The sequence below is a fragment of the Trichechus manatus genome, unplaced genomic scaffold (assembly GCF_000243295.1).
Source record: "Trichechus manatus latirostris isolate Lorelei unplaced genomic scaffold, TriManLat1.0 scaffold00243, whole genome shotgun sequence".
NCBI lineage: Eukaryota > Metazoa > Chordata > Mammalia > Sirenia > Trichechidae > Trichechus > Trichechus manatus.
This window is the reverse complement of record NW_004444179.1, coordinates 2,061,662-2,123,914: the sequence shown is the minus strand read 5'-3', so window position 1 is coordinate 2,123,914 and position 62,253 is coordinate 2,061,662. Positions and strand designations below refer to the sequence as shown.

At 37.6% G+C, this 62,253-nt stretch overlaps 1 pseudogene; it reads right to left on the bottom strand.

The window, feature by feature from the left end:
- Positions 1 to 32,263: 32,263 nt before the first annotated feature.
- LOC101361483 (G2/mitotic-specific cyclin-B1 pseudogene) lies at positions 32,264 to 58,871 on the bottom strand (annotated as a pseudogene).
- Positions 58,872 to 62,253: the final 3,382 nt, after the last annotated feature.

Genomic DNA, 62,253 nt, shown 5'->3' with positions numbered 1-62,253 from the left:
TTGTTGTTAGGTGCTGTCAAGTTGGTTCCAACTCATAGTGACCCTATGTACAGCAGAACAAAACATTGCCCATTCCTGCTCCATCCTCACAATCATTGCTATGTTTGAGCCCATTGTTGCAGCCACTGTGTCACTTCATCTGGTTGAGGGTCTTCCTCTTTTTCATATATATGTATGTCTTTTCCTATATATATTAAAAAAAAAAAAAAAACAAACAAAAAAAGATCTTAGTTTCCAAATACTGCAATAAAAAGAAACAAGTTTCCTTAGAAAATGGCTGATCTTAGGACTGGGGCAAGAAATGTAGAAGACAAGCCTAGCGCATCTTATTGAGCCAGACTGCAAAGAATTGCTAAAAGCAAAAGGATAGGGGCGTGACAAGAGGACACTGCTGCAACCAGAGAGAGCTCCCATTGGCCAAAGCTGGAACAATCTGAGCAACAAAATAAATTGCGATAGTAATGAATTATAAATCTAAGAATAAAATAAATATCCAAGAGCCCATACTGACAAACCTAAATGATGGAATAAGTAAATAAATAAATGAGGAGAAGGATTATAGAAATAGAATTATTAAAGGAAAAGAGAAAATCACCATGAAATGCAATTTGAAAAATGATACTCTCCATTTAATGTAAATCATCTACCAAAGACAAATATATTTCACATAATTTTTATCAACTATATAAACCTTTTTACATATTTCTTTCTTAGCAATTGATCCACATAGTATTTATGCCATAATATTATATTTTATTATGATAAAATTAACATATTAATTGTAGAACATTTGGAAAATTCACAGAATTATATAGAAGAAAAAAATTACATGCAGTCATACCATAAATAAATGAACTCTTTGGATTTCTATATATTTATTCAGACTATTTTTATTTGCTTTTATTTTTTGTGAACATTTGTAATTTATACATTTTTATGTACAAAACTTGCATAATTCTGCCTTTTCATTTTTATTTAACATATTTCCATGAACCCTTTTTAGTATCATTAAATATTTTAAAAGTATTATTTTAATTACTTGGTTCTACTCTATTATGTAGAAGATACATTTGTATAAAACTCTCCTTTTGATATTGTATATAATGCTGTAAAAAATGTCTTTGTTGATATATCTTTGTCTACACATCATTGTACCTAGAATAAGTTTTTAGCAGGATTAGTAATAAAAATATATAAACATTTAAAGCTCTTCACACACACATACACACATAGCATTACTTTAAATGGTATTATAAAACTGTAAATTACTTTAATTAACCATTTTAATATTTTAGATACTTAAGTCAATTCCAGGCATTTTACACTATCAATGATGCTACATGCATCTGTATCTACATTTAAACCCAAACCAAACCAGTTGCTGTCGAGTTAACTACTACTCACGGTGACCCCATGTGTGTCAGAGAAGAACTGTGCTCCATAGTGTTGTCAATTGCTGATCTTTCAGAAGTAGATTGCCAGGCCTTTCTTCTGAGGTGCCTATGGGTGGACTCCAACTGTCAACCATTTGACTAACAGCCAAGCCTACTCACAGTTGATACCATTCAAGGACTCCTTGCTGGCATTAGCTATTATCATTTTGTTTAAATCTTTTGCAATTTTATATGTAATAAAGCTATCTATCAACATTTGTTTTTTAAATTTATATTTAGTGAGATTGAATATATAACAGGAAAAAGGAACATGTTCTTTGAAAATGAATTTCATCTTAAGTGATGAATACATGTATGAATTGTCTTTTATAAAATTTAATCCATATTTTTGTGTAAGTGAATCAATAATTCCTATAAAATGTAACTATTTTGGAATAGACTTTAAATATTTAGCTGAAAATGCATCCTACAAGATATTTAATGAAAATAAAAAATATATATAGTTGTATTTATTTTAGTTCAGAGATTCTTTTTATTTTCATTGAATTCAAATGGCTTCATACACAAATATTATGGAAAAATAATGAATAATTAATTATCAATTTTTAGTTATTTGAGCAAATAATGAAAATTCAAAATAATTTTTTGTAATTTCATCACTATGTAATCCCAACAGCAAAATAATCACAATTTTAATATAAAATCTTTAAATAGCTTTTGAAATATGATGAGCTATATGTATATTGGAGCTCTGGCAGGACAGTGGTTAAGAGCTTGGCTGCTAACCAAGAGATCGGCAGTTCGAGTCCACCAGCCAAGACCTGGAAACCCTATGGGGCAGTTCTACTCTGTCCTATAGGGTCGCTAAGAGTCAGAATAGACTAGATTATAACGGGTTTGATTTTGGGCTTTTATATGTATATTGGTAATTTATTGGTAGCTTGTTGTTATACAACTTGAAATGTCATTGCTGTAATTTTATGACCACCAATTAACCTCTTTAAATTGGAAACCCTATGGGGCAGTTATACTCTGTCTTAGAGGGACACTATGAGTTGGAATCAATTCGATGAAACAGGTTTGGGGTTTTTTTTTTTGGTTAAATTGTTAGTAAACCTCTATAATCTTAAAAAATAATACATACTTGTATATGCTTTACTGTGTTGTCTGCCAAGACAAAAAAAAAAATTAAAATTAAGTCTTTATTGTTGAAACACCTGAAGAGGCCAGAAGGGCTCAGTTCTTTCATCGAAGTGCAAGAAAACAGAAAAAATAGGAGAAAGTGTACACTTTCATTATGTTAATTTCTTTTATCAACAAAAGTAGAAAAAAATCCATCTCTTGAATTAAAAAGCCTATTTATCAAACATTTTATTTCTTTTAATTTTAATCCTTGTACATTTTAAGAGAAATGGAATCCATATGCTTGCTATTTTTAATTTTCTTTTTTGCTGTTAGGTGCCGTAAAGTGGATTCTGAGTCATAACGACCCCTATGTATAATAGAAGAAAACACCGCCCGGTCCTGTGCCATCCTCACAATCGTTGCTGTGTTTGAGCCCATTGTTGCAGCCACTGTGTCAGTCTATCTCATTGAGGGCCTTCCTGTTTTTTGCTAATCCTCTACTTTACCAAATATGATGTCCTTCTCCAGGGTCGGGTGTCTCCTGATAACATGTCCAAAGTACGTGAGATGAAGTCTTACCATCCCTGCTTCTAAGAAGCATTCTTGCTGTACTTCTTCCAAGACAGATTTATTTGTTCTTCTGGCGGTCCACTACACACTCAATGTTCTTCACCAGCACCATAATTCAAAGGCCTCAATTATTCATTGTCCAGCTTTCACATGCATATAAGGTGATTGAAAATGCCACAGCTTGGGTCAGGTGCACCTTAGTTCTCAAGGCGACATCTTTGCTTTTTAACACTTTAAAGAGCTCTTTTGCAGCAGATTTGCCCAGTGCAATACCTTGTTTGATTTCTTGACTGCTGCTTCCATGGGGTTTGAATGTGAATCCAAGTAAAATGAAATCCTTGACAACTTCAATCTTTTCTGCATTTATCATGATGTTGCTTATTGGTCCAGTTGTGAGGATTTTTGTTCTCTTTATGTTGAGGTGTAATCCATACTGAAGGCTGCAGACTTTGATCTTCTTCAGTAAGTGCTTCAAATCCTCTTCACTTTCAGCAAGCAATGTTTTGTTATCAATGTTCGCATATCGCAGGTGTTAATAAGTCTTCCTCGAGTCCTGATGCTGTGTTCTTCTTCATATAGTCCAGCTTCTCAGATTATTTGCTCAGCGTACAGATTGAATATGCATGGTGAAAGGATACAACCCTGACGCACATCTTTCCTGATTTTAAACCAGGCAGTATCCCCTTGTTCTGTTTGAACAAGTGCCTCTCAATCTATGTACAAGTTCCAAACCAAAAAATCCATTGCCATTGAGTTGATTCTGACCTATATCGACCCTATAGGACAAGTGGAACTGCCCCATAGAATTTCCAAGGAGTGGCTGGTGTATTCAAACTGCTAACCTTTTGGTTAGCAGCTGAGCTCTTAACCACTGAGCCACCAGGGCTCCATGTACAGGTTCCACATGAGCACAATTTAGTATTCTGGAATCCCATTATTTGCAATGTTATCCATAATTTGTTATGATCCAGCAGTGGAATGCATATGCATAGTCAATAAAACTCAGGTAAACATCTTTCTGGTATTCTCTGCTTTCAGCCAATATCCATTTGACATCAGCCATGATATCCTTTGTTCCATGTCCTCTTCTGAATAAGGCTTGAACTTCTCGCATTCCTTGTCAATGTACTGCTGTAATCATTTTTGAATTATTTTGAGCATAATTTTACTTGCATGTGATATTAATGATATTGTTAGATAATTTCCACATTCTGTTGGATAACTTTTCTTTGGGATAAGCAGAAATATGGATCTATTCCAATTGGTTGGCCAGGTAGCAGTCTTCCAAATTTCTTGGCATAGACTACTGAGCTCTCCCAGTGTTGCATTCATTGTTGAAACACCTCAGCTGGTATTCTGTCAATTCCTGGAGCCTTGTTTTTCACCAGTGCCTTCAGTACTTCTTGGACCCCTTCTTTCAGTACCATCGGTTCTTGATCTTATGCTACCTCCTGAGGTGGTTGAACATTGAAACAATTCTTTTTGATATAGTGACTTTGTGTATTCCTTCTACCTTCTTTCTATGCTTTCTGCATTGCTCGATATTCTGCCCAATATCCTTCAATATTGCAACTCAAAGCTTGAATTTTTTCTTTTGTTCTTTCAGGTTGAGAATGCCATGTGTGTTCTTCCCTTTTGGTTTTCTCACTCCAGGTCTTTGCACTTTTCATTATAACACTTTACTTTGTCTGCTTAAGCCACCCTTTGAACTCTTCTGTTCAGCTGTTTTACTTCATCATTCCTTCCTTTTGCTTTAGCTACTCTACATTCAAGAGTAAGTTTCAGAGTCACTGCTGACATCCGTTTTGATCTTTTCTTTTGTTTCTGTCTTTTTAATAACCTTTTGCTTTTTTCATATGAAGTTTGAATCAAGGAAAATTGAAAGTCGTCAAAAATGAAATTGAACACTTGAAGGTCGATATCCGAGGCATAAGTGAGCTGAAATGGACTTGTGTTAGCCATTTTGAACTGGACAATCATATTGTTTCCTATGCTGGAAATGAAAAATTAAAAAGGAAAGACGTTATATTCATTGTCAAAAAGACCGTTTCAAGATTTATCCTGAAGTACAACATTGTCAGTGACAGGATAATATCCATATGCCTACAAGGAAGATCAAGTAATGTGACTATTATTCAAATTTACGTACCAACCATTACTGCCAAAGACAAAGAAATTGAAGATTTGTACCAACTTTTGCACCCTGAAATTGACCAAATATGTAATGAAGCTGCATTGATAATTACTGGTGATTAGAATGGGGAAGCTGGAAACAAAGAAGGATCTGTAGCTGGAAAACATGACCTTGGTTATAGAAATAACGCCAGGGATTGCATGACAGAATTTTGGAAGACCAACAACTTATTCATAGAAAATACCTTTTTTCAACAACATAAACAACAACTATACACATGGACCTTGCCGGATGAAATACACAGGAACCAAACAGACTATATCTGTGGGAAGAGATGATGGAGAAGCTCAATATAATCAGTCAGAAAAAGGCCAGGAGCTGTATGTGGAACAGACCATCAATTGCTCATACGCAAGTTCAAGATGAAGCTGAAGAAATTTAAAACAAGTCCACGACAGTATATTCCACCTGAACAGAGACCATGTCAAGAATAGATCTGATGCACTGAACTCTAATGGCTGAAGACCAGATGAGTTGTGGGATGATATCAAGGACATCATACAAATGATCATTAAAAAGACAAAAAAGAAAGAAAAAACCAAAATGGATGTCAGAAGAGACTCTGAATTTTTACTTTTAGGTCCTAGCAAAGTTAAGCAAGTTTATTCAAATTCGTTGTATTATTTTCTTTCAATCTATTTTTTACAAGTTTCAGACTAAAATATTTTAGGTAAAAAAAAGATGAAAAATACAATCCTGATTATGACTATACAGATTCTGTCTTCTCATAATTTGTTTATTCATTAATGAAATGAAAAACTGAAATCTCCAGGCTGTGTTAGGGATTGTATTAAATCTTTGTAAAAATACAAGGACTAACACACGCTGTCAAGTTTCTCACCCTCCAATGGCAGGAAAAAATAAGGGGGCCTTTGGAATGGACTTAAGAAAACATGTATTCTTTTTTTTTTTTTATTATTACTATTGTAATTTAGACGAAGGTTTACAGAATAAATAATTTCTCATTAAACAGTTAGTACACGTATTGTTTTATGACATTGGTTAACAACTTCATGACATATCAACACTCTCCCTTCTCCATATTGGGTTCCCTATTACCAGCTTTCCTGTCTCCTCCTGCATTCTAGTCCTTGCCCTTGGTGTGCCCCTTTAGTCTCATTTTTTTTTATGGGCTTGTCTAATCTTTGGCTGAAGGGTGAACCTCAGGAGTGACTTCATTACTGAGCTAAAAGGGTGTCCGGGAGCCATACTCTCAGGGTTTCTCCAGTCTCTGTCAGGTGAGTAAGCCTGATCTTTTGTGAGTCAGAATTTTGTTCTACGTTTTTCTCCAACTCTGTCCAGGACCTTTAATTGTGATCCCCGTCAGAGCACTCAGTGGTGGTAGCCGGGCACCATCTAGTTGTACTGGACTCAGACTGGTGGAGGCCATGGTAGTTGTGGTCCATTAGTCCTTTGGACTAATCTTTCACTTGTGTCTTTAGTTTTCTTCATTTTCCCTTGCTCCTGAAGGGGTGAGACCAGTGGAGTATCTCAGATGGCTGCTCACAGGCTTTTAAGACCGCAGACACTACTCACCAAAGAAGAGTGTAAAAATTTTCTTTATAAACTATGTTATGCCAATTGAGCTAGATGTTCCCTGAGACCATGGTCACCACAGCCCTCAGCCCAGTAATTCGTTACTTCAGGGAGTTTGGATGTGTCTGTGGAGCTTCCAAGACCTTGCCTTGTACAAGTTGTGCTGGCTTCCCCAGTATTGTGTTCTGTCTTACCCTTCACCAAAGGTACCACTTATCTATTGTCTGTTTAGTGTTTTTCACCCCCACAGTTTCCCTCTCTCGTAACCATCAAAGATTGTTTCTTTTTTTGTGTAACCATTTTCATGAATTTTTATAGTAGTGTCTCATACAATATTTGTCCTTTTGTGATTGACTTATTTCACTCAGCATAATGCCCTCCAGATTCATCCATGCTGTGAGATGCTTCGCAGATTCATCATTGTTTTTTGCCGTTATGTAGTTATGTAGTACTCCACTGTATGTATGTACCATAGTTTATTTATCCTTTCATCTGTTCATGGGCATCTAGGTAGCAAACATCATATATTCTTGATGAAATGTAAGTAAAAGGATAGTCGTCATCATTTGAGCAACCAAAGGCTTTCTCTGACCTCCAGTTTATTATCTTGTCTGGTTAGCATTCCCCACCATTTTCTTTGAATTGCAAATAGATACCAACCTAAACCAAATCTGTTGCCATTGAGTCAAATGTGACTCATAGTGATCCTATAGGACAGAGTAGAACTGCCCCAAATGGTTTCCAAGGAGTTGCTAGTGGATTCGAACTGCCTATCTTTTGGTTAGCAGCCTAGCTGTTAACCGCTGCACCACCAGGGCTCCTCAAATAGATACACATGAAGGCAAATAGAAACTGTGACCAATGACAAATCTACTGACAGAACTGAATAAGTAATTGGATTGATCTGGGGGGAGTTTTTGAATAATTAGTAAAGACAGCTAAACTTACCTATGTTTACTCTGTGGTAGGCACTGTTTTAAGTGCTTTATCTATATTAAGATATTTAATCCTCACAATAACCTTATAAAGTAGTTATTCTCTCTGTTTATTTTCTCCTGAAACAAAGCTGCTGATGTCCTGAAAGTATGTAGGAAGAAAATTCAGCCTTCCTCTCATTATGGTTGTAGGCTGGTATCTAACATTTTGAACAGGTGAAGTATGTTTTTGAAGTTATAATTAATATGAGCCACAGAGGTCTCTTTCTACCTTTAAACCAGTTTAAAATACCTGAGGTGTTAGCATCTCACATGATACAATATATCATCACTCCCTTTCAACTTTATCAGCGTGGTCTACCGGGCATTGCAGTATATGATAAAATGAAAAAAAGAATAGAATTGATGCTTTTGTAAAGGGCAGGTGTTATCAATTGAATTGTGTCCCCCCAAAGAGTTATGTTGGAGTTCTATTCCTGGAACCTGTGAATATGACCATGTTTGGAAATAGAAGTTTTCTTTTGTTATGCTAACAAGGTTATATCAGAGTAGTGTGGGTCCTAGACCTAATCACTTTTGAATTTGTCTTATAAAAAGAACAGCATAGACACTGAGACATACACACAGAGGGGAGACAGACAACATGTGAGGACCAATCTACAAGCAAAGAAACACCAAGGATTGTTGGCAGACACCAGGAACTAGGCGAGAAGCCCACAGAAGGAAGAGAAAAGGCCAAGATCCTTATTGGATATTTAGCTTCCAGAATTGTGAGAAAATACATTGCTGTTCTTTAAAGACACTCACCCATTTGTCGTATTTTTTGTTAAGGCAGCACTAGTAAACTGAGACAGCATTTAAACCAAAGTCTGGCTGCTTCACAAAATAGCATCTAATAAACAAAACTAAAATAAAACAATTTCTTGGCATAGATGAGTGAGTATCTCCAGTGCTGCATCCGTTTGTTGAAACATCTCAGTTGGTTTTCCATCAATTCCTGGAGACTTGTTTTTTGCCAATGCCTTCAGTGTAGCTTTGACTTCTTCCTTCAGTACCATTGGTTCCTGCTCATATGGTATCTCCTGAAATGGTTGAACCTTGACCAATTCTTTATAGCGTATTCCTTCCATCTTCTCTTGATGCTCGCTGAGTCGTTTAATATTTTCCCCATAGAATCCTTCAATATTGCAACTTGAGCCTAGAATTTTTTCTTCAGTTCTTTCAGCTTGAGAAATGCTGAGCGTGCTCTTCCCTTCTGGTTTTCCATCTCCAGGTTTTTGCACATGTCAGTATATAATACTTTACTTTGTCTTCTCGAGCTGCCCTTTGAAATCTTCTGTTCAACTCTTTTACTTCATAATTTTTTCCTTTTGCTTTGGCTACCTGACGTTCCGAGTCTCTTCTGACATCCATTTTGGTCTTTTCTTTCTTTCCTGTCTTTTTAATGACCTCTTGCCTTCTTCATGTATGATGTCCTTGATGTCATTCCACAACTCGTCTGGTCTTCAGTCATTAGTGCTCAACACTTCAAATCTATTCTTGAGATGGTCACTAAATTCAGGTGGGATCTACTCAAGGTCATACTTTGACTCTCATTGACTTGCTCTAATTTTCTTCAGTTTCAACTTGAACTTGCATATGAGCAATTGATGGCATGTTCTGCAGTCGGCCCCTGGCCTTGTTCTGACTGATGATATTGAGCTTTTCCATCATCTCTTCCCATAGATGTAGTCAATTTGATTCCTGTGTATCCCTGTCTGGCGAGGTCCACGTGTATTGTTGCTGTTTATGTTGGTGAAAAAAGGTATTTACAATGAAAAAGTTGTTGGTCTTGCAAAATTCTATCATGTGATCTCCGGCATTGCTTCTATCACCAAGGCCATTATTTTCCAACTACCAATACTACTTCTTTGTTTCCAACTTTTGCGTTCCAATCTCCAGTAATTATCAATGCATCCTGATTGCATGTTTGATCAATTTCAGACTGCAGAAGTTGGTAAAAATCTTCAACTTCTTCATCTTTGGCCTTAGTGTTTGGTGTGTAAATTTGACTAATAGTCTTATTAACTGGTCTTTCTTGTAGGCATATGGATATTATCCTATCACTGACAGTGTTGTACTTCAGGATAGATCTTGAAATATTCTTTTTGACAATGAATGTGATGCCATTCCTCTTCAAGTTGTCATTCCTGGCATAGTAGACCATATGATTGTCCAATTCTAACTGGCCAATACCAGTCCATTTCAGCTTACTAATGCCTAGGATATCAATGTTTATGTGTTCCATTTTATTTTTGATGACTCCCAATTTTCCTAGATTCATACTTCATACATTCCACTTTCCAATTATTAATTGTTGTTTTCAGCTGTTTCTTCTCATGTTGAGTCACACCACATCAGCCAATGAAGGTCTTGAAAGCTTGTATCCATTCGCATCAAGGTCGACTCTACTTTGAGGAGGCAGCTCTTCCCCAGTCATCTTTTGAGTACCTTCCAACCTGAGGGGCTCATCTTCTGCACTATACCAAACAATGTTTCGCTGCTATTCATAAGAATTTCACTGGCTAAATCTTTTCAAAAGTAGACTGCCGGGTCCTTCCTCCTAATCTATCTTAGTTTGGAAGCTCAGCTGAAACCTGTCCGCCATGGATGAGTCTGCTGGTATTTGAATACCAGTAGCATAGCTTCCAGCATCACAGCAACATGCAAGCCCCCACAATATGACAAACTGATAGACTGGCCAATCAGCTGGAAGAGATCTAGATTTATATCTATTCCCAAGAAAGGTGATCTCACTGAATACAGAAATTATCGAACAATATCATTAATATCACATGCAAGTAAAATTTTGCTGAAGATCATGCAAAAGCGGCTGCAGCAGTGTATCGACAGGGAACTGCCAGAAATTCAGGCCGGATTCAGAAGAGGACGTGGACCCAGGGATATCATGGCTGATGTCAGAGGGGTTCTGGCTGAAAGCAGACAATACCAGAAAGATGTTTACCTGTGTTTTATGGACTATGCAAAGACATTCGACTGTGTGGATCATAACAAATTACAGATAACATTGCGAAGAATGAGAATACAGAACACTTAACTGTGCTCATGGGGAGCCTGTACATAGATCAAGAGGCAGTTATTCGAACAGAACAAGGGAATACTGCATGGTTTAAAGTCCGGAAAGGTGTGCACAGGGTTGTATCCTTTCACCGTAACTATTCAGTCTGTATGCTGAGCAAATATTCTGAGAAGCTGGACTATATGAAGAAGAACACAGCATCAGGACTGGAGGAAGACTCATTAACAACCTGAGTTATGCGGATGACACAACGTTGCTTGCTGAAAGCAAAGAGGACTTGAAGCACTTACTGATGAAGATCAAAGACTACAACATTTAGTATGGATTACAACTCAACATAGAGAAAACAAAAATCCTCACAATTGGACCAATAACTAATATCATGATAAACGGGGAGAAGATTGAAGTTGTCAAGGATTTCATTTTACTTGGATCCACAATCAATACTCATGGAAGCAGCAGTCGAGAAATCAAAAGACACATTACATTGGGCAAATCTGCTGCAAAATACCTCTTCAAAGTGCTGAAAAGCAAAGACGTCACCTTGAAGACTAAGGTGCACCTGACTCAATCCATGGTGTTTTCAATTGCCTCCTATGCATGTGAAAGCTGGACGATGAATAAGGAAGACTGAAGAATAATTGTTGCCTTTGAATTGTGGTATTGGCAAAGAATATTACATCATGGACTATCAAAAGAAGGAACAAATCTGTCTTGGCAGAAGTACAACCAGAATACTCCTTAGATGCAAGGATGGCAAGACTATGTCTCACATACTTTGGACATGTTGTCAGGAGGGATCAGTCTCTGGAAAAGGACGTCGTGCTTGGTAAACTAGAGGGTCATCGAAAAAGAGGGAGAACCTCAATGAGATGGGCTGACACAGTAGCTGCCAACAATGGGCTTATTCATAACAAGGATTGTGAGGATGGCGCAGGACCGGGCAGTGTTTCGTTCTGTTGTGCATAGGGTCACTATCAGTCTGAACCAATTGATGGCACCTAACAACAACAACAACAAAATAAAACATATACATTTTGCTAACAAATGACTCTTTATGATGTATTTAAATATATTTGTTCAGTTTCCTAGCTGGTTCAGACAGGGTAAAGAAACCAGAAATGCTGTAGTAGAATTAAAAAGAGGAAACAAAGTGTACAATTGATATCACAAAAATTAAAATAATCTTTTTTCTCATAATGTACTGATGTGGAGCACAATGATGAAAACTCTAATCTTCAAATAATAGAGGACTCTGAAGAAGAAACTAGGAAAATTTAGCATAAGCAATATTTAGTTTGATAATTATGAAAGAAACAAATGTTAGACTGGCTTCTTATATTTTTTGCAATATTAAACTCATGAAAACAGTAACATGGTATCTACAGATTTTAAAGGGGAGAAGAAGACAGCATGAATTTTCTATAACTAAGTTATCATTCATGGGAGAAGACAATAGAAAAATATACTAATATGTGGAGGGACTCACAAAATATACCAATATCTAATCGCAGAAAGAAGATCATAAAAATATAGTTAAATATCAAATATTTCATCTTTTTTTAAAAAATACATGTATAGCTCTCACCTTTATTTAAAAAAACATATTTTGAATGCAATAGGAGAGCAGAGAGATATAAAGTGTACCAATTGTTTCATTTTACAAAAAAAGTAAAAATGCACTGTTTAATACTAGAATATAGTTAACTAATAATGCATGTTAAGTGTAAGCTTTTGTAAAACATTCTAGGAAAATTTCAAGCATAATATGTACCTCAAGAATCACTGGAAAAGATAAAAACAAACCAAGCATAATATATTGAGTTTGCCACATATAAAACAAAGAGTAACTTAAGTGAGAAAGCATAAAACCCAGAATGCATAAAAGGCAACAGAAGACCAGCTACAACTCTTATGAGAACAAATTAAAATTTTCAAATTCTTGTACTCAATGTAAAAGACATACAGGTTTGTTTGGAAATAAAATTCAACTATTAATGAGATAGCTCAGAAGCAAAATTCCTCATAAAAGTTAAAAGAGATTAGGCAACACTTTATTAAACAATATAAATAAAGCAGTATTCATAATATTCATTCCAGATAAAGTTAAATTCAAGGGGAAAGTACTAAATGCATACAAGAGTTCTAATTTACTGTGTTTGAAGTAAATTCTCAATGAAGACACGTGATCATATTCTTTAAACTTGTAATAAACAGATTCACAATATAAGGAGGTGTAAATTTTGTAATGTATAAATATATAAATATGTATAAATATAAATTAAACAATATTTACTTAACGTATAGTAGTGTTCTGTTGGAAACACAAATTGAGGAAACCCTATAGTATATTTTCTTTGACAGAGTAAGTAACCAAAAAAAATAAGGAAAACTTTTCAGAGATTTCTAGTTGCCTAGTCAGCAAGCTTTCTCTCTTTCTTTCTTAGTAATAAAATCTTTATGTTTTAAGTGAAAGTTCACTGCCCAAATTGTGTATACAAATGTATACACAAATTGTTTTGTGACACTAGTTGCAATCCCTGCAATGTGTCTGCACTCTCCCCCTGTCCCTTCCTACCCTGGGTTCTCCATGTCCATTTGTCCAGTTTTCCTGCCCCTTCCTGCCTTGTCTTCTTTGTTTTTAGCCAGGTATTGCCCATTTAGTCTCTTATACTTGAGGGAACTAAGAAGCACATTCCTCATGTGTGTTATTGTTTGTTTTATAGGCCTGTCTAATCTTTGGCTGAAAGGTGGACTTCAGAAGTGATTTCAGTTCTGCGTTAGCCCGGTGTCCAGGACCATATTCTCAGGAGTTCTTCCAGTCTCTGTCAGACAAGTAAGTCTAGTCTTTTTTTGTGAATTTGAATTTTGGTCTACATTTTTCTCCTGCTCTGTCTGGAACCCTCTATTGTGATCCCTGTCAGAGTGGTCATTGGTTGTAGCCTGGAACCCTCTAGTTTTCCTGGCTCATGCTGGTGGGGACTGTGGTTCACGTGGACTGATATTTTTCTTGCGTCTTTGGTTTTCTTCATTCTCCTTTGCTCCGAACACGATGGAACCAATAGATGTATTTTAGCTGGCAGCTCACAAGCTTTTAAGACTCCAAATGCTACTCACAAAAGTAGGGTGTAGAACATTTTCTTTATAAACTGTCTTATGCCAATTGACCTAGATGGTCCTTTGTCAAAGATCTGCTCACCATAGGTAGATGGATTTATATCTGGGTTCCCGATTCTATTCCATTGGTTTGTGTATCTGTCATTGTACCAGTACCAGGCTATTTTGAGTACTGTGGCTGTATAGTAGGTTCTAAGTTCAGATAGTGTGAGGCCTCCCACTTTGTTCTTTTTCTTCAATAATGATTTGCTTATCTGGGGCCTCATTCCTTTCCATATAAAGTTGGTGATTAGTTTTTCCATCTTGATAGAGAATGCTATTAGTATTTGGATTGGGATTGTGTTATACCTGTAGATCACTTTGGGTGGGATTGACATTTTCACAATGTTGAGACGTCCAATCCATGAGCATGGTATGTTTTTCCATTTATGTAGGTCTTGTTTGGTTTCTTGCAATAGAGTTTTGCAGTTTTCTTTGTGTAAGTCTTTGACTTCCCTGGTTATATTTATTGCTAAGTATTTTATATTTTTAGGGACTATTATAAATGGTATTGTTTTCCTGATTCCATTTTTGAAGTTCTCTTTGTTAGTGTATAGGAATCCAACTGCTTTTCATATGTTGATTTTATATTCTGCTACTCTGCTGAATGTTTCTATTAGTTCCAGTAGTTTTCTTATGGAATCTTTGGAGTTCTCTATGTATAGTATCATGTCATCTGTGAATAAGGATACTTTACTTCTTACTTACCAGTCTGGATGCTCTTTATTTCTTTTTCTTGCCTTCTTGCTCTAACTAGGACTTCCAGCTCAATGTTACACACGAGTGGTGATAAAAGCCATCCTTGTCTTATTCTCAGAAGGAATGTTTTCAGTCCTCTCTGTTGAGAATGATGTTGGCTATTGATTTTGTATAGTTGTCCTTTATTATGTTGAGGAATTTCCCTTTCTACCTATTTTATTGAGAGTTTTTATTATGAACGAGTATTGGACTTTATCAAATGCATTTTCTGTGTTAACTGAGATGATCATGATTCTTTTCTTTTGTTCTATTTATGTGGTGGATTACATTGATTGATTTTCTAATGTTGAACCATCCTTTCATACCTGATACGAATCTCACTTGGTCCTGGTGTATTATTTTCTTTTTATATAATGCTGAGTCCTATTGGCTAGAATTTTGTTGAGAATTTTTGCATCTATATTCATGAGAGATATTGGTTTTTAATTTTCTTTTTTTGTAGTATCTTTGTCTGGCTTTGATATCATGGTTATGATGGCCTCATAGAATAAATTCAGGAGTATTAATTCCTTTTCTATGCTCTGAAATATTTTTAGTACTGGTGTGAGCTTTTCTCTGAATGTGTGGTAAAATTCTCTAGTGAAGCCATCTAGGCCAGGGATTTTTTATTGGGAGTTTTTTTTTTTTATGACCTCTTGAATTTCTTCTCTTGTTATGGGTCTGTTTAGTTTTTCTACTTCAGTTTGTGTTAGTTTAGTAAGGTAGTGTGTTTCCTCTTGGTTTTCAAATTTGTCACAGTACAATTTTTCATAGTATTCTGTTATGATCTCTTTTATTTCATTTGGGTCTGTTGTAATGTCCCCCATCTCAATTCTCATTTGCTTCTTCTTCTTCTTTTCTTTTGTCAGTTTGGCCAATGGTTTGTAGATTTTGTTGATTTTTTTCAAACAACCAACTTTGGTCTTGTTCTTCTTTTCTATTGTTTTTCTGTTCTCTATTTCATTTATTTCTGCTCTAACCTTTATTATTTCATTTCTTCTGGAGGCTGCGAGCTTCTTTTGTTGCTCTCTTTCTATTTTTTCAAGTTGTAGGGCTAATTTTTTTATTTTGTCCTATTCTTCTTTTTTGAAGTGTGTTTTTATTACTATAAATTAACCTCTGAGCACTGCTGTTGCTGTATCTCAAAGGCTTTGGTATGATATATTTTCATTATCATTTGATTCTAAGAATTTTTTGATTCCCTCTTCGACTTCCTCTATTGCCCAGTTGTTTTTACAAAACCAAAACCAAACCCATTGCTGTTGAGTAGATTCCAACTCATAGCGACTTTATAGAGGTGTTACTCAGTTTCCATGTATTTGATTTTTTTGCCTGCTCTTCCTGTTATTGATTTCTACCTTTATGGCATTGTGATCAGAGAAAATGCTTTGTTTTATTTCGATGTTTAGGATTTTATTGAGGATTGCTTTGCCACCTAAAATATGATATATTCTGGAGAGTGTTCCTTGTGTGCTGGAAAAGAATGTATTCTTTACTGCTGTTAAGTGGAATGTTCTATATATATATGTCTATGAGGTCAAGTTGTTTGATTGTGGACTTTAGATTTTCTGAATCTTTGTTGAGTTTCTTTCTAGATGTTCCATCCATTACCAAGAGTGGTGTGTTGAAGTCTCCTATTACTATTGTGGAACTATCTATTTCTCTTTTAAGTGCTGTTAGAGTTTTCTAAATGATGAATAAGGAAGACTGAAGAAAAATTGACACCTTTGAATTGCGGTGTTGGTGAAGAATATTGAATATACCATGGATTGCCAAAAGAACAAACAAATATGTCTTGGAAGTACAACCAGAAAGCTCCTTAGAAGCAAGGATGGCAAGATTATGTCTCACATACTTTGGACATGTTATCAGGAGGGATCAATCGCTGGAGAAGGACATTGTGCTTGGTAAAGTAGAGGGAAAGTTAAAAAGGGGAAGACCCTCAATGAGATGGATTGACAAAGTGGCTGTAACAATTGGCTCAAGCATAAAAATGATTGTGAAGATAGGACAGGACCAGGTAGTGTTTCATTCTGTTGTACATAGGGCCACTATGAGTTGGAACTGACTCAACAGCACCTAACAACAACAACAGAGTTTGTTTTACATATTTTGGAGTGCTGTCATTAGGTGTGTAGATATTTATTAAGGTTATGTTTTCTTGGTAGAGTGTCCTTTTAATCATTATATAATGTTCTTCCTTATCTTTTAAGGTTGATTTTGCCTTAAAATCTATTTTATCTGATATTAGTATTGCCACTCCTACCCTCTTCTGGTTACTGTTTGCTTGACATATTTTTTTCCATCCTTTGATTTTTAATATATTTATGTCTTTCTATCTAAAGTGTGTCTGTCGTAGACAGCATGTCGGTGGGTTGTGTTTTTTATCCATTCTGCCACTGTCTGTCTCTGTACAGGCATATTTAAGCCATTTATATTCAGTGTGATTATCAATAGGTATGAGTTTATTGCTGTCGTATTGTGCTTTTTTTTTTTGGTGCTAACGTTTTCTTTGTTCCTCTTACTTTCCTGTGCAGAGTTCCTTTTGTTTGTATATTTTCTTTTCTTTAATTATTATGGATTTTGTGTTTACTGAGACTTTATGTTTTTCTTCTTTTTTATTCTGGTGAGTATGTTTGTTTGCTTTCTTTGTGATTACCTTGAAATTTATGCCTATCTTCCTAAATTTAAACCAGTCTTTTATTCCTTGATATCACCTTGACTTAATCTCATTTGAAAGTTCTATACCAACACTTTTATTTCCCCTTTTATTGTTTTGACATTCTAGTCATTTACAGATTGATGTTTCTGTTTTAAGTCTTTTAGCTTTGTTTTATTATTGAGAGTTCTTTACGTAGGCTGATATCTGGCTGACATTGTCCTGTGTCCTAGACTGGTTGTTTTCTGATGTTGTTGGTTCTCTAACTGAAGGAGTCCCTTTAATATTTATTTTAAGTTTGGTTTGGTTTTTACTAATTCACTTAATTTCTGTGTATCTGGAAATGTCCTAATTTCACCATTATATTTGAGTGAGAGTTTTTCAGGATATATTATCTTGGTCGGCAGTTTTTTCTTTTCTTTCAAAATATTACATATGTCTTCTCATTGCCTTCTTGCCTGCATAGTTTCTACCATGTAATCAGAGTTTAGTCTTAATGTTTCTTCTGTGCTTCTCTCAGGATGCTTTCTTTGTCTTTGGTTTCGGCAAGTCTGATAATGATATGTCTTGGTTATTTTCTTTTGAGATCTAGCTTATATGGGATTTGTTGAGCTTCTTGGGTAGTTAGTTTCTCATCTTTCATGATATTTGGGAAGTTTACTGCCAGTAAATATTCAACAATCTTCTCCGTGTTTTCCATTTTCTTCCCCCATTCTAGAACTCTGATCCTGCGCAAATTTTTGTTCTCAATTTTGTCCCACATAATTCTTAAGTTTTCTTCATTCTTTGATCTTTCCTCAAACAAAGTGGCTTCCATGGCTTTGTCTTCAATTGTGCTGATTCTGTCTTCCATTGTTTCAAATGTCCTCCTGAAACTTTCTATTGAGTTATCCATTTCTGAACTTTTATCTTTTGGACTTCTAATTGCTGTTTTTGTGTGACTTCTAATTGTTTACTTGTTTTGATGTTTCTCTCTTGTTTTATTTTCCTGAATTATTCTATTGCCTTGTCCATTTTTTCTTGCTTTTGGCTATGTTTTCATTGGTTTTTTCTGTTTTCCATTATTTTGTCTCTTTTGCCCTTGTTTTTGTCTGTATTTTCCTCACTATATTTCCTAATCTTCTAGGAGCCCTAAATATTAGTCTTTTGAATTCTATATCAGGTACTTCTACTGCCTTTACTTATTCTGGAAGGTCATCTGATTCTTCATTTTGATCACTTGCTGGAGCCATCTTGTCCTGTTTTTTTAAATATATGTTGATATTATCTGCTGTCTCCAAGACGTTAAGGTTTTTTTTTTGTATTTATTTATAGTGTGTTGGTTTGTTTCATTCTGCTTCTTTGTTTTGTTTTGATATGTCAAGGAGAGTGGACCAGGAGTGCTTTGTTTCTTGCTCATCTGTGGGCATGATCGCTCTCACCACATTGTCCAGCTGGGCAGGGCAGCAGCAGGCAGGGTGAGCTTGCTTCACTGTACACTGGTTTGGTGAGGTGGCTGAGGGAGGACTGGGGCAGGCTGTCTGCCTCCTGATATTGGTCCAGCAGTGTAAGAAGCATTCAAAGCTCCTTGCCAGACAGGCAAGGATGTCAGAAGGGGTGTGGTATGGGCTCACTTTCTTCCAGTCAGCAGCTGGCCTAGTTGTGGGATTAAAGGGGTAGTGCTGGCCTGATGTGGTGGCAGGCTTGAGCCTGGGATGCTCTAATCATGGTGGCATGGTGAGGGGGCTGGTGTGAAAAGGGGTATTATATGGCAGTAGGTTGGAGGAACAAAGAGGGTAAGAAAAAAAGTAACTTGGAGATGGGTCTGGATGGACCTGGTGGCCAGCGGGAAGCGGGGAGGTGGCATATGGGGCTAGGACTGAGGGAGAAAGAAATGGAGGAAGGGGGAAAATGGCATGACAGTAGTTGGCAAGCTGGGTTGAGGCAGACCCAGGCTGATTGTGGGCCAGTGGCTCTACACCTGGCAGTGTAGCACAGCCTGGTGGGAAGGGGTAGAGCTGGTGTATGGAGCTAGGTTACAGGGAGAAAAAAAAGGGAGAAAGGGGAAAAATTGGTTTGGTAAAAACCAGCCGATGGTTGTGACACAGAACGGGGATGATGGAGAGCTGGTAGCTGTCTAGCCAAGTGGTGCAGCGTGGCCATTGGGATGTTGTGGGGGTGGGACATGGGGCTAGATGGGAGGGAGAAAGAAAAGGAGGAAATGGAAAAAAAAAATGGCATGGCCAGAGCCAGTGAATGAGTGTGGGGTGGACCCAGGCTGGCACCCAGCCAGTATCTCTCTAGCTAAGGCAGTGAGGCATGGCCCAGTGGGAATGGGTAGAGGTGGGGTATGGAGCTAGGTTTGAGGAAGAAAGAAAGAAGGATAAAAAATGATGAGGTGGGAGCTGGTGGGTGGGGGTTGGTGGCAGCGGGCCAGTAGTTCTCCATCCATGATAGTGCATTGTGGCCCTTTGGGAAGGGGTAGAGGTGACATATGGGGCTAGGTGGGAGGGAGAAAGAAAAGGAAGAAAGATAAAAAAAGGCACAGCAGGAGCCAGTGGGTGGGGGTGGGGGAGGACCTGGGGTGATGGATGCTGGTAGCTCTTTAGCTGAGTGGCACAGCATGGCCCATTGGGAAGGGGTGGGGTAGCATATCGGGCTAGGTAGAAGGAAGAAAGAAAAGGAAGAAAGGGGAAAAAAATGGCACAGCAGGAGCTGGTGGGTGTGGGCAAGGTAGACCCAGGGTGACCATGGGCCAGTATTTCTCTAGCCAAGTGGCACAGTGTGATCTGTTTGGAATGGGTAGGGATAGTGTATGTGGCAGAAGGCTAAGGGGTGGTAAAATGTGTTTCTCTGGTTACTGGGTCTCTGTCTCCTGTTGGGAGCTCTGTGAAGTTGCTTTCCCGTACTCCCTGTCCAGGGTCATCATTGGCTATGCTACAAGATGGTGACACTGTGCTGTGTTAGTTGGCAGGGGACCTCCACTCCATATCTCTTCTTTTTCTGTTTTTCCTTCAGTTTCTTTTTCTTCTTCCATTCAGTGCTGGATCTAGTTCTTTATCCCTTCATTTGATGCTTAGGTTTTCAAGATTGATATTTGCATCTGTTTTACTTAGTTTTTTGGGTCTTTGCTGCAGAGGGACAAGATGATGTGTCTGTCTAGGGTACCATGTTGGCTCTGCCTAACCTCTTAGTAACAAAATCTTGATAGTTTATATACTCATCTTGCTATCAATAAACTCAACTAAATTATTACATTTCTCAGCCTGCCTTGCAGCTTGTGGAAGCATAGAACTAGTTTTTGACCAATGAGATATACATGAAGTGTGTTGTGGGTCTTCTCAAAGGTAGTAGTCTGAGATCCTTCAAGGGACCTGGCTCAGCCAGAAGAGGCGTCCCTTTTGCTTTTACGTCTTCTTTCTTCCAGTTGTCTAGAACACAGATGATAGCTGGAAATCCTCTAGCCATCTTAGACCAGGAAGAAATCTTGAGGAGAAAGTCATGCACTAAAATAGCAGAGAAAACGATACAGGAGATTTCCATTGCTGGTGACAACGGAGCTGACATTCCAGACCTAGATTGCTTACCTTCAGACTTATTTTATATAGGAAGAAAGAAAAACCCTTATCCTGTATAAGTATTTTGGATATTTTTCAACTAATGCAATCAAATATAGTTTCTAACTAAAAATTATAGTCGCATAATTAATAATTTTGAATAATTTTTTTATACTATGCAAATAGAGAATAAATTTTTCTTTCAAGAGTCCATAGAAAAAAATATTTTTAAATGAACCTATATTTGTGTACAAGAAGAGTTTTGAACTTATTAAATTTCTATAAAGGAGAAAGTGAACAGAGTTCATCCATGAATAATATCTAGAAATTAATAATAAATTTTGAAACAAAGCTTCAAAAAATCACAACTATTTAAAAAAAGTATGGCAAAAATGAAAACAACACTACATTAAATAATTATCAGGCAGAAGAAAAGAGGAAATTATACCCACCATTAATGACTACAAGCTTCTAGGTTCAAGACCTTTACTACGTTATCCCCTGGGGATGGATCAGGATCACCTTTAACTATATGCATTGGGTTACATTCTCAGGGGTAATTCATAGCCTATGGCACAGTAATTCAACTTCTGGATAAATAATATAAGAGAATAATCTAAAATGCAGATTAGTATTTGTGCAAAAGAATATTTATTATCACCTTATTTAAAATTTAACAAAATGTAGGAAATAATCAAAATATCTAACAATAGAAAAATAGTTAAGTAAATTATGTTAAGTAGGCTGTTTTCTAAACATTATATAATGCTAATGAGCAATTTTAATTGCATTGAAAATTCTGATCATAAAACTTAAATAATACTACGAAAATTTGTAGAGTGTAATTGTAGTATCACACCAATAAAATGATTTATAAAAAATATAAACCAATATATTATCCATGGTGATCAATGATGATCTCTATTTAGTACAAAAATACATGACTAATGGATACCAGCATGGTCCAACAAAGACTAGGACCTCTGTCTCTGCAATGGCATTACATGGCAGTCCGAAAGCCACTCAACATCCTAACTTAAAGATCATCTTAATTAAAGACAAAAAAAGTGACATTAGTTGTTTAGTTGAGGTAGTTGTTTGAGACTTCTAACTCACAGTTGTTGTTGATAGCTGCCCTTGAGTTGATCCTCCACTCATGGCAACCCAATGCACAACAGAATAAAATGCTGCCTGGTCCTGCACCATCTTCATGATGAGTTGTGGACTGGACCTTTGTGATCCATAGGGTTTTCATTAACTGATTTTTGGAAGTACCTCATCATGCTTTTCTTCTTAGTCTACCTTAGTCTGGGAGCTCCACTGAAACCTGTTCAACATCTTAGCAACATGCAAACCTTCACTGACGATGATTGGTGGCCGAGCATACGGTGCATTGGCTGGAAATTAAACCCAGGTCTCCCACACGAAAAAAGAGAATTCTATCACTGACCCACCAATCCCCCAACTCACTACTGAAAGGTATAATTCATCAATATCCAGATAAAAAGAGAGCTTTAGGCAATCCATATTTACAACCACGTTTCTGATCATTTTCCAATTTTTTTCCCTAGGTTGAATTCTCTTAATTTAAATCAATAAGTACACAAAAGAAAGGACTCATGAAATCATTGACATATTCTCCAGTGAAACAGTCTTAGTATATTATTAAAAAATAAAATTTCACGTAAAACAAATAAAATAACATTTGTACAGCACAAAAGAAGTTTAAAAAGAAATAGAATAGACTTTTATTAAAATTAAGTTTGAAATAATATTACAGTGGTTATATACTTACAGATATGTTATAAATCACTCATTACAAATCTAATTATTAAAAATTCACACTCCCTTTGCCTGATGAGGAGCCCTGGTGGCACAGTGGTTAAACGTTCCGCTGCTAACCAAAAGGTTGGCAGTTCGAACCACCAGCCGTTCCTTGGAAACGCTATGGGGCAGTTCTACACTGCCCTATAGGGTCACTATGGGTCAGAATCGACTCTACAGCAGTGGGTTTGGGGTTTTGCCTGATGTAATTCTATACAAGAAAAACACTTTCCTGTTGTAGCCAATAATTCACCAAGTTCTGCTTATCTGGCCTCCTAAATATTTCTCCATAATTCTCTTTGTTTCTCATCATTCCGCAACTACAAATACACCTACCTAGTCCTCACTCATTTTCTTACCGGACATTTCGCACTTACGACAATAGAAAAAAATCTACTATCTATTTTTCGCATTAAGGACCTCACCCGCACTCCCTCCTCACACGCAGCTCACCCAGGGCACTCAGAGGGAGGAGCGGCGCCACCCCTGGTGTATTTAACCCCAGTCTGGAACCTGTGGGGCACCCGATGCTCTGGTTCTTCCCGGTTCGCTCCTCCCCTCCCTCCTCCGGCTCTCTCCCGGTACGCCCCACCTTCTGCCCCGTGCTTGCCTCGCACGCAGGCACTGGCCAGTGGGTGTGGGAGCGGGGGTGCAGGAGGTGGGCCACTGCACATCGCCCAGCCCACACCGCCCCGCTTCTCTCACTGAGTGCATCTTGGAGCCCCTAGCTGGGATACCCAGCGGCTGAGGACACTTGGCCAGCAGCCCATAGTATAGATTTGGATTCCCACAAGAAGAGTGAGGGCGAGCGGTGACCGCCACAGATAGAGAGGGGCCCTGGCTGCCCAGCTGGGAGGGCTGGGGATGGGGATGGGGGGAGGCTGGGGCAGGAAATTGTATTTCTCATAACACCAATTTTCACATAACAACCTGGTCTTTGGAACCTAACCATGTTGCTAAGTGAGGAGTGTGTGTACTTCTGAAGTTCCTACTGTATACAGACATTGTGCTAAATGATGGAGAAATTTTATGCATGTATTTCCTCATCTTAACAAGACAATGCAGATTGATTGCATGGGTATCAGTTAAGAAGCTACTGATAGGTGAGGACTAATATTAACCTGGACTAACGTGAATTTATACACACACACACACAAACATATACAAATGTACATATATTTATACTTGTATATAAATAAACATTTGTTTTCAAGTGTCCGTAGAACAGTTAACAACGGCAACATATTAAACTCTTTTTTTCAAAAATCAGAATTTTTTTCCATTTAATCTAACAGTGTAGGGAAGTAATACATTAACACTTTAAAAAAAAAATTTTGTACTGTAAGATGTTCATTTAGGTTCATGTATCAGAGAGAAGATGGGATTCTTAGTTTTAGTTAAAAAAAGACCATTATTAACTCTATTTCTAAGTGTCCTGGCTGTTTTCTGAAATGTCAGCAAGGTGCCACCTGTTTCACTAATAGAAATGGCTGGATATTTCTGGCCAGGGATATAAACCATTGAAGTACGTTGCATGAAAAATCTTTAGTGATGTGGAAAAAGTCTGTCACCGTGTCAAGACCTTCAGTGTCAGTGTAGAAAACATGCATATCATGAATTTATAGGCAGAAGAATTGGCCACATGATCTGCCTCAGTGCCGGGTGGTTGAAGGAGGCAGAATTGGAGTAGGAGTTACAGGATAAAGGATGAATGTGGGGGTAATTTTGTAAATTAGTGGGCTTTAAGTAACTATTTTTTGAAATGAGTGTAGTATACACAAAAGAGAAAATACCAAAGTTGAATACTTGTTGAAAAACTGTTATGCCTCTAGCTGTTGTTAGGTGCCGTCGATTTGGTTCCAATTCATAGCAACCCTATAAGACAGAGTGGAACTGCCCCATAGGGTTTCCAAGGAGCACCTGGTGGATTTGAATCGCCGACCTTTTTGGTCAGCAGCTGAGCTCTTAACCACTACACCACCAGGGCTCCATGCCTTCAGTTAGGTCAAGATAAAGCAAAGGAAAGCAATCAGTTATTGGAAAATTCACAGAAAGGTAGCCTGCACTGTTTGTTGCTACAGGAAAGCGTTGGACCAATATAGTCAAGTCTGAATTTTTTAAATCTATAATCTGTGTATAATATTAAACTGAGTAGAAATGACATTAGGATTACAGCTAAAGTCCATTTTTGGGCAGGATGAATGGAGGAAAAAATATGGACTTCTGGTATTTGTAATAACTGATTATTAAGATAATTAAAACCAGAGACTTATATCAAACAGTAATATGTGTAAAACATCCCCAGAATGCCTTGTGAAGTCTGTGTGGAGATTCTTTGTTATTTTCTCCATTCAGAAAAGCCTTGATAGGCAACTATCGTCTGAACTTTAATAAATGTGCACTGAAATACTATTTGATGTTCATCTTGCACCTATTTTAAATGTTCCCAGGACTAGTTGAACTGAAACAGATATTAATGTTATATAAATAGTGTTTAGTGCTACAAACTTCTCCATTTAGAAAAGATAGACCAAAAACATTTTGAAGCATACTCTGAAGCTTTCAATTAATTTTATTTTCTCTATCAGTTGTATATCTAATTTATATAAAGCTACCTATAAATATTTAAGGAGCCCTGGTGGCACATGGTTAGATGTTCATCTGCTAACTGAAATGTCAGCAGTTCGAACCCACCAGCTGCTCCATGGGGGAAAGACGTGGCAGTCTGCTTCTGTAAAGATTAAAGCTTTGAGAACCCTATGGGGCAGTTCTACCCTATCCGACAGGGTCGTTAAGAGTCAGAATCTACCTGACAGCACATAACCACATCTGAATATTTACAATTAAGATCAAAAAGTGGTGCAGTGGTTAAGAGCTTGGCTGCTAACCAAAAGGTCGGCAGTTTGAATCCACCAGCCACTCCTTGAAAACCCTATGGGGCAGTTCTGCTCTGTCCTACAGGGTTGCTACAAGTTGAAATCGACTTGACAGCAACGGGTTTGGTTTTTGTTTTGTTTCTACTCAGAAGAAAAGTGCAATTTGAAATTAGATTTGTCCATTTTCACATCTATTTAGTAAGCTGACATACATCATTTTGAGAGTTATGCCCCCACTGAATGAGTTGGAGTTGACTCCATGGCAGTGGGTTTTTGGTTTGGGTGCCTTCCTGTGAGCGAGTTGAATTCAACCTGCAGTGGCTTGCTAGAACCCTAGATCCGGTGTTTTTCCCGACCTCATGGCAGAGGCCATTGGATCCTGTCCAACCTCCTCTTACTTAAAGGTTTAGCCTCCTGTTTATGCTTTGGAAATAATTTTGTCTTTAAGGTGTATATATATATTTTATAATTTATTTTGTTTTCTGTTGTTGAGAATATACATAGCAGAACATATACCAGTTCAAGAATTTCTACATGTACAATTTAATGACATTGATTACGTTCTTCAAGTTGTGCAACCATTCTCATCCTTCTTTTTCAAATTGTTTCTCCCACCTTGACAAACTCACTGCCCCCTAAGTTTCCTATTTAATCTTTCCAGTTGCTGTTGTCAGTTGTAAGGAGCTTGATTCGACTTGGTCAGATATTTTAGCATTAAGCATTTCTGTTGTGAATGCTTACCTCAGACACTATTCTTTATCATGTTCCCATAGGCGGAATTGCATCCTAAATTCAGTCAAAGGACCCAAGTTTTTTGTACTTTTCATATCAGTTCTATAGCACACTATCTTCAAGACTGGGATCATCTCTTTGTGTGACCAGACCTTACAGCTACAGGGATGCTGAATGATCTTCTAGAAGCTCCACAAATTTGAATGTTCCTAGATAATACCATTACCATCTCCTGCTGCCAGCTAACAAGTTACCTAATCTGCTGTGAGTGAAAATGGAGTATCTTGCCTGGGACAACCATAGAAAAAAATCAACCCATGGTTCTAGCCTTTTATTCTCCTGCCAGGGAACCCCTGGGTGGCACACACAGTTAAGCGCTCCAGCACAGTTGAAAGGTTGGTTGTTTAAACCCATCCAGAGGCACCTCAGAAGACAGACCGGGCCATCTGCTTCTGAAAGATCACAGCCTTGAACTCTGTGGAGCGGTTCTACACTACACACATGGGGTTGCCATGAGTCAGAATCAACTGGATGACAACTAACAACATTCTCCTGCTGTGGTGACCAAGGAGGTCACATGCGACAGTTTATATAGGCACAGCATGATGCAGCCACCATCTACATGGTCCCCACGCTTACGTGCGTTGTAGAGTTTGCTTGACTGCAGGGCTTGTGTATTAAGCTGCCGAGATTTTGGGGTTTGCTACTGCAGCATAACTTTCCTAGTGAACATAGAAAAGAAAAATTTCTACTCCGTCTAGATTTTAGAGTTATCAGAGGAAAACACCGAAGGATGAGTTATAGTCTGATCAATGGACTAAGAAAGGGAGCTGTATTCCAGGCAGAAGAAACAACAAACATTAAGACAATTACAGAAATATATGAGTACACGATGCTTAGGGACCAGTAATTATTTCAGAATTATTCTCTCCTCTATTTCCCCACTATACCATATATTTTAACCGTAATATTTTTTCATGGTTACTTTTATTAGAATTAATTTTGTACATGTCCATTTCCTTCACAAATTACGAGTTTCTCCATGTGAGGGCATTTTTTCCTGCATCATTTTGTCCTGTATTATCTAATTCACTACCTTGTGTAAAATAGCTCTCTGGCACGCATGTATAAATTTAAATTATCTAGAATTAAATAATTTATCAATTTTATCTTCTCTGAACATTTCATTCCTTCAGTATAAACATTACTTTTAGCTACACACTTCAAAAAAGAAAATACCCTGTTTGACACTAAGGATGGTATACAGGGCTGCCAAGTGCCTGTGTAAAAGTGATTTCAAGCCCCGTTTTTCTAAAAAGACACATTTGGATTTCTGAGTAGTTATGAACATTTGTTAAAAATATCCTTGGATAAAGTCTTTAAAAATGCTTATAACATTAACAGCTCTCTGTGACATGCATAAATACACACATTAGTAAAATGTCACAGGTTAGAATCCTTAAAAATGCTTAAAGCAGAACAGTTCACACAAGACTCAGACGGTGCATAAGTACACACATTAGGAAAATACCACAGAATAAATTGTTAAAAACTGCATATAATATTAACATGCCTTACTGGGAAGTGTAGGTAATAAAAAATTATTTAATCAACTGTAGTTTTCATACACAGGACATGTGCTTACCCACAACTAATGTTGCAATTTGCAGCACTAGATATATTAAAAGGATTCTGTGATGCCACAAATGTTTACACGCTTCTGTTCAACTAAACCAGACTTCATTTAAGCGAAAACCAACACTAAGAAATTATCTCTACAAAAATCGTTGATCCTAGAATATGCTATTTTTTGCTTCCATGGTCTATGCTTGTTGAATTCCTTAAATGGTTCTGATGGAGCTAAATTTATTTTCTATTAAAAAGGATGTCTCTCTACTTTGCCTCTGAAGTTCTTTTACTACAGAGTGGAAATGCGTACGTGTTGTAAATACTCCAGGTGTTCGTATAGCCAAAGCAGAACTTTGCAATGATTCTATTCATCCAAGGCACATTTGAGGTGGCAAACCAGGAACTGAAATTTATCAGATTCAAGGTATGCTATAAAATAAAAATAAAAATAAAAATAAAAAAAATTTAAGATTGACATTTGGACAGTCCTTCAGGGCTGCACATCTAGCTGTCAAATTCTAACTGACATCTACAGGGCGAGACTTACTGCTCCACCTGGATAAAAGGTCACCAGTATGTGTGATGTGTTTTGATTGCTCTGAGACGGGCTTTAGTCAATTGTCCCTCCCTCTTTTCTTCCTGTGCCACTTGTTGTTTTTAGAATTAAGGGTGATTTTCTTCCTATATTCCTCTTTATAATTCACATATTTTCCTAAAGTTTATTCATTAGCAATCTAGCATAAATTATAACAAAATAATTTCTCTCGGGGACAAGAAGGACTAGCACACTGTGACAGGGACGTTTAGGTATAAAGTGCCCGAACTGAGATATGGAGAGTATTGGCAATGTTTTAGGTAAGTGGTAGATCAGTTGGAAACTATATGACTATTACAAGGAAAAAGGCAATGAGGCTAAGTCTTAGTAAAAGTAACGGGGGAAAATTCGAGCAGGGGGGTGGTCCCTGATAGTTGCCTCCTGGATTAGTAAGCAAAAAGAGTTCCCATCACAGAAAGGTAGCAGTAAAAACATGGCAGTCGCCTAACAGCCTGGAGGAGGGATCCTCCCTCTGATCAAGACTCCTCCAACATTTCCCATCCAGGCTAAGTCTATTACATTCCACCTCCTTCAGAAACACAAGCCTGAAAACAAGAACTCACCATCAGGAATTTCTGATGACCCCTCACTGGCTACAGAAAAATTACAATCTTAGCATGATTTTGCTGTTTGACCCTGTACTTTCCTATAAGACTTACCTCCAACAACTGCCCTCTCTCTTGCTCCAAACTGCTGATACCTTTTCACATTTCTAGGCAGATGTGGTATTTTTTAAACCTCCCTCGTGTGCATCAAGCCCTGGTGGCACAGTGGTTCAGAGCTCTGCTGCTAACAAAAAGGTCAACATTTCAAATCTATGAACGTTCCTTGAAACCCCCCTGGGGCAGATCAGCTCTGTCCTATAGGGTCCCTATGAGTTGTAATCCATTCAATGGCAAGGAGTTTGCATGCAGACTCTTTCTCATGCAGGGAATGTTCCCCTCTGCACCAGGTGAATTCACACTCATCCTTCAAGACCCAATTCAGACAGTTTTCTCTTCAGCCTTTACAAATAACCAGATGAATACAGGATACCTCAGAATATTGTAATTCCGTGTACAGGTATTTCTAAGAGCTGTTGGACTCTTAGCTCCTTGAGGGAAGTGACAATCTCTTATAGAAGTCTAATGTGTGACTGTTAAATAAAATGATGAATGCATTTATATACTCATAATCACCAAATCACTCGACAGACATAAGAATGTTACACGTTTAAGAACCTATCCCCTTTTAAATAGTTATGCCAAATTTAATGGAAATACTCTTTACTTTTTCTTTAGAGGATTTGAATTATAATTCTTCATGTGAGTATATTTCAAATGAAATAAGTGCTGATAAATATGAGTGAATTAGCTGAAAAAATGTCAAACGATTAAACAAATGCTATGAGAATATTTTCTTCTTATTTCTGGATTTTCTGACAAAGATCAACTTTTGTTTGGAGTAGTACATATTTTCAGTTCTATTTCTAAATGTCATTTACTTTAACACATTATTTTCAATTGTGATTTTTAAATAATGGCACATGAAATTATAATGCTGATTATATTTTATTAGAAATTTGGAGACCGAGCTATAAAAAAGTTGGTGGTATTAAAAGACTTTCTTAAAACATGTAATGTAGAGTTTTGTATACTCAAGAGTCCTTAGTAATTGAGTAACCTTCTAAAGAGGTATTTTTATCATTAATGTTTTTACTCTCTGTAGTATAACCACGCTTCCCATGAGTCTTTATGACAGGCTGTTTTTATTCTGTGGGAAAGAGCATTAAGTTCATTATTTGATTTTAGTATATTTAAGGTTTATCAGAAGGCCTTCGTTATGTGACTAAAATAGGTATTTTTTTAATGACCTCGAAGTTCGAAGTTCAAAGTTCATGTGAGAAATAATTATACTAATACTGTTGTCCCAAAGTAAGCCTTCTTTTGTTAACATATACAATGACCAAAATACTGGCTTGAGTTTAGTTATAAATACCGTATTCTTCCAGAGCTCAGCTGCTACCAAAAAGTTTGTCAGTTTGAATCCACCAGCCACTCCTTGGAAACCCTTGGAAACCCTGGAGTGTCCAATAGGGTCACTACGAGTCAGAATTGACTAGATGGCAATGGATTTCTTTTCCCCTATGTAATGAGACTGCAGTGACCAGTATACTAATTATGCATATTTTATTTTCCCTTAAAGCCTCTAGGAAGATAGAACACACATAACCGTGTTTGATATTGTCAGGCTCACAAAAAGTCTAAGAATAGTGGTGAAGCAAGTGGAAGAGAATGAGAGAGCTTGAGAGAGAGAGCGAAAGAGAGAATTCGGCCTAAAGATTCTATTAATAAAACACCTCATTGATTATTCAACAAACACATATTTGTTCCTAGTAGTGAACAGAACTAGGGGATACTGGGTGGAATAAAATAAGAAAAGGGGGTGTGTCAGGCTTGTATCCTTTCACCATACTTATTCAATCTGTATGCTGAGAAAATAATCTGAGAAACTGGGCTATGTGAAGAAGATCATGCTATCATTAACAACCTGTGATACCCAGATGACCCAACCTTCCTTGCTAAAACTGAAGAGGACTTGAAGCACTTAGTGATGAAGATCAAAGACTACACCCTTTAGTATGGATTACACCTCAACATAGAGAAAGCAAAAATCCTCACAACTGGATTGATGAGCAACATCATGATAAACGGAGAAAATATTGAAGTTGTCAAGGATTTTATTTTACTTGGATTCACAATCAACACCAATGGAAGCAGCAGTCAAGAAATCAAATGACGTATTGCATGGGGCAAATCTGTGCAAAAGACCTCTTTAAAGTGTGAAAAAGCAAAGATGTCACTTGAAGGACTAAGGCATGCCTTACCCAAGCCATGGTATTTTCGATCACTTCATATGCATGGGAAAGCTGGACAATGAATAAGGAAGATCGAAGAAGAATTGATGCATTTGAATGACAGTGTTGATGAAGAATATTGAATATACCACGTACTACCAGAAAAAAGAAAAAAATCTGTCTTGGAAGAAGTTCTGCCAGAATGCTCCTTAGAAATGAGGAGGGCAAGACTTCGTCTCACTTACTTTGGACATGTTATCAGCACAGACCAGTCCCTGGAGAAGGACATCACCCTCAGTAAAGTAGAGGAACAGTAAAAAAGAAGAAGCCCTCAGTGAGATGGATTGACACAGTGTCTGCAAACACAGCAATGATTGTGAGGATGGATCAGGATCGGACAGCTTTTTGTTCTGGTATACATAAGGTCACTTCGAGTCAGAACCGACTTGACGACACTAACAACAGCAAAGGTACTAAACCACGGTTTCATGAGTTATGGGGTTTAATACAAAAATAATGGTTAAACAAATGGTTTTTACTCGCAAGAATCTTTGCAACTGGATGCAAAGACTAAATAATCATATATATTATGACCTGATAGAGAAGGATCCAGGAATACTATGATATCTTATATATAATATTACCTATATTTATGCTCTGCAGCCCAGTTTTCTTTCTTTAAGGAGCCTTCCAGATCCTAGATGATACTCATCATTCTTTATAAAATAAAAAATTTCTCATATTTGAAGATTTGGGTCCTGAGTATTTTTTTTAATATATACAGACGGCACATAGCATTGTGCTGATTTTATTTGCAAATACTATAGTATTCCAACTCAAGTTCACAAGTTACACCTTTGCCACAGCCTTGGCTAGAGCTTGAACTAGTGCAGAATTCAGCTGTGCTAGAGTGCTGATCTTAGCATGTTTAAAAGTGGCATACTTGTTTTTTTTTCTTTACTGTTGCAGTTTAAGTGAAAGTTTACATTTCAAGTTAGTCTCTTATACAAAAATTTATACGTATATTGTTATGTGACCCTAATTGCTCTCCCTGTACTGTGACAGCACACTCCTCCTTTCCACCCCTGATTTCCCATGTCCATTCAACCAGCTCCTAACCCTATCTGCCTTCTCATCTCACCTCCGGACAGAAGCTTCCCGTTTAGTCTCATGTATCTACTTGAGCTAAGAAGTACACTTTTCATGAGTATCATTTTATGTCCCACAATCGAGTCCAATCTTTGTCTGAAGAGTTGGCCTTGGAAATTGTTTTAGTTCTGGGCTGACAGAGAGTCTGGGGCCATGCTTTCTGGGGTTCCTCCAGTCTCAGTCAGATCATTAAGTCTGGTCTTTTTACTAGAATTTGAGTTCTGTACCTCACCTTTCTCCTGCTCCATCAAGGACTCTGCTGTGTTCCCTGTCAGGGTAGTCATTGGTGGTAGCCAGTAGCCAGGCACCATCTAGTTCTTCTGGTCTCAGGCTGAGGAAGTCTCTGGTTTATGTGGCCCTTTCTGCCTCTTGAGCTAATACTTCCCTTGAGTCTTTGGTGTTCTTCATTCTCCTTTAACTCCAGGTGGTTGGGACCAATTGATGCATCTTAGATGGCCGCTTGCAAGCTTTTAAGACCCCAGTTGCCACTCACCAAAGTAGGATGCAGAACATTTTCTTAGTAAACTTTGTTATGCCAATTGACCTAGAGATCCCATGAAAGCATGGTCCCCAGACCCCTGCTCCTGCTACTCTGTCCTTTGAAGTGTTTGATTGTATTCAGGAAACTTCTTAGCTTTGGTTTAGTCCAGTTGTACTGACTTCCTCTGTAGTGTGAGCTGTCCTTCCCTTCACCTAAGATAATTCTTGTCTACTATGTAGTTAGTGAATAACCCTCACCCTCCCTCCCCACCCTCATAACCATCAAAGAATGTTTTCTTCTGTGTTTTTCTCGGGTTCTTATAATTGTGGACTTTTACAATATTTGTCCTTCTGTGACTAACTAAATTCACTCAGCATAATGCCCTCCAGATTCCTCCACGTTATAAGATGTTTCACAGCTTCATCATTGTTCTTTATAGATCCATAGTATTCCATTGTGTGAATATACCATAATTTGTTTATCCATCCATCTGTTGATGGGCACCTAGATTGTTTCCAACTTTTTGCCATTATGAACAGTGCTGAAATGAACATGGGTGTGCATGTATTTATTTGTGTGACAGCTCTTATTTCTCTAGGATATATTCCAAGGAGCGGGATTGCTGGATTGTATGGTACTTCTATTTCTAGCTTTTTAAGGAAGCGCCAAATCAATTTCCAAAGTGGTTGTACCATTTTACATTCCTACCAACAGTGTTTAAGTGGTTCAGTCTCTCCACAACCTCTCCAGCTTTTATTATTTTGTGTTTTTTGTATTAATGCTAGCCTTGTTGGGGTGAGACGGTGTCTTATTGTAGTTTTGAACTGCATTTCTCTATTGGCTAATGATTGTGAGCATTTCTTCATGTGTCTGTTAGCCACCTGAATGTTTTCTTTGGCAGAGTGCCTATTAATGTCCTTTGCCCATTTTTTAATTGGGTTATGTGTCTTTTTGTTGTTGAGTTTTTGCAGTATCTTGTAGATTTTAGAGATTAGACGCTGATCGGATTTGTCGTAACCAATAATTTTTTCCCAGTTTATAGGTTGTCTTTTGACTCTTTTTGGTGAAGTCTTTTGATGAGCATAAGTGATTTTTAGGAGCTCCCAGTTATCTAGTCTCTCTCCTGGTGTTTTTGCATTGTTACTTATCATTTGTATTCTGTTTATGCCATGTATTAGGGCTCCTAGCATTGTCCCTATTTTTCCTTCCATAATCTTTATCATTTTTGATTTTATGTTTAGGTCTTTGATCCATTTTGAGTTAGTTTTTGTGCATGATGTGAAGTATGGGTCTGTTTCAGTTTTTTGCAGATGGATCATCCAATTATGCCAGCACCATTTGTTAAAGAGACTGTCTTTTCCCCAATTAATGGGCTTTGGGCCTTTGTCAAATATCTGCTGTTCATAGGTGGATGAGTTTGTATCTGGATTCTCAATTCTGTTCCATTGGTCTATGTATCTGTTGTTGTACCAGTACCAGGCTGGTTTTATTATCATGACAGTATAATAGGTTCTAAAATCAGCTAGTGTGAGGCCTCCCACTTTGTTCTTCTTCTTGAGTAATGCTTTCCTTATTCGGGGCCTCTTCCCTTTCCATATGAAGTTGGTGATTTGTTTCTCCATCTCATTAGAAATTGCAGGGGGAGTTTCGATCTGGATTGCATTGTATCTGTAGATCGCTTTAGGTAGAATTGACATTTTCACAATGTTGAGTCTTCCTATCCATGAGCAAGGTATGTTTTTTGACTTATGCAGGTCCGTTTTGGTTTCTTGCGGTAGTGTCTTATAGTTTTCATTACATAGGTCTTTTACACCTCTGGTTAGATTTATTCCTAAGTATTTTATCTTCTTGGGAGCTATTGTAAATGGTATTGATTTGGTGATTTCCTCTTCAACATTCTCTTTGTTGGGGTAAAGGAATCCAATGGACTTCTGTATGTTTATCTTGTATCCTGAAACTTTGCTGAAATCGTCTCTTAGCTCCAGTAGTTTTCTTGTGCATTCTTTGGGGTTTTCTGTGTATAAGATCATATCATCTGCAAATAGAGATACTTTGACTTCTTTCCTACCAATTTGGATACCCTTTATTTCTTTTTCTAGCCTAATTGCTCTGGCTAGGACCTCCAGCACAATGTTGAATAAGAGTGGTGGGCAAACGTGTTCTTGATAGTCATGTGCTTTATAAGCCCTTGATTCACCATGACTATATTCTTAGCCAGGTGCTGCGTAACAGGAAAATGAGATTTTTCAGTGTATGACAGGTAACGCTGTAGAGTTGGTGTCCATTCACCATTATCAAGAATTTTCAGTGCCAAGCAAAATATCCTGCTGTAATCTGAGAAGGAGGAAAGTGCACCATATCGCAGTCCAACACAGTCCCATCAAGTATTTGGCCAAATTATGTTGCTCAACAACAACCTCTCCAATCTTGTATGCTCTCTGAACTAATGCAGGGACAGAGGGTGACCCAGACCAAACTTTAAAGCTCTTAGAATCTTCATTTCCATCTGTCTGATCTGGTGCTTAGTGTAAGTGTGGTCAGTCACAAAGGCAAAGTCACCAATTTCTGGAGGGTACATTTCTTCATATTCGCTTACAATAAACATGGCAATGACACCAACCACCTGCAACATCTTCTTGGGCACACAATTGTTCTGCATGAACCAATCAATGATGGGAACAGTCATGTACACGGTTTCGTGCAGCAACTTGAATTTCATTTGAACCTGCACTAGCCAGTTAAGTAGGATGGCTCTCATATTTCCAGTGACTTCCTGACCCACTAGGTATTTTGGTCTGACTGCTTGCTCTTCCTCAAGTTGTCTCAGATAAGCATAGATATCTCTCACATATCTACTACAAAGGTTTGGATCAGCTCTATATTCTGCATCCACATCACTCACTGCAAAAATTACATCAGAGAAAGCCTGACACAGATATTCTTCTGCAGGGGCACATCCAGATGTTTCCATTGGGCTTGGAGAGGGAGTATCCACCAAAATAGGCTAAGGCGAAAGCTTTTCTTCTTTAATAGCCTCTGGATCAGGCTCAGGCTCATGCAAAGGTGACTTTTCCAGAGGTTTGGGCAGTTTTTTGGCAATAATTTTTCCAGCAGCTAAAGTTTTTGTTTCCTTTTTCAGAGGCATTTTGGCTTGTGGCTCTTCACTGACTTTGTTACCAATGTCTCCAAGAGCTATTCTTGGCCTCAGCCCGGGTTTGGAGGCTGCAGCAGTGGCCACAGGCACTTGCTTGGTGCCTGCCATACTGGTCTTTCCCATATTTTCAGCATTAGTTTTCGTGTTCCTGGTGACTCGAAGTGCCGTGGCTTCCTCTTCACCAGGCAGCAACTCAGAGGGAAGAAGCAGAACTCAGAAGCCCCAGATAAGCTGGGGACCAAAAGCTACCACTGAGCAACAGCCATTCCACCGCAGCAAGCTGGAGGTCCTGAGCATTCTGACCTCAGCATGTTGGTCTTTATTCCATTTACTTCACCTCCACAACTGGTGGAATTTATGTCTACCTTCCAATTAGAGTCCATTTCAACTATTGCGCTTGATGTAAGATTCAATATTTCTCAGCCTCTGATCTCTGCTCTGCTTCCAGCTAAATTTTGATTTCAACTTCTCAATTCTGATTTCTCCATTCCTGGGACTTCTTTTCCTTGTACAAAGACCTAGAAGCACTCTGCTTCTTTCGTTTTGTTTTTTGCAGGGTGGTGAGGGTAGGTTTTAGATAACCAAACAATAACATTTAATTGCTTTTCCTACTGCCCAAAGGGGAAAAAAAAATCCAAACACTAGGTTTCAAATAAATCTTTTTCATCCACATCCCAACCTGCTTTTCCAATTATTTTTACTTTACCTCAGAAATATTAAAGAGTTTACTGTTGTATTTTTGGCAGTTGTGAAATTCTTATAAATTGGAGTATTCAAAGATGTATTCTTACATCAGGAGTAATAATCATGACTACATGTATTCAATTCTTATTACATATTATGCCCTGTACCAAGCACATTATGTATATTCTCATTTAAACCTAACCTGGATCATATGAGTTATAGAAAATCAAAAGCCCACGGCCAGAGAGTCAATTCTGACTCATAGTGACCCCATAGGGTTTTCAAGGCTGCAAATCTTTATGGAAGCAGATGTCACATCTTTCTCCTGAGGAGCAGCAAGTGGGTTGCAATAGGATGATGAACAGGAAATATGTGTCCCGGCACAGTGAAGTACAACCTCACACAGTGTGGATTAGGAGTAGACAGTTTCAGCTAGTCTTTTGCTGCCATATCAAAATACATCACAAGTGGGTGGATTTAAAGAAAAAAAAATTTTTTTCTCTCACAGTTCAGGAGATAGAAGTCTGAATTCAGGTCCTGGGTCTTGGGGAAGGTCTTTTTTTGTCGTTAGCTTTGGGAGTTCCTCAGAGTTCCTTGGTGTTCCTTGGTGTCTGTCTTTTCCCTGTGAGTGTCTCGGTGTCTATTTTGCTTTTTTTATATCTCAGAAGTAGTTAGGTCTAAGACCACCCGAAATGGGTGCCTAATGGGACCCACCCTAATGAGGTCTGGTATGACCTCTTTAACTGATACCTCTTTTGCAGAAGAATCGCATGCTCTGAGCTTTTGAAGGATTGTCTCCAAGAAGTCTGCATTATATGCTAGCTAAAACTCAGCTCCCAAGAAAATAAAACTTAATATGTTGTACTTTTTTTTCTTTGGTCCCTTATTTGCACATCCTGCCTCCACTTTCTCAGGAACTCCATGTGGTATGACATTCGTTCCCTACCAGGTGGGAAGGGATGAAATGTAAGGCGATTATTCACACGCAAGAAAACAAGTGTAAAAATTTTTACTTACATCTTGGCTAGATTTCTTCTGAGAATTTTTAAGTGTAGGTCTGGACTTATACCCTCTACCTGGCACTCAAGGTAAATCAAATAATTAAATGGATTACCAATGCTTTTAAAGTATGACTTTTTAAAGACAATTCACAGTAAAATATATATAACAACTAAAGACAGTCAACTAGTCAAGAGCACTGCACCTAGAAACTCGTTTATTTTCTACTGCTACAGTGTAGGCTAACTTTATTTTGACCTCTGATGGGTAGTAGTTTGATATCTTAAAACTCCTACTCAGATCATACTCTTATATTATGAGCTCCCTATTTCTTCTTCATACCATTGTTGCTTCCCTTAAAGAGGGTCATTGTACTCTTGACATTATTTTATTAGATGGGCTCTTGTAAACTATCTAATTCCATTAACAAATCTATGGGAAAAAAAGGATGAGGAGGGCAGTTCTATTCATTAACAAACTGCTTTTCCACCACAAAATAATGGAACTACCATGAAGAGAGTTTAAATTAACAGCTCTATGGAGTTTAGTTATAAAATGCTTAGATACAAAGAGGAAAAAGAATGAAATACTAAAAAAGATTGAGGAATGAAACTGTTCTTCAAAGGAAGGATCTAAATATGCCTATCACTTATTATGAAGCTCTTTCTGTATACTGAAATGTTTGATCCTGCACACCAAATGGAGGCAAGGTCTTAAGGAAAGAGAGAAAGAAAAAAAAAAAGATTAAAAAAGATCTAAACATAATGTGTCACTGTCCCTTGCTTTGCCACACTCCGTAACTTGGTCTTATTTCACCCATTAGTCTCCCAGCTTTTTTCCCACCTTGTTCCTACTCTGCATTTGTGTGTCACTTCTCCTGCTAGTGTCTGCCATTCTATGTAGGAAGTTCCCAAAAAGAAATCTTATGGGGAATACATTTCTTATAATTAGTGTTATTAGTGTCTCCCACTTCCTTATATCCTCTCTATTTCTCTTCATTCAATTGATTTGATGCACCAGTTTTAGGATTCTGGTTTATTTAACATTGTTTCCAATTAATAATAATAAAAATAAGAGAATATTTGCTTTATTAACTGTTAAAAAGTCAGCAGACCTCTGAACACATCTGTATTGTAACAGCTGAATCATGTAGGCCTTCATCAGTAAATACGTAAGGAGAATCTAAGGTGCCTCAGTGACTGTTTGGATCCTGGAGTACCAATGAGGATTTAAAACAGGCAGGTGGCCTGCTCTCATGATGCTTACTGTCTAGTGGAGTAGACACATGTAATGAGACTCTCACTCACATAAAAGTGTAATGACAAAATGAGGCAAGTGCTGTGAAGGAAGAACCCAGTCACATATGCACATAAATCAAAGAGAAAAACTCAGGTCAGGAATGGTTTCAACAAAGAAGTAAAACTTGATCTGAAATCTAGCCACAGGAAAGGGACATACCAAGAGGTACTCATAAAAGAAACTTATGAAAAGGCCCTAGGAAAGGAACGAATGAGGAAGTTTGAGAAACCGAGAGATGATCAAAGACCCTCAGGAGAGTATGGTGGGAGACGGCACTAAAGGGGTTGAAGTGCCAGGACGCAGGACATCTTGTGAGCCCCAGAGATGTTGATCCTCATCCTGAGTGCAATATGAAGCCATCGGACAGTGGATGGGGGGAGGGAGTGACAAGACCATATTTGCACTGCAAAAAGTCTATTCTTGCGAAAATCGATTGATCTTTCAATCAGTAAATGCAAGAATTCCACATTTCCAAATGTGAGGATAGATTTTAGTACTCATTTGGGCCCCAAACTGAACATTTTTGGCTATGTCACTTTTGAAATACAGTGTTCAACAAATCATGTTTTCTCAAATAATTAATTTAAGTAATATGAGCAGCATGAGTATATATGCTGCATATATATATACAGTAAAAGTGGAAAATTTTATTTATATATCATTAAATATTATATAACCATGACCTCAATAGAGCAATATTTTATGATAATCAGATTGACAAGAAAATATTTTGTGCTTTAAATTACTCTTTTATTTTATGTATCATATGACAACTTCCCAAGAGATTTGTGAGCCACAAAGACTGGAGCATCACTGACTTAGGGCATCAGCTGGTTCCTTCATGTCTGTGGGAGGAGAGGACAACCCATTTGTTTGGTGTCCTTCTTTCTTTGTTCAGCTGACCTCCTGTATGTACCTGACTTTTTTTTTTATGGCACACTCTTAAGTAGTATTCCAAGTACGTCATTAGAATTTCCCCACTCAGAAGTGTTTACTGCATTTCCCCTGAAATAACTCTACTTTGTTTTCAATGATTTGCCTTTCTGTGGAGCATCCAGATGAGGGCTCAACCCCTAGGCCATATCGTGTGGCACGCTCTGTATTTTGAAGAATAATATAATTAGGAAAGTAATACTCTTGATAGCAGAAGAAGCAGTACGACACATTCTCCGTAAGGTTAGTTCTGTCAATTTTTGTAGCCTTTTGGGTGTGTGACCTCTGATCTAGATAGCAGTGGTATATATTTGACCGTCTCTGACACAGGCCGTATCCTTCTACTACCCACAGGTTAAAAATCAGTAAGTAAATAGGGAGTTACCTCCACCCATTCTTCCCAGGGTTATCTTTCAATCCTATTTTTTAGTCATAAATTCAATGCTATATTACATTTATCATTGGTTTGTTTACTCAGTCAAATAATTAATCAAGTAATTAGCATTGTGCCAGGTGCTGGGGTTACAAAAGAGAATGAGACATGATCCCTGCTTTCAAAGCTCTCTCCACTCAGTAGGGGAGACTTGCATTTAAACAGATAATTACTACATCATGATAAATCCCTTAGTGTCCAAAATGCCACTGGAGTACAGACGTGAAAACTGGAAGACTTTGAATTATAAAGTGAATTAAAATTTGCAGATGGATAGGGCACTACCTATCTTTACATATTTCCAGAAATAATCTAACCATGATCCAATCAAAGTTATATAAAACTGAAAATGGTTTACATTTTCTCGTAGCTCATAGAAGTTAATTACAATTTTTATTCTACCATTGTGCTTTAGGCTTCCTTTTATGTCAGAATGAATGCCCCTGTCTCCTGCAAATATCCTGTGGTTTACACTTATTTTTCTCCAATGAATCATCCCTGGAGCCCTAATACTTGATGCCTCATCATTGGGACATATTATGTTTAATAACAATATGAAACGACAGACGTGAGGATTTTTTTTTAACAGTGTCGTATCACTTAAAGCCTGATTAGGCGTCCTTATCAAAACACGTACTGATAAGACAGCTGTGCTCTACTCTTGTTTTACCAAACCTAGCAAGTATTTTATTTGCAATAAAGAAACTGAAGGACCATCAAAGTTGTGTAGTGCCATCTGCTTCTGAAATTAGTTTCCTACAGGGGATTTAATCCTCGGTAATTCTCATCTACTTATCCGGGAAATGCATTCTGTTTTTCAAGTCTGTAGTTGAGTTAACTATGCACATCTCATTCCATTCTATCACCTTATATCAAATGTGTAAGCACCATTTTCCAAATGGCACAGACATGGTAATAACCCAGGACTTATGTATGATGATGAATCATATCGCAGGGCTTCATCTGTCTAAAAAAGTGCTAGGAACTCCCTAGGCCTGCTAGGAAGCATATGGAGAAACAAGACATATGATCCAGTTTATAAAAGCACAACTTAAAATTTTAATGTCTTTAAGAGCAGGTGGGAATCCTACAAATAATCAGCAAGATTAGACTTCGTCAACATCTCAGTTGGGATGGAGCCAAGTTTTACCATTGCTCAATTTTCTTCAGCCTCTTGGACAGTAGGAAAACCCATTAACCATATTTTATTCATCTCTGTGTTCCTGGAGGCATGTTTGACGCATTTTTCATGAAACATGTAATTCGTGTGCAAGGTTGAATACGTGTAAGTTAAAACCATGTGCAACGTTGAATACGTGTGAGTTAAAACCTAATGTGCTGTAGGATATTTTGACAAGTTTAAGTTTATTTTAACAGAAAGTAATAAACTGGGGAAACACACGTACCCACACACGAAGCCCAACAAAATCAATGTCTCCCTTCCTTCAAGTCCATAGGGTATTTTCCCATGTGATCTACAAATGGTCTGGCAGATGATTAGTAAGTTGCTCCGCTTCCACCCATGTCTGCTCCTAATGCTGAAAATGCCACTGCTTTTCTTATCTAACTCTAAGGCTTTGACACATTTTAACGTCCTCTGACCCAAACAATGAGCACAGTTTCTGGTTCACTAACCAATGCATTTTGCAAGAGTGTGTCTAAACAGACTGCTCTGCGATATGAATCTTCATTCCCTTGAGTCTAGTAGTCTAAAAGAAAAATTAGTAGACAAAATCAATGCAATGAAACGTCTCCAGTTTTGAAAAAAATAACTGTATCACTTTGTATAAGCAGGATAAAGTAGAATATGCTACTTATTTTCCACACATTTAGAGAACTAAAAATAGGGTGGGAATCACTGGTATAAAACCATTTGCTTCAAATATGCAATATACGTACCTTGATTTATAAATCTCACATCAGAATGAGAAAAACCCGTCGTTCCTTTCCCTTGGTTTTCTAATTTAGAAAACAATATGTATTATATATGAATAAAGTAAATATTATGTCTCATAAATGTTGTTGTTAGCTGCTGCGGAGTAGTCTCTGACTCACGGTGACCTGGTGTGTAAGAGATCGAAACATTGCCTGATCTTGTGCCATCTTCACAATCATGGGTATGTTAGAGTCCATTGTTGCCGCCATTGTGCCTTCCAATGTAAGTAGCTCATCTTCCAGCATATGTTGGACAATATTCTGTTGCGATCCATAAGGTTTTCATTGGCTAATTTTTGGAAGTAGGTTGTGGGGACTTGCTTTTTTGTCTTAGTCTGGAAGCTCTGCTGAAACCTGCCCACCATGGTGACCCTGCTGCTGTTTGAAATACTAATGACATAGCTTCCAGCATCACGGCAACATGCAAGCCACCACAATACAACAAACCGACAGACAGGTGGTGAATATAATAAATCATAAATATCATATTATATGATATTTACAGAAATAGTAAATATAATAAATATATATATTTAAATATGCATTTATAAAGATAAATATTATTGGTTCAGATAAAATATATGGGATCTATACTAAAAAGGTACCATTGATGTAAAGAATCTTTTTTGACTTTATCACCGCTGCTTCACAGGCATATATTAAGTACAATAATTTAGGGATTTTATGTGGTAGATTCTCAGTGAGTTCACAAAATTTTGTTCTCTACAATATTTCTCAGAATGTATCCTAATTAACAGAATATAACATAGAAATGCACCCAAGATGTTCATATTTTTAAGAGACTGATTTTTTAAAAAATTATCTTTGGTAGAATGAATTTATTCTTGATGTTCTCTAAATTAATGTAATGATCTTATTAGCAATGCATAAATATATAGTGGACATTGACTTTAGAAATACTTGGAATGTATTCAATAGGCCAGAGTTAAGTAGATAAGCTTTCAAAATAATGTTTTATTAACTAATATACTTGTATTTCTTATTAATTTGAATATGCATACAGCTCTTCTGTCTTATTTCCCTAAACTTCTTGTACTTTTAATGAGTTAGAGTTTATAAGACAAAATTTAGAATACTAGTTCCATTTTGATATCAATATGCAAGACCAGGAGTCTTGGTTTATTCTGTTTGTAATCAAATTGCAATCAAAGCTTCAAGAGCAACTCATACTGGGCTGCTTCTGCAGGGTGCAGCCGGTAGAGGAAGGTACCAAACGTCCCAGTGACTTCACCTTTCATTTCTGTGTGGAAGTCTGAACTTTAAGAAACTGGTCCCATTTCCCCCGCTATGTCTTATCTTGAGACTAAACAGGTTGAAAGCTAATAGTGTATGTAGTACACAGCTACATGAGATATCTCTTATTGAAAAAGGTATTTTCAGTTCTTAGTTAAATGAGACAGTAAGGTCAACCATTTCCAAGAGCCTAATCAGCTCCAAATTCTCTGTCAATATGAAGTCATTTTAGTGATATGATAATACTTAGAACTATTCTTAAAATTTTGGTAGCTCAATGCTGTAACAAATTTACAAAACCATGTTGATAGTAGAATGTAAATGCATTTGCATTACAAAGATAGCAAAACTGAGAATGGAACAAAATTCCATATAATTTTAAAAACAACACAAAAGTTAAGCTTTTCATCAAATGTTATGTATTTCTTGATTCTGGTTGTTCCTTGGGGTAAATAAAATATTTTAAAGGTATCCATAAATAGGATGTCCAGCTTCAAGAAACACTTATACAGATTACTGCTTCACTTGAATTCTTTTTTTCTCATTCTTTGAACAATCCTTCTGCAGTAAGAGAGGAAGAGAAAACATGGAGACAAAGGGAACCAAAGAAGACACAGAGGCAGCAGCAGCAGCAGCAGCGGCGGCTCTAATCCAAACACCAAGAAGTTCCCAAAGGGACCCCGGTCTGGGAATACATTTCCCCTTATAGTGCTAGAGAAGCTTTAGCACAGGGTGTCAAATGCTAAAGAAGCTTTAAGCACAGGGTGGGAGTTAATTAATGTAATTGATTTTTTTTCTCAAAAAAAAGCTGCATTTGCTTTACGTATCATTGTATCAGAGGGAGAGTTAAGTTTAGACAATTTGAACAAGATGTAATTATCAATTATGTGTACCTTTGGGTCCCTGGACATTATTATCTTTTAATGACTTTGTTTCTTTTCATGTGATGATTTGAGAAATTACATAGTCATTGTTCCTCCTAGTGAATTGCAAATTATGTTCTCACACAATGATGATATTGTGATTAAGGAAAACAAACAAGGAAACAAACAAAACAAGAACTCAGTCAGATACTCTTATAATCCTGAGTGTATTTTGACAAAGTACAAATTAAAAAAAAAAAAAAAATCTATGGGAGCAATGAAATAAATGACAAAAAATGCCCCACAAAAATGTTTCCTTTTTGATATCCCCTGTTAATATTTTTATGGACTTTTAAAGTTTATCTAAGAGATTTTTAATGCAACAGGCTGTGATATCAGGCCTGTTTCTTTTGCACAGTATTGTACATTTCAGTCTTTATCACAGTGAGAACAGTGAAGTAACAGACCACAATGCATTAGCACCATAAAGAAAATGTAATAAATGACTTTATAACTGTAGTAAAAGTTGCATGAGCACCAGCAGCTGTACCAGAGATGTTTCTACAGCAGTGTTTTATGACCTAATGGCGCGCAGTGAGATGATAGTATTATGTGTGTGTGTGTAATGCCAGCAGTTTCCAAGGCCTGTATTTCAATTCCGATAAATAATTGAAAGCGCTTTTAGACTTTTCCATAAAATGTTTAATAAGAGATCAAACCCTCCCTCCCTGTAGTGGAAAATTAAATAGTTTTTATGAGAGTATTTTATGATGAAATTCTAACTACTAACTGTGGGAAAGTGGTATTTTTAAACACAGTGGTTGAAAATAAAGAATGCTTCAAAGAGTTTGTATTGTCTAGAATTTGAATAATAGTTTCTTAGACTTAAATTTTGTGTCTTTGCTTAAGTTTCTGGCTTTTGGATTTTAAAGACTGCCTGTAATAACAAGATTTATGAAATAAAGATAAGAATACAGTGTAATCATCCATCGATGTGGATATGAATCTGGAATGCAAAGGGACAGGAGTGCTGTGGTGAGTCAGTATTCTGAAAACGACAGAATGGATAATCCTGTGCTGTCAACTCATCACAGGTTCTTTATGCTGTTAAAGAAAAAAAAAGAAAACAGCGGAAATGATTATCCCAACTTGTTCACAGAACAGATGAGATGTGAAACGAACGCACTCTGAGTAGGTGAAAATTTCATATAATGTATAATCTGGGAGACTGGGATTATATTTAAAATAGAAAAAAACAGCAAAAAACATTTTATTCCCGTAAGAGATGTTTAATGATAATTTCTGCTACCACATATGACGTTTCTCTCTCTCTCTTCTTTTTAAGAAAAATGAGTGCATAACTTTTGCTAGTTTGTTAAATGTCCCTTCCCCTTTTTCTTTAGCTATTCAGAGCTTGAAGAGAATTAATATATACACTACATCAATTGAAACGAGGTTAGTAAATCAATTACCACAAACATTGGCTGTCAATTAACCCAGATGGCACATGTTCTTTTTTTTTTTTTGGAAGTAAATACGTTTTCCTTTTTTAATTGAACTTTAGATGAAGGTGATACAGAACAAAATAGCTTCTTATTAAACAGTTAGTACATATATTGTTTTATGGCATTGGTTAACAACTCTATAACATGTCAGTACTCTCCCTTCTTGACCTTGGGTTCTCTATTACCATCTTTCCTGTCCCCTCCTGTCTTCTAGTCCTTGCCCCTGGGCTAGTGTGCCCATTTAGTCTCGTTTTGTCCTATGAGTCTGTCTAATCTTTGGCGAACCTCTGGAGTAACTTCATTACTGGGCTAAAATGGTGTCTGGGGGCCATACTCTAGGGGTTTCTCCAGTCTCTGTCAGGCCAGTAAGTCTGGTCTTTTTTGTTTTTTTTTTCTTTTCTTTTTGAGTTAGAATTTGTTCTACATTTTTCTCCTGCTCTGTCCGGGACCCTCTATTGTGATCCCTGTCAGAGCATTCAGTGGTGGTAGCTGGGCACTATCTAGTTGTACTGGACTCAGTCTGGTGGAGGCCATAAGAGTTGTGGTCTATTAGTCCAAAGGACTAGTCTTTCACTTGTGTCTTTAGTTTTCTTCATTCTCCGTTGCTCCTGAAGGGGTGAGACCAGTGGAGTATCTTAGATGGCCGCTTATAGGCTTTTAAGACCCCAGACACTACTCAACAAAGTAGAATGTGGAAGATTTTCTTTATAAATTATGGTATGCCAGTTGAGCTAGATGTTCCCTGAGACCATGATCCCCACAGCACTCAGCCCCACAATTCAGTCCCTAAGGGAGTTTGGATTTGTCCATGGAGCTTCCATGACCTTACCCTGAACAAACTGTGCTGGCTTCCCCAGTATTGTGCACTGTCTTACACATCACCATAGTTACCACTTATCTATTGTCTATTTAGTGTTTTTCCACACCCCTCCCCTCCCTCCTAACCATCAAAGATTGTTTCATTTTGTGTGTAAACCTCTTCATGAGTTTTTATAGTAGTGGTCTCATACAATATTTGTCCTTTTGTGATTGACTTATTATTCAGCCTAATGCCTTCCAGATTCATCCATGTTGTGAGGTGTTTTGCAGAATCATCATTGTTCTTTATCATTACATAGTATTCCATTGTGTGTATGTACCATAGTTTGTTTATCCATTCATCTGTTGATGGACATCTAGGTTGTTTCCATCTTTTTGCTATTGTGAGCAACACTGCAGTGAACATGGGTGTGCATATGTTTATTCGTGTGACAGCTCTTAGTTCTCTAGGATATATTCCTAGGAGTGGACTGCTGGATATGTTATTTCTATTTCTAGCTTTCTAAGGAAGTGCTATATCGTTTTCCAAAATGGTTGTACCATTTTGCATTCCCGCAGTACATGAGATTTTCAATCTCCCCACAGCCTCTCCAACGTTCGTTATTTTCTGTTTTTTTGATTTGTGCCAGTAATGCTGGGGTGAGATGGTACCTCATTGTTGTAATGTCCCTTATTTCATTTCTTATTTGGTTTATTTGCATCCTCTCCTGTTTTTCTTTTGTCAGTTTGGTCAGTGGTTTATTGATTTTGTTGATCCTTTCAAAGAACCAACTTTTGGTTTTGTTGATTATTTCTATTGTTTTTCTATTCTCTATTTCATTTATTTCTTCTCTGATCTTTATTATTTCCTTTCTTCTGGTGGCTGTGGGCTTTTTTTGCTGTTCTCTTTCTATCTGTTCAAGTTGTGTAACTAAAGTTCTGATTTTACCCCTTTCTCCTTTTTTGATGTGTGCATCTACTGCTATAAATTGTCCTCTGAGGACTGCCTTTGCTGTGTCCCAAAGGTTTTGGTATGATGTGTTTTCATTCTTGTTTGATTATAGGAATTTTTTTATTCCATCTCTGATTTCTTCTATTACCCAGTGGTTCTTAAGCAGGGTGTTATTTAGTTTCCATGTAATTAATTTTTTTTCCCTTGCTCCTCCTGTTGTTAATTTGTACTTTGTTGGTGCTGTGATCAGAGAAGATACTTTGTATTTTCTCAGTGTTTTAGATTTTGTTGCGGGTTGCTTTGTGACCTAAGATGTGGTCTATTCTGGAGAATGTTCCATGTGCCTTGTAAAAGAATGTGTACTTTGAAGCTGTCAGGTGGAGTGTTCTATATACATCTATGAGGTCAAGTTGGCTGATTGTGCCCTTTCTATCTTCTGTATCTTTGTTGAGTTTAATTCTAGAAGTTCTGTCCTTTACAGAGAGTGGTGTGTTGAAGTCTCCTACTATTATAGTGGAACTGTCAGTTTCTCTTTTCAGTGCTTAAAGTTTGTTTTATGCATTTTGGAGCCCTGTCATTGGGTGCGTAGATGTTTATTATGGTTATGTCTTCATGCTGGAACATCCCTTTAATCATCATGTAGTGCCCTTCTTTGCTTTTATGGTGGATTTTGTTTTAAAGTCTATTTTATCTGAGATTAGTATTGCCACTCCTGCTCTTTTTTGGTGGCTGTTTGCTTGATATATTTTTTTCCATCCTTTTATTTTTAATAAATTTACATCTTTGTTTCTAAGGTGTGTCTCTTGTAGACAGCATATTGATGGATCCTGTTTTTTTATCCATTCTGTCACTCTCTGTGTCTCTTTATGGGTGCATTTATGCCATTTACATTCAGTGTAATTATTGATTGATGTGAGTTTATTGTTATTTTGTAGTGTTTTTTTTTGCGGTGTTGACGATTTCTTTGTTCCTGTTACTCTCCTGCAGGAGGAGGTAGGGTGGGGGGTGATAAAGCATGTCTTGCTGGTTACCGAGTGCTTTGTCTCCTGCTGGGAGCTCCATGAATCTGCTTTTTGTAGTCCTTGTCTACTGATCTCTGGCAGGGGTCCAAGATGGTGGATCCTTGCTGTGTTAGCTGATAGGGAACCTCTGCTCATAACTCTCCTTGCTTTCTGTTCTCTGTCAGTTTCTTATACCATTTAGTGCTTGGTTGAGTTCTTTATCTCTTTGTTTGATGCTTAGGTTTCTAGGATTGATGTTTGTCTCTGTTTTACTTAGTTTTTCGGGTCCTTGCTGTGAAGGGACGGCATGGTGCTTCTGTCTATAGTGCCATGGTCTCAGAATTCCTCCTGATACATGTTCTTAGTTAATCAAGTATACATCGCCAGTAGGCAACTTTCTCAATGTGCTATGACAAGACAAAATTATATATAGTACTGGAATCACTCTAAGACAAATAAGTCTAAAATGATCTATTGAGTGATTTAACAGATAATAGAAAAAAATCAACTAACAGACACAATAAAAAGAAAAACACTTTTAAAAAGTGGTTAGTCAGTACATGTTAAATGTCACTTTCTGTATTCTTCAGCCCCTCCTTAACTCCAACTCCATTAATAAACATGAGAGAGAGAAAAAAAAATTACCATTGATCTCAGTGAAAATTTATACATTATTTTGTCTCAAGTAGAACATCCTCCTATCTTTTTTTTTTTTTTTTGCTTTATGTTCATAATAACTTGTTTGCTCTGTTGATAGCATATACTCTGGGAAGCAGAAAGACGTTACTATTTGTCATCAGGATAAAAAAAATGTAGAGTAAGTAAGTAATCGCATTGTAAGACACCTCAATGAAATGAGCAAGGAGTCTGACGGAGTATGACATCGTATACAACCTGCATCAGATAATAGAAAGACCATGACTCTGGGTTTGAGTGTTAACTCTGCCACTAAGTAGCTGTGTAATTTTTAACAACTCTGTGGATTGGTATTTGGAATGTATTTAATCAGGAGAATAAAGTAATCCTTGTAGGAGTTACTGAATAAATAGTACATAGTTTAGGAGAAAACCTATTCTTGTCTTTTGTAAATTTTTACGTTTCATTTTCTTATTCCCTCTTCCTCTTTCTTTCTTTTCTTGGGTCAAAGAGCTCACTGGAATTCAGCATTCCAGAAAATTTAGATAATATTTCCATTAGCACTAAATAGTAGCATCTCTGTTTTGCTTGCACTTGTCCATCTCTAAATTGTAAATGTCATCCCAATTATTCTCTTGTACAGAGATGACAACTTAATTGTTAGAGGGAAAAAGTCTATAATTTTCCTAACATGGTCTGGGTGAGGACAATCTGCAAAACTGTACAAAGTGACTTTATATTATATCCTGGCTGATTAAAACTAAAATTGCTGACTTAGCAATTCCAGTCCTATGTATATACCCAAAATTATTAAAAGCAGGGACTCAAATAGATACTTGTACACCTATGTTCATTGCAGCATTACTCACAATAGCCAAAATGTAGGAACATTTCAGATATTCATCAACAGATGAATGTATAAACACAATGTGGTATACGCATACAGTACTAGTACCAGTAGCCATTGAGTTTACTCTGATTCATGACAACCCCACGTGTGTCAAAGTAGAACTACACTCCATACGGTTTTCAATGACTGATTTTTTTGAAGTATGTCGACAGGACTTTCTTCTGAGGAGCCTGTGGGTGGCCTTGAACCTTCAAGCTTTTGGTTAGCAGCCAAGCATGTTAGCCATTTGCACCACCCAGGAACTCTGGTACATACATACAATGGAATATTATTCAACCATAATGAGAAATGAAGTTCTGATACATGCAACAACATGAATGAACCTTGCAAGCATTATGCTATGTGAAATATGCCAGACACAAAAGGAAAAACATTTTATGTTCCCAGTTATTTGAAGTGTCTAGAATAGAAAAATGCATAGAGGAAGAAAGTAGATTAGTGGTCACCAGGAGCTGGGAAGAGGGAAATGGGGAGTTATAGCTTATTGGGTACAGATTTTGTGTTAGGGGTTGCAAAGTCCTGACTGAAATAAATCAGGTGGAACAGCATAGGGTTCTGTGATCAGAACGAATAATTGCTCTACTCGCTGGCATCGTCACAGGCTTTCATTACTTACAGTAATCAGGACAACGACAGACAGATGAGGTGTTTATTGAGACCCAGACTCTCCCAAAAGGCTCCCATCCAAGGATAGAATATTTTTTGTCACTTCCATGGGTGCCCCCAGTATGCCATGGGCAAGAGAACAAAGAGGAACTCAGCCCTGGGGCTGATACAGATAAACCAGAGTGGTGCATGTGCTGGAGTGCATGGAAGCCAGAGGAAGGGGTAAGAGCAGCCTGAGTTTGTTTTTCGGCGTAAACAGGATGACCTTCTGGTGACCAGCTTCTGCCTTAGCTACAAGAATTATGTACAATTAAGTAGTCATTGGTAGTCGTAGAGACAGAGAAAGTTACTGTGAGCTCAGAACACAGAGGCCTTCTCTGACAAGGAAGAGAATCTGGGAGAGAGAATGCTCTGAGTCCAAGGCCTGAGCATAGGCAGCTTGGATGGGGAATCACAGAGGCAGACCACCTCCCAGCTGGGCTGATAATTAAATTTCGGATACGCATAGTGGCGATGTTTGCACAACATTGTGAATATAATGCCATTGAACTGTACATTTAACAAAGGTGAAAATGGCAAATGTTCTATATATTTTATCACTATAAAAACTTTAAAAAAAAATCAAAACTCCTATTTCTCCCAGCCTTCTTCAAAACAACGGTGTTAGGACTTGAAAGAGCCTAATGAATCAATACCTCTCTTCATCACCTGTTAGGGATTAAACTGTGTCTCTCCAAAAGGTATGTTGCAGTTCTAATCCCCAGAATGTGTGAATGTTACCTTGTTTGGAAATAGGTTCTTGAAAGATACTATCAGGTAGGTTAACATGAAGTCATACTGGAGTGGGGTGTACCCTAAACATATACGACTGATATCCTTATAAAAGAGAAGAAGATCCACAAAGACAGGGAGGCAGAGGAAAGACAGTCATGTGATGCCACAGCTGCAAGCCAAGGAATGACTGGAGCTACCAGAAGCTTGGAGAGAGGCGTGGAAAATTTTCTCTCTTAGAGCACTCAGAAGAAATCAAGTAGCCAATAACCTGATTGGACTAGTGGCCTCCAGAACTGTGACACAGACTTGATAGTCTAATGGAAGACCTTTCATCCAAACACAGTATAGTAGTCTCCCCTTATCCGTGGGGGATATGTTCCAAGACCTCCCATGGATGCCTGAAACTGCATTTGTCCTATACATGCATACCTATGATAAAGTTTAATTTATAAATTAGGCCCAGTAAGAGATTAACAACAATAACTAATAATAAAATAAAATAATTATAACAATATACAGTAATAAAAGTGTGAATGACAGAGCAGGACGGTGTGAGATTTCATCACGCTACCTACTCATTTAACATTTTCTAACCGCAGTTGACAGCTGGTAACTGAAACCGCGGAAAGAGAGACTGTGGATGGGGATTACTGTAAAAGTGAGGCATAAACATTCTTTACAATGAACTTGACTATATCTGCTTGACATTTGTCCCTGCCTGGTTCTCTAAGAAGCTTTCTTTTGAAAAATGAGTTGTACTCATACAGTGCACTGTTAAATCTAGATACGTAGTTGGAATATTTATATGATACATGTAATTCTTATGAAATGTGTCTTATTTAAGAACATTGGGAGAGATTTTTTAAAAAATTTATTTAAGATATTTAAATCTTTTCAATTCCTACCTTGTTTCAAAATTTGACCTTAGGAATTCTAAGCAAGATAACCAAGCACTGAATTTCTTGGTAAATATGCAGCCCTTCTAACTTGAATATTTAGGACTTCAGTGACCCCTCAGGATGCAAAGTTCCCCACAGCCCCTTTGCCTCCTCTCAGTTGAAGCCTACTTTCAGGAAAGGATCAAAAAATCAAATTAGGCTTAATGTCTAATGCCATCCGAAAGTGTTAGTGGTCTTAGGTTTATTTGAATTTTAAAAGAAGTGAATCATAAGCAATGGCATTAATTTTGAATTTTCAGGCATCAACAATGAATAAGGAGAATGCAGTCTTCTTGATCCCATTTATATCAGAATCATCTCCTCTGCCCTCTCAAAACTTCTCATGGCCATCAGGTAATACCAGTTTAAGGAAAGTCATAAAAACGTATCCCTCTTAACTCTGAGGTCCAAAGGTTTGTGTCTTGTAAAACTTTTTAGAGTATTACTAGGGTCACTTGTTAGCAGATTAGATTATTAATGAAATCAGCTGTTAAACATCAAGATGTGTTATATTTAGATATGATAATCTAATACATAGCAAAAACTTATTCATTGATATTTTTTAAGTTATAACTCAAGATGTAAACTGTAAATAGTTGAAGTACCTAAGTTGCATTGTAGTTTTCCTCTATTTTTATAAATGATCAATATTAGAGCTGTCTGGATAAACAGTGTTTCATTGTTTCATTTTTGTTGTTGTTTTAAATCTTCTGTATAAATGTGTGTGATAAGATTATTTCTTTCTTGTTGATGTAATAATACATGGAATAATTTTCTGTGTGAGTGTAGCTCAAATAGTATGTTTTTAGCAGATTGATAAGTCTGGACAGTTGCTGTTAATGGAAAATGATGTATTATCTAATTTGGCTGTCTCTTTTCCATAATGTCAGAAAATTTAGATCTACATATAAAAAAAAAACTCGTCGTCGAGTAGATTCAAACTCATAGTGACGTATAGGTCTGTGTATAATCTTCAAAAATTCCAATGAACTTTGTGTTGTAAACACATTTACTTTGTGTCATAGATTGAAATTGTATCCCCCAAAAATATCTGTCAACTTGACTAGGTCATGATTCCCAGTATTGTATGATTGTCTACCATTCTATCATTTGATGTGATTTTCCTATGTGTTGTAAATTCTATCATTATGATGTAATAAAATGGATTAGTGGCAGTTACACTGATGAGATTTACAAGATCAGGTAGTGTCTTAAAACAATCTCTTTTGACATATAAAAGAGAGAAGCAAGCAGAGAGACAGGGGAACCTCATACCAACAAGAAAGCAGTGCTTGGAGCAGAGTGTGTCCTTTGGACCTGAGGTTCCTGCACTGAGATGCTCCCAGACCAACGGAAGACTGATGCATCACAAGGACTTTCCTCCAGAGGTGACAGAGAGAGAAAGCCTTCTCCTGGAACTGACGCCCTTAATTTGGACTTGTAGCCTATGCAACTGTGAGAAAATAAATTTCTCTTTGTTAAAGCCATCCACTTGTGGTATTTCTGTTACAGCAGCACTAGATGACTAAGACACTTTGTGTGTGTGTGTGTCTAAGTGTCCGTTACAGGGACTTTGTTCTATTTTACCTATTCATATATGTATTCATATCTTGCATTAGTTTAATTGGCATGCTACCTCCCACCCATATTGAAAGATCTGTGTATACAAATTAAAGAAAATAATAAGAAACACAAAAAGTACAAAATTTAATTTTTGACAATTATTCTATATTTACAAAATTACTAAAAACTTGCAAGCTGTTTATTAGATAATAAATTTAGTGACACAATTCATAATACATTGATAAACACATTGAGAAACAGTTCAATTTTCGACTACTAAATCTTGAGATTGCCAGATCAGTAATTTGTCTCTCAAAAATTTTTATAGATATTTATTGTTACCTGTCATTAAGTCAGCCCCTGACTCGTGGCAACCCCAGGCACAACAGGATTGGGCAGTTGTAATCCATACAGTTTTCATTGGTTGATTTTTCAGAAGTAGATCACAAGGCCTTTTTTCCTAGTTCTTCTTAGTCTGGAAGCTCTGCTGAAACTTGTTCAGCTTCATAGCAATACACAAGCTTCCAGCGAAAGACAGGTGGTGGCTGTGCCTGAGGTACATTGGCTAGGAATTGATCCTGGGTCTTCCGCATGGAAGGTGAGAATTCTACCACTGAAACACCACTAATCCCCCAAAATGATTCATTGTCCCTGCAGTAAAGGTCTACTTGGCTTTACAAACATACAATGAACTTGATTAAAAAATAATATAATAAAATTATAGTTTCTCTCCAACGTTCAACCTCTTCTCCTATAGCTTATTCAAAAACCAAAATGCTTTTTTCCATATCTCAAGTGACTCTCTACTTTCTACATACGTGGCGATATGCTTTTATATTTTTGAGTAACTTTTATCATTAGAATTTTTTCATTCAGCTTCAGAAAACCCAGTTGATGATTGTTTTGACTTCAGCAGTTCATTTTTCAAGTCCTGCAGATTTCACTTTGACATTTCCTAACACGGTGCAGATTTGTGCACAGAATGTTTTGCTTTCTGAGCCTCTGAAGAAACCAGCAGAGGCTTTGTCCATCAGCAGTCTTTGCCTTGTGGCATCCATAGCTTTTAAAACATCTTTCAATTGCTTCGTTTCCTAGAAACCTGAACAAAAATAGAGTTTGTTTTTTTCCTACATAATTCAAAGGTAATTAAATTGAAAGTAATGAGCTGGAAAACATGAACATATTGGTTCTGTGATTCCTTGACTTGAATGTATGTTGAGGTCATACCAAACAAAATGTGTAGTTGAAGACAGCTTGACACATTCACATCATTCATTCCTTGTATGTTATTTGTTTACTTAAAGGGTGAAGGATGGTGGAACTGTGGAGAGGTTCACATTTTTAGAATTCTTTAGTTTTACAGACTAAAATTTACTTTCTTGTTATTCTTATTTTTTAACTCTTCTGTAACCTATTATAGTGCTTTTTAATCTGCAGATTGAGAAATATTTGGATCATAAAATCTATTTATTAGGTTGGAACAGCATTTAAAATGAAATATAATGAAACTAAAAAAGACTAGACTAGAATAGACTTGAGTAGACAATATGAAACACATCACACAAATAATAAGAAATGTTTAGTAAACTTTCTTTCCTTTTCAGTTTGTGTTACATTTATGAGTAAATGAATGTGTACTGGGTTATGATGGCAAAATGTATTTTTGTGTGTAGAATAGTTGTATAGAACATTGATCTCAGGACTATTTATCTATAATATCAGGACTATTTATCTATAATATCAGAAACCTGACATGAGATAAATCAATGTTCTTAGCTCTAACCCTAAACTCTAACCTAAATTTTTCATATTTAAAGATTAATGTCTTAGGCTGAGGTCTTAGGCTGGGTTCTCTAGAGAAGCAAAACCAGTGAAGCATATATATGAGACCTATTGCCATCGAGTTGATTCTGACTCATAGCTACCCTGTAGCACAGAGTAGAACTGCCCCATAGGATTTCCAAGGAGTGGCTAGTAGATTCAAGCTGCTGACCTTTTGGTTGGCAGCCTAGCTCTTAACCACTGTGCTACCAGGGATCATATTTAATATATAAATATTTAATTCAAGGAAATCGCTCATGCAGTTGTGGAGGCTGATAAGTCCCAAGTCCATGGACCAGGCGTCAGGCTAGAGGCTTCTCCTGACTCATGTGAATACAGGAGCTGATGAACTCAAGATCAGCGGGTCAGATGGCAAACTGCTGGCTTAAGTCCCAAGAACCAGAGGTCAGATGATGATGAGCTGGATGCAGGATCCAGAGCAAGCGAGTCTTGCCAGAATGTCCGTGTATATATTGGATGTGGGCCATATCCCTGAGGAAACTCCTCTTACCACTGATTAGAAGATCACATCATATCACTTCATGAAGGATAATTACATCATTACATAATTGCCAAATTACATCATTACATAACTGCCAAACCACTGAGTACCATGGCCCAGCCATGTTGACCCACAACCTTAACCATCACAGTCCACACTTTGTCAGCTTGGCACCTGCACGTATCTCCTTAACCATACACAATTGCTAAATAAAGATAATTACAAAGTCATACTTCAGTCTAACATGAAAGGACAAACATGAGTACAATCCAAAATGTGCTAACCTCATTTACATCTTATATTTTATAAGGAAGGGAAGAAAGCAAAAATAATTGCTCTCTCCCTCTCTCTCTATATATGTATACATACATATACACACACATACATAAACAAGGAAAAAATATTCTTAACAATTACAGTCCTTGTTTCTGCAACTGTCTATGTGGTCATAACTGGTATTTAGAACTATCTTCTTCCACCACCCATTCCATATTCCCTTTGCCTTTAGCAAGCACCTCAGCTAGTTGTGGTTCTTTGCCTGGTGGGGTGACCCAAATCTTCATTCCTGAAGGGTCTTTTACATTAGTAGTCCTGTCAGAATTGTGTTGCCGTAGTTTTCCATTAACTTTAATCACAGGGCTTAGCCCTAAGGGCTCTCCTGTATTCCAGACATACTTTTCTTTACCTGCATTATGTAATATCAATCTGATTTCTCCTTGATAATCAGGATCAAACACACTAGCTAATATGATAACTCCCTTCTTTGCCAGTTGATCCAGAGACAAGTGAAGCCCAAAGTGGCCTAGTGACATTCTTAACTTCCAGTTCAATGTAATCAGTGTTGTGTCTACTGGTTGGAACATTCCTCTGTTTGGAACTAAGACCTCTAGACCCACAGAGCAGAGGGTTGTGGGGACAGGAAACAAAAATTTTACAAGTGGGTCACTAGGGGTAATAGTGAGTGGTGCCTCTCCCATTTCCACCCTCTGATTTCTGGACTCATGAATCCTGGATACAGGAGAAACAGCACGATATATTGGATGCTGGTGTAGAGCACGTACAGCCTCCTGGAGAACATTGCCTCAACCCTGCAAAGTTTTGTCCCCTAGCTGACGCCATAATTGTGTCTTGAGAAGGCTATTCCATTGATCTTTCAAGCCAGCTGCTTCAATATGATGGAGAACATGGTAAGATCAGTGAATTCCATGAACATGGTACCATTGCTGCACTTTATTTGCTGTGAAGTGAATCCCTTGATCCAAAGTGATGTTGTGTGGGATACCATGATGTTGGATAAGGCATTCTGTAAGTCCCTGGATGGTAGTTTTGGCAGAAGCATTGGATGCAGTGAAGGCAAATCCATATCCAGAGTAAGTGTCTATTCCAGTAAGAACAAAATGCTGCTCTTTCCATGATCAAAGTGGTCCAATATAATCATCCTGTCACCAGACTGCTGGCTGATCACCCAAGGAATGGTGCCATATCAGGACTCGATGTTGGTCTCTGCTGCTAGCAGACTGGGCACTCAGCAGTGGCTGTAGCCAAGTTGGCCTTGGTGAGTGGAAGTCCATGTTGCTGAACCTAGGCATAACATCCATTCCTGCAACCATGGCCACTTTGTTTATAAGCCCATTGGGCAATGACTGGGATGAATAGGGAGAAAGGATGACTGGTTTCCACAGAACACATCATCCTATCCACTCAATTTTTAAAATCCTCCTCTGTCGAGGTCACATTTTGGTGAGCATTCACATGAGACACAAATATCTTCACTTCTTTGCCCCATTCAGGGAAATTGTCTCCAATTTCCCAATCATGTTCCTTCCATCCAGCCAAACCATTGGCCACAGCCCATGAATCAGTATACAGTTGCACTTCTGGCCATTTCTCCTTTCAAGCAAAGTGAACAACCAGGTACACTCCTTGAAGTTCTGCCCATTGGGAAAATTTTCCTTCACCTCTGTTCTTCAAGGAGGTCTCAGAAAGGGGATATAGTGCTGCCACTGTCCACTTTCAAGGTGTGCCTGCATATCATGCAGAACCATCTGAAAATCAGGCACGAGTTTTCTCTTCCTCAGTCAAATGATCGTAAGGAATTCCCCATGAGGCCATAGATGCAGACTGGGAGACGGATGTTGATGTGACAGGAGTGGAGACCATGGGCATTTGGGCCACCTCTTCATGCAACTTACTTGTTCCTTCAGATCCCGCTCAAGCCTGATCTCATATATACCACTTCCATTTAATGATGATGTGCTGCCGTGCATGATTGACTTTATAACTCTGTGGGTCAGACATCACGCAGTTCATTATGGGCAGCTGAATAAAGAGCCTTGATGGCTGCATGTTGACTTGGTGGCCCATGAATAAACATTCAGTCTCTATTAAAGCCCAGTAACAAGACAAAAAGTGTTTCTCAAAAGGAGAGAAGTTGTCTGCAGAGGATTGCAGGGCTTTGCTCCAAAATTCTAAGGGTCTGCTCTGTGATTCATCAGTAGAGCCCTGGCAAAGACTCCAGACAGCATCTCTATCTGCCATTGACACTTCAAGCACCATTGGCTCAACTAGATCATATGGCCTAAGTGGCAGAGCAGATTGTATGGCAGCCTGAACCTGTTGTAAAGCCTTTACTTGTTCTGGGCCCCACTCAAAACTAGCAGCTTTTCGATTCATTTGATAAATAGGCCAGAGTAGCTCACCCAAATGAGGGATACGTTGCCTCCAAAATCCAATGAGACCCACCAGTCATTGTGCCTCCATTTTAGTTGTGGGAGTGGCTGGATGTTACAAGTTATCCTTCACTTTAGAAGGAATATCTCGACATGCCCCACACAACTGGACACCTAGAAATTTCACTGAGTGGAAGACATCTACCAGGTTGACACACCAATCTAACCATCACAATTAATTAGGGTACATCTTTGAACTCTTGCTACCTGGAGCTCTAACAGGATGCCTGAAAGGCTCCGATTCATTTCAATTCTTCTTTCAAAAGTATTGATTGAAAATATCCTCTATGCCAAGCACTAATCTAGACACTGGTGTTATAGCTGTGAAAAGGTCCTTGCCTTTATAGAATTTACATTCCAGTGGAGAAAACAAACAATAAATAACTCACTCATGATAAAAACAAAGCCAGTTTTGACATAGGTTGTAATATAAAAACAAAGACAATATAAAAATATGATATAAAGCAGGGTAAAGAAAATAAAGACAGTAACTATAGGCAAGCATTTTAGGCAGACTTGTCTTGAAATAGGAGCCCTGGTGGCACAGTGGTTAAGTGTTCAGCTGCTAACTGAAAGGTTGTTGGTTTGAACCCACCAGCTACTCCGTGGAAAAAGATGTGGCAGTCTGCTTCCGTAAAGACGTGGCACCTTGGAAACTTTATGAGGCAGTTCTATTCTGTCCTACAGTGTCACTATGAGTGGGAATCAATGTGATGGCAATCAGTTTGATTTAGTTTTAGTTTTGGAATAAGGAGCCTTGGTGGCGCAGTAGTTAAGCACTTGGCTGCTAACCAAAAGGTTGGAAGTTCTAACCCACCAATTGCTCTATGGGAGAAAGATGGGGCAGGCTGCTTCCATAAATATTACAACCTTGGAAATCTTGTGGGGGCAGTTCTACTGGTGGCTATGAGTTGGAATCAACTCAATGGCAATGGATTTAGTCTTGGAGTAGTGACCCTATGTGTTACAGAGTAGATCTGTTCCATAGAGTTTTCTTCTGTAATCTTTACAAAAGCAGGTCGTCGGACCTTTCTTACCCAGGGTCATTGGGTGGGTTTGAACCACCAACCTTTAGTATTTGAGTGCAAACTGTTTGCACCAAACACGGGGTTGCCATGTGTCAAAATCGACTGGACAACAATGGGTTTGTTTTATCTTTTCATTTGTTTATTTGAGTCTTGGAATGCTTCTCTGAAGAGGCAATATTAAAGAGGGAATATAGTATCAGTCAGAAGAAATCATATGTGCCAAGGCTGAACTGGAATAAACTTGTCCCCTTTAAGGGACAATGAAAAAGCCAGTGTATCTCTCAGGGTTCTCCAGAGAGCCAATGGGAAATCTACATCTATGTCTATATATCTGTGTATTTAGCTATATATATCTGTATCTCTCTATGAACAGAGAGATATACAGATTAGATAGATAGATAGACATACAACTGGCACAGTGGTTAAGAGAGTTTGGCTGCTAACCAAAAGTCGGCTGTTTGAATCCACCAGCCACTCCTTGGAAACCCTGTGAGGCAGTTCTATTCTGTCCTACAGGGTCGTTATGAGTTGGAATTGACTCGACAGCAGCAGGTTTGGTTTTATCTTATATAGATAGATAGATAGATAGATATCTGTGTATCTATTTGTATAGATATCTCTGTATAAATCTGTATATCTATATACATAGTATTTGCAAGAAAGAAGTCATTGGTCTCTCAAAATTCTATCATGTGACCTTTGGCATCGTTTCTATCACCAAGGCCATATTTTCCAACTACCAATCCTTCTTCTTTGTTTCCAACTTTGACATTCCCGTCACCAGTAATTATCAATGCATTTTGACCGCAGATTTGATAAATCTCAGACTGCAGAAGTTAGTAAAAAATTTCTATTTCTTTATCTTTGGCCTTAGTGGTTGGTATATAAATTTGAATAATAATGGTATTAACTGGTGTTACTCGTAGGTGTATAGATACTATCCTATTACTGACAGCTTTGTACTTCAGGATAGAGCTTGAAATGTTCTTTTGATGATGAATGCCACGAGATTCCTCTTCAATTTGTCATTCCCAGCAGAGTATATCATATGATTGTCTAATTCAAAATAGCCAATACTCATCCATTTCAGCTCACTAATGCCTAGGATATGATGTTTATGGGTTCCATTTCATTTTTGACAATTTCAAACTTTCCTAGATTCATACCTCATATATTCCACATTCCTGTTATTAATGGATGTTAAAGCTGTTTATTCTCATTTTGAGTCATGACACATCAGCAAATAAAGATCCCGAAAGCTTGACTCTATCCATGTCATTAAGGTTGACTACTTTAAGGAGGCAGCTCTTCCCCAGTCATAGTTTGAGCACCTTCCAACCTGAGGGGTTCATTCTTCCAGCACTGTATCAGACAATGTTCCGCAGCTGTTCATGAGGTTTTCACTGGCAAATTTTTTTTTCAAAAGTAGACCACCAGGTCCTTCTTCCTAGTCTGTTTTAGTTTGGAAGCTCAGCTGAAACCTGTTCACCGTAGGTGACCCTGCTATTATTTGAATACCAGTGGCATACCTTCCAGCATCACAGCAACACACAGGCCCTCACAGTATGACAAACTGATAGATGCATGGGGGCTCCATGTATCTATGTGTCTATGTATATCTTTATATCTATATTTATATGGGAGCCCTGGTTGCACAGTTCTTAAGAGCTCAGCTGCTAACCAAAAGATTGGCAGTTTGAATCCACCAGCCGCTCCTTGGAAATCCTATGGGACAGTTCTACTCTGTCATGTAGGGTTGCTATGAATCAGAATCAACTCGATGGCAACGGATTTAATTTTGGGTTTTATATCTATCTATATGTCGTTTTTCTATATCTATATTTATATCTGTATATCTATATCTATAGATATATATCTGTACATTTATCTAT